Source organism: Dromaius novaehollandiae, unplaced genomic scaffold (assembly GCF_036370855.1).
Source record: "Dromaius novaehollandiae isolate bDroNov1 unplaced genomic scaffold, bDroNov1.hap1 HAP1_SCAFFOLD_115, whole genome shotgun sequence".
Lineage (NCBI taxonomy): Eukaryota > Metazoa > Chordata > Aves > Casuariiformes > Dromaiidae > Dromaius > Dromaius novaehollandiae.
Window position 1 is genome coordinate 12710 of NW_026991303.1, and position 69979 is coordinate 82688.

The window sequence follows — 69979 nt, forward strand, 5'->3', positions numbered from 1 at the left end:
TTACCAGAAGGAGCCAAAACTGGGAGGAAATTAAAAAAAAAAAAAAGAGGAAGGAGCAGAAATGAAAGATAACTAAGGAAGTGAGAACGTATGGTCAAATGCTGTTGGAAAAGGACCACATCAGTTTCGTTCTGGGCAACATCACCTATGTCAGAAGATGTAGTTGTACCTTGACTTAGAGATGGAGAAGCCGTAGCTGTAGCACCATGTCTGTATCTGGCCACTGCCCTTTAAGTAAGTTTGGGAGGAACTGGAGATGGAGAGGATAAGAACTGAGACAATCAGATGATTAGAAAGGGGAGTCTGAGGAACAGCTTGAAGGAACTGGGCTTTTTTGGTTTAGAAATGAAAAGCAGACAGGAGCTCTGGGGCAGGCTGCTGGGGATAAGGGTGAGCAATTGCTCTACTTGTCCGCTGTGATCTGGACAAGCAGAAATCAACTTAACTTGAAACATCAGAAAGTGGTTGGGGAACCAGAAACCCTGGGACTGGCTAAGAGGTGGTGAGATTGCCTTTCTTGGAGGATAAGAGCATGACGGTCAAATGTGTCACAGATGGTCTGTTTGACCCTACTGCGGAATGGGGAGGTGAGCTAGGTGGCTTCCTAGAGGCTTCTCCAGTTCATCCAGTTCTTCATGTCTATCATTTTTATGGATTATGTAATTCAGGAAGCCTTCTCAGAACCCGTATTTCCTCAGGTCCAATGCAATGTCTTAACCACAAACCCAATCCTATGCTATTTACGCTTCTGTAAGTGCCATTTACTCTTCTGCAAATTAAAGCATCCTATTTAATTCTGTGAAACACTCACTTGCTTTGTTCAAAATGAGAGGGGAAAGAAAAAAGGGATTTCCTGCAGATACTCATTCCAATTTCAAAATGAGTTCCCTTCCACCATCATTGTTTTTATTTTCTGAGAAGCAGCTAGGCAGCACATTTCATTCACACAGAATGTTTTGCTTCCAGCAGGGTTCAAGTGTTATTCCGCACACCTGAGGTAAAGAAGCAAATGATACTTTCGTATATACAAGAATTGCTCATCTGGTCAGGAAGCAAGAAGGGGAGTAGGTGAGCAGCATGTAACCAATGCCAATAGCTCAGTTCAGCATGATCCACAAAAAATATTCACGATGAAATTACTGAAATAAAACACGGTCCTTCTCCAGATATCAAATACTTTTGGATTCACAAATGGATGTAAGGGAAGTTCATCACTTTCCGTTACAAGGAGAAAACACTAGGCATGTTTAATACATTTTTCACCAAAAATTATATGCTGAGGCCTAGTCAAAATCCAGTAGCAGCAAATGGGGGTCAATAGTGAAAAAATAAATGGATCTGCAACTGTTTTTAAATTGTTTTAATGCGTGGAGTTTATAGCTCATTTTATTCATTAGCTCTGGATGTCTGCTAAGTTCTCGTGGCAGGACTGACATTACTTCTGAAGACGTCAGAACCAACATTGCTCACATTCTCAGCAGGACTCATCTTTGTAAACACAGCAAATTAGATTTAGGGCTTCTAAACAGAAATAGAGAGGGAAACGCACAAGGACATTGCTCACTTTTCAAAGCGTAGCTGCACTTTCAAGACTGACCCAATACTGTCATTTCGGGACTGTTTGAGCAACCACTGGAAAATAATAGAGCACTAAAAATAGCCAATAGGGGCTCATTAGCTCTTTAATTACACATTAGTTTTCCTTTCTTTAATCTACACTTGCCACTTTGCCCTGTGATCTCACCATGGACATTCATTGGGGGGTGCCCGGAGCTGTCCTGGGCTGGTGGACAGTACAATTTACTGCCAGTTCTCTGTAGGATCCAGTCCATCTTCTAATCCTTCCCTTCTCTGAAGACTGGAAGAATGTGATCCCCCCATGAAGCCCCCGGAAAGGCAAGCAGCAAGGAGATGAAAATGCAGAGAGAACAGGGTAGGAAGTGACAGTAACAGCCTCTGAAGTGCTCAAAGCTTGTCCCAGTACATGAAATCCACGTTGTCTTCAACAGAAGGCATGTGTTAAAGAAGCAGCCATGACTCCAGCTAAACAGACATCCATACAGCTTAAATATCAGTGGTGAGACCATTGTTCCCTGGGACAACTCCAGTTTTAAATCCTACTCAACAGCTACGGTTGAGTAACACATTGCAAGTAAGCAATTCTGTAGTGTAGGATTCTCTACACAAAGGTGACCCTGAGAAGATCTAATTAGATGATGTAGTGGATGTGGCTAGGGTATTTCCTGCTACATCATTTTGACCTGCTAACCGCACCAACTCTAAAGCACTAACCTGGGCTCAAGCCCTGCAATGCCATTGTCCACATTGTTCAATTATTAGAGTGGTCCTTGGCCTGGTTTTGACCCAAACTCTAAACACTGCCCAAGGACAGTTTAGGAGTCAACAAAAGCCAGGAATTATTCCCAAGAGCAATGTGGATACAGCTACCCTGTTTTGGACCAGGGTACAATGCGAGTAGTGAAACACTGAGAACTGTTTGCTCAGTTCTGCTGGTCTTGCTGCAAGCCTGGTGGTGGCTATATCAAGAGAAAGCTGAGTGCCCTGGCAGCCACAGGGCTCATGGGCACGACTGGAGCAGCAGGAGGGGCAGGCAGCTCCGTACAGTCACCAGTAACATCCCCGAGGGTTGCAGCCTGGGTTGGGCATCTGTAGGACAGGGGGGAAGAGAAGTGTGAATTTTGCCCACCAATCAAAGCAAAGAGGCTGTGCCTTTTTTACAGCAGGAGGCCTTCTCTTAAAAATGAGGGTAGAGGAATGCATTTTCAGGCTCAGCTACCTAGTGATGCTTGGCAAAGTGGGTCTAAATAAACCAAGTGCTTCCCTGCATGAGCAGGTTAGACCCAGACTTATTGCTCCTGCAGGAAGGAATCACTGGAGGTGCTGAATCAGGCACCTCTCAACCCACCTGCTTTTCTGCTTGCAGAGCCGACCCAGAGCCTCCTGTTTGCCACCATTTCCTCCTGTATCGCAACTGCTCCATTGTGGTACTCATGGCTGCAGGATGCTGTGGAAGGATACAGGGATTGAAAAGGTATCAGACACATTGCTGAAGGGCAGGTCCACCAGGAGCTATTGAACACGATAGTCCAGCTGCTACCTCCAGCTCAGAAAGGCTTTAAAGACATCATGACCCGGCAGACTTCTCTGTGATTACAGAGGTGCTGAAAATGTCGGCTATTTCTGTAAAGATAAATTAAACTTTGTCAGAACCCACATCTGGTTGCTGTAACTCTGCTGTTGCTTACCATGGTCCATACATGGTTTCAAGCCGGGCCAACTGGCAGTGACCCAAGCAGCCCTTAGACATTACTGAGGAGTTGGCACAGGTCACAGATCAGTCCCAACATGCAGTCTGGATATAGCCATTTGGACCCTCTCCATGGGTTCACGGACATATGTACCTCCACTCCTGTGAAAGGAATAATTTCCAAACCTTCCTCTTGAACTAAAGGCTGGGGGAGTCTCCAAATATTTCACAGTGAAATCCTGGTCCACATGGAGGGAACTGCTACTTTCCTTGTGCTATATAATGTGGCAGGAGTCCACTCTAGAGGCAGAGGAGGCATAGCAAAAAAAAAGAGTCAGGTTAAAGACTAAGCTGAAGTTGTCCTCACCAAAGTGTTTGTCAGTAGCAAGTGAGAGAAAAGTATCGAGGAAAATTTTAAAAGTGAACTTGGCAGACAGATGAAAGGGTATGGGGAACCTTTTCTGTCAGAAGGATGTCCTGGGGTGGGTAATAGAAGAAAACATGGCCATGTAAAGCAATTTCTTTGCTTGTTTTCTCCCCCTTCTTCTAGGTGAAAACAGGGCTCTCCAGGGAATGCTGCTCTGCTCTGGCCTGGGTGTAAGTTAAAACCACTTGGTGTTCTTCCCTTTGCATTTATTTCTGCTTCTCTTCCCTTTCAGGACTGTGAAGAAACACACAAGGAAAGCCGTATAGTTTTCCCCATGTGTAATCTACCCATGCTTGGACAGACAAATGGGATATTTTCCCTTCCAACATTCTGCAAAGTGCTGCTAGGCAGAGAAAATACAGGGCAGACTGTCCCATGCAGAAGGTTTTGAGAGATAGCACCTGGTGCAAGCTTTGCTACAGTAAGTTGGTTATTCTTATTGCGTTGGAAAGAAAACAGTCATGTAAAATCCTGCATAAATCCACAGCTCTGGCCTGTAAAATCTCAGCCCTGCCTGGTCTTTGCTGAATATTTTCAGGGCTTTAGTTTTTTTGGTTTTGTTTTTTCCCTTTATTTAGTTTCAAGAATGCAAATTAATGCTGGTTACAGAATTTATCCTTCTTAGGGTCAGGAAGGGGAAAGTCTATCTGTACAGGGAAATTCTAAGCAGAAGTGCGTGGGTTGCTGTTAGAGGGTGAGTGAAGCAGGTTGCCTGGCTTGTAAACCAATCTACTATTTTTCAGGAGGGTTTTCATCTAACTCCAGAACACACTTGCATTAAGCAGAGCAAAGCTTGGTAGGCAACTAGAAGATGAATATCCTTCTGGCAGCTGTGGCATGCCCTTGGCTGGTGAGTGTTAGAACAGCTCCAATTATTTCAGTGGGACTCTGATAATTTACATCAGCTATATGGTTAATTACTTACATTAAAACATTTTCATGCTGGTCTTGAGAGAGGGGAGAAGGACTGACCATCAGAGACTAACTGGGAAGGGAATCAAAGATGTGCCATTGCGTGCTGAGCTGGCAGGTCTGCAGCACGCTGGTCTAAAAGCCAGCTTTCCCTCAAGGTATTTGGGGAGATAAAGGAGCAGATAGACCAAGGGTGAGAGTGACATTGCAAGAGCATACCTTCAGACTGCAGCTCTCAAGGAATAAGCTCTTTCCTAATAGGGCACAGCTCATTTTTCCAGACATCTTGAAGACATGGAAGGCCAGATTTCCAGATGTGAAATCCTGACTATTAAGAAAGGCCCTTGCAAGGGATTGAATATTGATGTCCTCTATCTGAAGATGCTCTACCTACTACCCTGAGGGATCTGAAGTAACTGATCTTGCAGCCTCTGAAAGCAAAACTTCATTTTCATTGGAGCTTTTCTATGTAAAGACTTAGGACTCAGGATTGACTGAATCCCTTTTAAAGAGTAGGAAAAAATCCACTGAGCATCATGCCATCAAACGTCAACCAGGTGATCTTCTCCTGTCACCTAAGAATCCTGTTTGGGCATTTCCACTCTTTTACGGGAGAATGTCTGGATCTGGAGTGAAGTAAGAAGGAAAGCAGATCACTTCTGCTTACCGAGCTGAGGAGGTGACCGCCACAAGCAGCTTCTCAGGGATGCAGCCAGTCCTGCAACGAATCACAAGGTTTGTAGTCAGCATCAAGCCCTCAAGTCAGTATCCACCAAGCTGTACGGTTTGGCCACGGGACAATCCATGTATCTGTACTCTAGGCAAGGATTCCTGCCTGTGCCTAATGTCAAGTGCTGTTTATTTCTTTCTGAACTAAAACCAGTTTAGTGGGACACCATGAAGCAGCAAACCCAAAGAGTGACTATGGTTTAAAACAAGTGGTAGAGCTCAGAAAAGATCAAGAGAAAGTTAATTGGACAATGGCTATGTATAAAGGAGGGAGACAAGGAAAGAGAGGATGAAATTGTCCTGTGTCTGGAGCAGAGGATGGGCTGACTTCTGTTGCCTGTTCCCCTGTTCAAAAGGAATGTTTTAAAAGCTTTTATGAAAGAAAAAGCTGATGAAAGCAAACTGGAGAAGCTTAGGTTACCCAGACATCTGCCATAGCCCAGCCCTGCAGGAACACGGGAAAAGTGAGTGGAATGACCCAGAAGGGGAAAATGAAACGAGCCGACCTGTCCTCTCTGGTCATAGTGTGCACTTAGCCAGGAGTTGGGCCTGTTATTCTTAGGGAAGTTTCCCCTGAAGGTGTGGTCTATATCTCCGGCGCTAGATTGTTGCATAGAGTTGCGTGAGCTGGCGGACTTTGGGCGGGCTCTACCCCAGAGCTGGCTGCGTTTGAGTAACAGTGATCTGCCATTTATAGGCTGCATGAGTAAGATCGTGTTATGCTGGAAAACCCTTTGAGACCCTCTGGGTTGAAAAACACTATGGAAATGAACAGCTCTATGTATCTAAGTCGAGCTCTATCTTATTTTTGAGAAAGGCCACTGGAGATTTTCAGGCATTAAGAGACAAGAGTGTGTCCGCTTTAACCGGTGCGGGAGGTCAACCCCAGGAGCTGTTAAATAGTCACTAAAGCCCATGACTTTTGATGGTGTTGCTGCAATCCCTGCTGGAGGCTTGAAAATGTCCCCGTTCTGGTGGTTCAGCAGAAACGAAGCCTGGAGAAAAACTGAAGAGAACTTTGGTGGGGGCAGGAGGTGTGAAAACTAACCATGACCATCGCCCACCGACTCCCCGTTTCGACATTTGGTCCTAACTCTCATCATATTCATCGGGTTAGACTCAGCTCTGGAGGGCACAGAGCAAGCTGCTCTTGAACATGGAGGGCTTGTGCTTTCAGTAAGGGAGCATGGAGCTTACTGCAAAGTTTCATTTTGTTTCTTGTGGTAGCAAGGGCTGATCATCCACACTCCACTGTTGGTGCCCCGTTATTTCAGCAACGTTAAACAGCTGTCGCTAAAAGCCAGATTTGTCCATTAGCTGGGAGAAAACCCAGGGGATGCCTGCCGTGATCCTGATAAAACGCATGCTGCCGAGAGGAAAATCCCAGCCTTGGTTAAGGAGGGAGCAAATCCTGCCCTCAAACCCCTCCGTTGTCAGAGACTGCCAGGCCTGATGCTGATCTCTTATGCCGGTGCCTGACAGGAGCAAGCCGCTCGGCTCATCCTTGTCTTAGTGGCACTCGCAGCCTGGCCTCTAGCATTTCCCAGCTGGCAAATAAGATCCCAACGGAAAGTCAAACCTGGACTTCACAGCAAATTCAATGGAATGCAACTGAATCAGAACTGTGATGCAAAACATCATTTTTGCCGGACGAAACGCAGTTTCCACAACCTGGTTTTAAGGAACGGTATTACATATAGATAGATACACTAGGCTAGATCTTGAGAAAAAAATAAATAAATATGCTAAATAAACTAAGACATACAGTATAGGGGATATTCTGATCAACAAACCAATCACCATTAGAATCAAAAAGTAAACCAGCCTTTCACTTAGGACCCTAACAACATTTCTCAATGCACTAAGTACATTTTAAACCATGCAAGTTTACACAAACATCTTAACTAGGTTGTTTTTTTTTTTTTTTTTTACTTTTTAAAACACCAACATTATGCATTTCTTTGTTAATTATATTGGTTAAAGTTGCAGCCGTTTGCTGCCAAATATCAGATACATCATATACATATTTTTATACAGAATCTGGACAACACAACATTACACAGCCTAAAGAGAGAAAAAAAGATTATTTGTTCCTTTGTTTATTTGTTTTCACTTTTGTAAAAAATATGAAATGATGATAGGAAGGAGGGAGAAGGTGTGGGAAATCTTCTACCAAATTAAAGAATTATATCAAAATAATTCCCAAATCACGGTACAACAAGGAAAAAAATGGTTCAAACTCAGCTCCACATTTAAGATTTTCTTAGCTAAGAAACAAGACTTTACACACAGAATGTATTAGTATTTAAAAATAGAAAGAATTGCAACACCATGCTGTCTGATTCCAAATACATCTTACTTAAAAAATTTTTTTTAAAGGGAAAAAAATCAATAAACTTAGTGACTGCAAAGTTATCTCGTTGGTTTGGATTTCCTACCTACTCAGGATGCATTGCTGTGCGATGGAGCTGGATAGCCAACGTGGCCAGGACAACGCCAGGATAAAGAATGACTCAGGATTTGCCCCCTGGTTCTGCTGGTCGCACGTTCGGGGCAGCGGGAGCTGTTAACAGCATTGGGAACCATCAAAACGGTTTGGGGTCTTTGCTTTTCCGTCTGCTGGGATTGTTTGAGTGCAACTTTCTGACAAGAGCGGGGGTGACCTACTTGGTTCCCGTGGCCGTATCCTGCCCATCAACATCCCGTAGCAATGTATGTGTTTGGTTAGACGGAAAGGAAACAGAACCTGGAAATTAACCATGGAGGATGCTATCGTTGACATGCTAAGTATACAAAAATGTTAAAATTTCAGATATAATCCAAGATACAAAATCAGTTCTGACAAGAGTTTTGTTGTTGTTTTTTTTTGTTTTTTTAATAATAACTATTACAGTGCAAGGTTTCTTAAGTTAGTATTACAGTAAAAGGTGTGTATCTGGCTTTACAGTAACTGTATCACTGATTTTTGTTATGTATAGTAGGTCCCTGATGTTAAGTGTATGCACCAGTTTGAGAGAAAACCCCGCACAATAACGGCTCTTTGGCTTGAAATACATTTTTTTTTTCTTAAACAGTTACAAAATAACACATCAATTTCACAATTTCACAAGCACATACTTTTGCCTTAATAAAAAGCATGAAAACTTTGTCAAAACCCTGACACTTAAAGAAATGTAAAAACCGGTCAATGAGGGACGTGACTGTGTGTTTGCGTTGCGGCATTCTGCCACCCCACTGAGCTCCTCGAGTCTGAAGAAGCTTTTGTGTTGTCAAACTGCTGCTTCTTGCCCATCCACCACTGTCTGGCCTGGGCTTCACAGCCTTGTTTGTGGCAGGCAGCCTGGTGTTCAGCTCCCACAGCTGGGAATTGAGTTTGTGCGTTTAACATTACAAATGATCTGCCTTTTGCATGAACGAGATCCCCAAAGCGAGATGCCGTCCATGCCCTGTGATTCCAAGCCACATACGGATTTAGGGGGGTGTTTTTGTTTTAGAAATAATCAAGATGAGATACAAATGACTGTGCAGCCCTGGCAATCTCCCACCGCATGGGATTAACTCAAGGAAAATGCTGAGCTCCTACCCCAGAAGAAGAACTTCACAGCTAAGCAAGCGGACATGCAGAACGCACCACGAAGGAGGCAATTCAGGAATAGCTGGGGTGAAACTGTTTTGATGCCTTGGCATTTGTGCTTGGATGGCAAGATCACAGGGACCTAGAAATGGAGGAATGAAGGAGAAGTAGGATAGCTGTTATTTCAAGAAGGACTAATAATTTTGAGATGGACTAGAACAGCATTAAAATGTGTCAGTACTTTGAAAATTTCAGAAATCCACAAATTTTTAAGAGTTTGGACAGAATGAATATTATTGTTAAGATTTACTTTATCTGACTTAGATATTGAAAAGTTAACTTTCCAAGCCCAAGATAGTGACCCTCAACTTTCTCTTTGATTCTTGAAGAGTAATACCCACTCATCCTAGCAGAGATAGCTGAAGTAAAAGAGATGAATCGCTGTCTGGAGGTGCCTATTTCTCTCCAGTGACGACAAAAGGAGCCAAGGGTGATTTTCTTACAGGTTTACAGTCAGCTTTTCAACATCTAAAACCAAAGTGAATCCCACCTGTACTGCCATGACTACTTTTTGACTTAGAAAAACTAACACAATGGAGACATTGCATGCCATTTTTGCTAGTCGTGCAGCAAAGTCTTTTGTGTAAGGATGAGCCAACATTCCTGCTGTCCTTCTTCCACCCCAGCTCCATTAGAGAAGTTCAGACATTAAGTTCTAGGGGGCAAAATCACTGTAGAAGCTAGAGGTCTTAAATGTTTTCTAGAATAACTAGGCCTACCCTTCTCAACTAGCCTCACAGACTAACTTCCCAGGGCTTCAGATAGTCCAGTTTTAAGCACTTGTCTTACCAGCTTTTGACTACTTCTGATCTAGCTTGGGAACTTGTGATCTAAGTATCTGAGGACTTTGTGGACAGGCAGTAAAGAAATCTCCATGGAGGTCCTGACTTTTCAGCCTTTTGGGGTTAGGCTTGTGGTTCTCTTAAGCTTACAGTTTGGGAAGAGAGGTGGTATATCTTTCACAGGATTTTTTTCCCCAGTTGAATTTCTCTTTGTCTTTTAAATTTATTTTTGCTTCAGAACAACTAAATAAAAGTGAGGACAGACTGCCTAGCACACCTAGCACATGCCTCCACACTTCTGCTGTTTTTCCAGCGGCTGATCAAACTTTGAGAGAAATTTCCCATTTAATGAAAACCCAAGACTGAGGAAGACCGTGATGAGAAAGGGTGTGTCTAATCCTTGAGCCTTTCCTCTTTAAAAGGAAGAGCATTTTTCCTGACCAGGGTTTTTTGTTAAGTTTCCTCTACAACCCAGTGCACTGGCAGGTTTAACATGTTGAGGAGCTCCTCAGGCCAAGATTGAGGTGCGTTGGAGAGAGGGGTGGGTTTCGACAAGGACAGCTGCTGCAATGAGGAGCTGAGGAGCAAAGGCAGAGCTGAGTGGGGATGCTGGGCCTGACGGGAGGATGTGGTGTCTGACGGGACTGATGTGTGGCTGCTGGCACAGCCAAGATCATCCTGCTCTTGTGCTGAACTCATGCTTTTTCTTACAGTCTCAAAAGTGTTAGGAATAAAATCTAGGGGGTCAAGAGAAAGAGACAGGGATGGAAGATCTTTGAAAAAACATTTGTCTTTATCCCCACTGAGCTCATAATGTTCATTCAACCTCATTTAGCCTCTGGCTGGGATTTCATTTAGCCGAAGATTACAGATGCAATTTCTAAAATATGAGGGTGTTTTATTTCAATATAAAACATACCTTCTAAGTAATTCTGCAGCCTTTCCTATCTGAGTATCATGTATTTATCTACCTGGCCATTTGGAGTGGGGAGAGAAGCTGAAAGAGTGGTAAATCCCACTGAACTTTCACTGTCTAAAAATTAAAGTGCCTAGTCTAACCTCTTTACATCAGCTTCCTCTACCATTAGTGGAAGAAGACAGGCACCTTGGGCTAGGGATTCATCCCACAGATCTCACACAACTTTGTCAAGTCTAACTTTCCGGTCGGTGACATGAAGTGAGATGAATCTCATCCATTTTACCTGAGTAAAGACAACTTGAAAAGACAGAAATTGCAGAGTCAAGCACTAAATTCCTTTCTGTACTACTGTTCAAGGGACAGGGTCATTTCTGCTGTAAGCCTGTATTTTAGGTAGTTATGAGATTAGCTGAGAAACTCTTCTTGGAGCTGTGATTTAACCTTCAGCCTCAGATATTCCTGATTATTTTCTGACTACTGTTTTATTCCTTAGTTCAAAGTCTGGTTGGTTATAAAGTAAGATCAACCTGTTTGACTAAATTAGCAAGTTATTTTCACGCTTCTACTATTTTAAAGCTCGTTTAACTAAGAAGGGCCAAAGGTGACTGCAGTAAGCCAGGAACCCCTGCTAAACATAAGCAGAGTTAAATGGCATTGATTTCTAATTACAAAATAGCTACTCGGCCACAGTCTGAACATCCTTCAGTTCTACTTCTTTTTCTTTTAAATTACTTGCTCCCCTTTCAGTCAGTGAATTCTGCTATTTCATAATGGGCCAGGTAATGTCAATTAACAAGTAAGAGTGCTTATAACAATGTTTATAAGAGGTACGTCAAAAACTGATGTCTGAGGTCTGAGGGACAGGAGCACTGTGTTGGAGGGAAAACTCAACTCAGTGGATCCTCCACCCTTCTTTCTTTCTATGTGAGATCAAAGATCAGGAACTGGCCAAGTGGAGATACTTCCAGCCCCAGCGAGCACATGCAGAAACCAAGCTGGCATAAAACACTCCGGGTCCTTAGTGCAGAAAGCAACTCAGAGACAATGACTTGGAATAGGTGAAGAGTGAATCTCTCAGGAAGATATGTGTAACCTTTCATGGCTTTTGGCTTCAGTAGGTAAAAGATCCTGTGGGATTCCTGTGGGTAAAAGCTCAACCATTGTCCGTGTTGCTACAACCAGTGTAGATGGCTGGGGTCTCCAAACTTCAGCTGTCCTAATGCAGACATCTAGCCTAAGGCAGCTGTCTAGATCCATACTGTAGTCAATAGGAAAAGACGGGCACTTCTGGAAAGTGATCTATCATATGCCTGCTTTAAGATGGGAGAAGGGACCCTAGGCAACCACCACACTTATCTTCTAGTTGGCTAAACATGGGTGCAGTGGCAACACTGAGGCCTTATCACCTACTCTGGAGTTGAAGCTGTGCTTCCTGCTCCCCCCTTGAACCAAGGGGGAAGAACGCCTTGAAATGGTTCTTCCTACTTTGGCCATACCTGACACATGCAGGTGACTATCCACTAGCCACAAAATCTTGGCACTTTGATATAGTCCTTATTTTTGCTTGAATTCTTGTTTGATTTAGTTTCATTTTGTTTCTTGTGGTAGCAAGGGCTGATCATCCACACTCCACTGTTGGTGCCCCGTTATTTCAGCAACGTTAAATAGCTGTCGCTAAAAGCCAGATTTGTCCATTAGCTGGGAGAAAACCCTCACAGCCACAACCAGCAGCCATGGGACGAGCGCTGCCCTTTTAGTTACTGAGGAAGAAGTGACCTCACAAAGGCACACACCCGCCACGTGACCAGCACTGGCCTATCAGGCGCTGAGGCACAAGCGACCTCAAATGCACAGAGAAAGCCATGTGACCAGCACTGGGCTAGAGGGCTTTGAGGCACAAGGGAACTCACAACCACAGACAACCGCCATGGCCTTAGCAGTGGCCTAGCAGGCACCGATGCACAAACGACCTCCCAGCCAGGAACAACAACCGTGGGCCTAGCACTGGCCTCTCAAGTCCTGAAACAAAAATCCCCTCACAGCGTTGAAGCCACGTGCCTGTTGCTGGCCCAGCACGGACTGAGGCGCACGACCCGCAGACCCTAAACAGCACTGCTCTGCATAACGCTGCTCTGCCAGGTGCTCGCACAGAAGTGAGCTCAGAATCAGAAAGAGCAGCAATGGCTCTGCTGCTGGCCTGTCCGATTCTTCAGCAACAGTGACCTCAGCATCTGCATCCAAGCCACGGGCTTGCTGCTGGCCTCTCCGGCACTGAGGCAGAAGGGACCTCACAAGCACAAAGGCAGCAATGTGCTTGATGCTGTCTACTGAGGCACTGAAGCCAAGGTCACCTCACGCGTACGGGAATGAGCAATGTGCCTGCCGGTGGCCGAGCAGATCCTGAGGCCAAATGACTTCACAAATACGGACACCAGCAATATGCATCGAGCTGGATTCTCAGCTGGTGTGGAGGCTGAAGTGACCTCACAGGCAGCCATGAAGCCATAGAGCTGCTCCTGGCCTGGTAGCAGCTGAGGCACAATTGACCTAAACAAGCACAAACAGCAGCAACATGCATGCTGATTGCCAATCACACACTGATTTCCCTCAGGAAAGGGGGATCAGTGCGTGCCTGAAGAATATCGAGACCCATTTGGCCCCATTTCCAGCCCTTTCAAGATTTCCAGTGTCTTCCCCTCCCAATCCCACTGCATACTCAGTTCACCCGCCAGCTCCTCTTCCCCACTCACCGTTCTCCCAAATGCCGCTGGCTTTTCTAAGTCCTTACGCCACCACCTCCCACACACAGAGTGTTTCCACTCTGCTTCCAGAGCAAAACTGAGATTTTCTTTTAGAATCAAGATGCCAAGTTGATATTCAAATCTCTTGAGCAGAGGTGCAGTTCCTATGTAGGAAAAAAAAAAAAAAAAGGCCAGACCAAGGTATAAAGACCTCCAGGTGGCTGAAAGATGGAGCCGGGGTTATTTAGGAGAGATTCCAGATATGTTCCTCTGATCTGTAGTAAAGGTAGTTAGCCAAAGAAATGGTGTCTCTGTGTGTATACAATCTGAAAAAGTCCAGAACAGTTGAGGTTGGAGGACACCAGGAGATCATGTGTTCCAAATTCCTGTTGAAAGCAGGACCTTAGATGAGGTGGTCCAGGGACCTGTCAAGCCAAATATGGAGCATTTCCAGCGAGGGAGATTCCACCACTTTGCTGCGTAACCTAGTCCAGTGTTGAACTGTTCTCACAGCGAAGAATTCTTCCTCCATCCAGATGGGATTTCCTCTGAAGCAATCTGTGCCCATTGACTCTTGTCCTGTCACCATGCATCCTTGGCTTGACTGAGTGTAGAAAATAGAGACTATTTTCTTCCCCTTTCTCATTCTGCTGGTACCTGGTCAGATGAGCTGAGCAAGTGCAAAAGGCTTTTTGTCTCCCCGCATTGCAAGGGATTCTCAGGATGGTGGTGATGATGCAGACAGAAGAGGCCAGGCTCAGTAGAAATGGGAAAAGAGCTTCTATAAAAGAGATCAAGGAACTCAGCAGCAGGATCACTGTAGGATCATCACAGGAGTGATTAATGATGGGCATGAGTTCACACAAGAAACTGTCTATCTCACTAGCACCAGAGAGACTTAGCTGTGACGTAAGGCACATGATTAGGGTACAAGCCACACATCCACCCATGTGGCTCACAGCTGCGAGGTCAAGATGTAATTTGATATTTGCTACTGAGATTCCTGCAGAGATTTGCCCCTTGCTCCGTACCAGGGGTAGACCCGTCTTGCCAGAAGATAACATTGTGCACAGGCCAAGAAACCAAAACAAGGAAGCTGTGCAATGCAGACCTACACAGAAACAGTGTACAAGGACACCAAGGCAGAAGACATGACCACTGATGTGATCATGCAGCTGACATGCCCCGGATGAGCACAGTGTCCCTGTGGAGATGGTCCCCCTCACGCCGTCCCTTCAGAGGCATGCCCTCAGGCCCCTTTAGGACTCACACCTGGAAACAGAGAGGAGGTGATCCTGGCCTCTGCTCCTCCTGGCATCTCTGCTGCCCCACAGCCTCGCTCTTCAGTGTCGTCCGTAGCTCCCGCAGCAGTGTTTCCTCCAAACGCTCCCCTCTGGCCCCAGGCTCACCCAGCCCCTTGCTGCCATTTCTCTCTTCCTCCCATCACTAGCTCCTCCCTCAGTCCCTCTCTCTCTGCACCTCTTTTTGCTGAAATCCCACCGACAGTTAATGGGGGTGGGGGGTGGGGGATGACTAGGACAGGAGATAGCACACACTCTCACCCCCTCCGCTCTCTCTAGGCCTCCTGAGGGAAAAGTGGACCAGGAAAACCTCAGGCAAAGAAGGCCCTGAGGGCCTCTGCCCTTTCCGTGGGGTTCAGGATATGGAATTATTGACAGATTTCGCCTTTCCACTTCTCATTTCTTTGCAGCAAAAAATAGTGTACTCAGCTTTACACACTGCATTTATGAGGCATCATCTCCTTTCTGAAGTCTGGTTTCAAAGCTACAAGTTGTGGATGAATACCTTCCTTTTGGAAAAGCTCTGAAGCATGGAGTGTTTGAGGTGGATTAATGCATAGGACAAGAAGAACTGGAAGTCACTGCACAAAACATCGCTGGTTCAGCCCACTTCCAGTTAACTCCAGCTGACATTTGGTTTCCCAGTAAGAGCAGAGCAGGGTGTTACAGTGTTTCCCGGCCAGCGTAAGTCTTTGCTAGAGGCAGCTCAATCCATCGCCAGACATGTTAAGATGGAATGGCAGCTTTTAGGCTACAGTTGAAAACAGGAGTTTGGACAAGCATAGCATCCCCCTGGCACCCCCTGTCAGTCCTACATCAGGCAGCTGAAATTCCATGACCAAGTCAGTCTCTTTCCAAGGGAAAATCACAGAGGGAGGAGTCAGGGTTCTCAGCTGTGCTTTTTATTGTTAAAGGCAGGGTGAGCTCGGTGGCAAGTATTTGGCAGGCAAACGTCCTCCACAGCGAGGTGGAGTCACAGCTGGCTGTGCAGTGTGCCTGCACATGCCATTCCAGATGTGTGCAGCGGTGCCCCGGGAGAAGGATGGTGCTGCAGGGTTGGACATTTGCCGGTCTGCACGGCGCCCAGTGTCCCTGTCACTCTCCACCCCACGCAGTGCAAGGCCAGGGGTATCAAAAGGGTGGTGGCCACGCTGGGCAGCTCCCAAAGGTGGACGCCAGCCTGCAGGGCAGGTCCCGGCTGATGCTGTCCCTCGTGAGCAGGACCAGGCAGAGCAACACGAGCTGCAGGCAGGCGAGGAGCACAAACAGCTTCCTGCAGGCCAGGAGAGGGTTAAGACAGCGGAGGGGAGAAATCTGTCTCATCTGTTTCCAGACATCACCTGCAGATGCCACCAGGCCAGCAACTGGCACCCTGCATCATGCTGGGCACACCACCCCCCTGCCCCGTTCCTGGGCCTCAGCTTAAGGGCCCAAGCATCTCGGCTCTGCTCTTCATCTCCCTACTGAGCCCAGAAACAACCACCACCTCCGCAACCCCGGGAGAAGGGATCCTGAGCTGTGTCCGTGTTGAGAAGGGAGAAGCTGATGGATGCCTTGGGACCGCCAGCCTGGGCATCCCACCCCCTGCACACGAGCCCTGGCACGCCGAGCCCCACGCGGCAACTCACTGCAGCCAAAAAGTGATGCCCTGCCTCTTTGCCACCAGCTGCTCCTCCTGCAGGTCAAGGCACAGCAGGACACGTGTCGGTGTGGGCAAGACTGCTGGGCCTTGGGGGCTCAGACCCCCACCCTCATCCCCACTGAGACCAGTGCCCCCAAAGCCAACGGGTGCCCTGCACACCCTTTCTTCCCCAAGGCCCACGTCGGGCTTGTCCGTCCTACCAGCTTCACAGCCACCATCTCCCGCATAAGTGACGTGGACAGCCTGGCCGCCTGCTCCGTCTTCCCCCTGTTGTGGGCACCACAGGCAGTTGGGGTGTGAGGAGCGAGCTTGGCCGGCATTGGGACCACCAGATGGGCAACAGGGACCCGGGGTGCTGGACAGGCTCTGCTGGGGCTGAGGCAAGGCACCCCAGGCTCCCAGCATCAAAAACACCCTTCCCTCCACTCCCTTCCCACGTCAGGCTCGGAGGGCACTTAGGAGAGGCTTGGAGCTCTTCAGAGCTGTTCAGAGCTGCTTCAAAGAGCCAACCAGTGTGCGGGTTGTTTGTTTGTTTTTCTTTCCATCAGGTACTTTGGAAAAGGCACTGGGCCCTTCCGAGAAGGTTTGGAGGACTCGAAGGGAGGCTGAAAGCTGTTGTAGAGCCCCTTAGGGCTGTCCAGAGCTGTTCAGCACTCGGCAGAGGATTTTAGAGCTTGCGCGAGTGGTCGACCGCTGCTTAGGGAAGGTCTGAAGCCACGCAGAGGCTGTTGGGAGTGCTCCAGAGGCATTGTAGTGGGGTTGGGAGCAGCTTAGATGTCGGAGGAGGAGGATGAGATCAGGGGCTCTGTTGTCCGGGATTGGCACAGCCCTTCCCAAGCTGGGACTGGGGACACAGAGACCTGGGAGCTGCACAGAGCCCCACCCCACAGGTTGGGCGCGGGGGCCTGTCCCCACTCACCCCACTGTCTGCCCTTGGAGGCCCTCGCGTCTCTCCCGGAGGCACTCGCGTTCTTTCCTCAGCACCTGGACGAAGGAAGGGCCCTGCTCAGTAGTCCACGCCAAGCCCACCGTGAGGGGGCTTTCCCCACACAAAGACCTCGTCCCGCCTTGCTTCCTACGCCTCGTACCTTCTCGATCTCAGCCTGCTCCCGCAGGGCCTCTGCCAGCTTGGCTGCTGACTGCTTCTCCTGCAAAGCAACCGGGCCACGTTGCAAAGAGCCCAGGTGGGACTGGCGATGCCCAGTCAGTCTGCAGGGCGCTGCGAGGCCAGCCGGGGCCAGGGAGGCAGGGACACAGGCGTCCTTGGGGGCTGGCACCACACCCAGCAGCTCTGCCCACCTAAGCGGTGTTTTCACGGGGGTTACAGACCTGGTGGAGCTCCTTCCGGGCCGCGTCTCCCTCGGCCTTCACCTCCATCAGCTCTGCCTGGGAGAGAAGAGGCAGTGGGAGCATCTCGGTGGGGGGAGCTGGAGGACCCCCAGGGACCAGTGTGGGCTCTAGGCCCAGGGCCCTGGCTGAGACTGGGCGTCCCCAAACCACGCAGTCCCCCCACCCCTCTCAGGGTCCCTGGGGGAGCCAGCTGGACAGCGGAGCATCTGCCTCACCTGGAGCTGCGGGAGGACTTCTTTGGTCCTCTCCAGCTGCTGGGAGCTCTGGGCATGCTGCGCTGCCAAGGCGAAGTGCTGTGGAGATGAACCGGGGGTGAGGGCCAAGCGCGAGGGGGTCATGGGGCAGCCAGAGGGGTGTCCGAGGGGGTGTTGGCACGGGGCTCTCGGTACCTCGGTGGTGAGCTCCTGCAGGGTGGTGCGGAGCTCCTCTTTCTCCTGCTCCTGCAGGGATGGGGACAGTGCTGGGGAGCAGGCCTTGGAGCCCCCCGTGCACACGCCCGGGCATCCCCAGCACCTACCAAGGCCCGGAGCTGCTCCTGCATTGCAGCTGTCTCCTGCTCGCTCTCCTTCAGGCAGCTCAAGAGGGTGCCGAGCTCTTCCCTCAGCCCCACGTCGGGCTCCTCAGCCCCCTCCCAGGAGCGCTGCAGCCTGCGGGGTTGAGGAGAGGGGAGGCTGCTGAGTGCAAACCCCCGGGGCAGAGATCAGGCACCCAGGCAGGCGGGTAGCACCCAGAGCCCTCCGGGACGGGTGGCAGGGCCCGCCCCCCACCTCCACCCAGCCCCGCAGGGCCCCCATCGAGGGCCAAGGCGTGCAGGGGCTGCAGACAGCCTCCGGGACCCGAGTCTCAGCCCCGAGCAGGATGGAGCCATGCCCACCCATCCATCCCTTCTTCCAACGCGCTGCTAGCTGCTCGCAGGACGCCACAAGCCTGCTCCCGCTCCAGCAGCTTCTCCAGCAGCTCCCGGCGTTCATCCTGGTGCCGCCGCAAGCAGAGCTGCAAGTCCTCCAGCTCCATGGGCACAGGCATGCACTGCAGGCCGAGGGGCCGGCAGCTCCTCTGGGCCAAAGGCGCTTCACCCCCTCAGCCCGAGAGAGCCCTTCTCCCAGGGGCCGCAGGCAGCTCGGTGTCCCGAATGCCAAGGATGCTGCTCTGCCCCACTGTGAGGTCGCCCCAGCCCGCCCCGCCTTGCCCTGCCCCAGGCTGCTGTGACACGGCTGCTCTTCTCTGACCTCACTGCTCCTCTCTGGCAGCACCGCTGTGGGGCTGCTGGAGCCCGAGGGGGACCTGGGGGTTGCAGAGGCCTCAGCCCCGCCCAGGGCTGTCTAGACACGGCCACCTCGACACCAGCCCGCAGGGACGTGCATTGGTGAGGGCAAGACTGCTGGGCTTTGGGGGCTCAGACCCCCACCCTCATCCCCGCTGAGAGCTTGTGTAGAGAACTGGTACTAAATGCAATGTTGTCTCGACATTGCTGCTGCTGCTGCAGAGCTGCTACTGCCAAGGCGCGTCGGGCAATGCTGCACCAGCGTCCCAGGGAGCCGTCCACGAGGTAAACAGCCTAGTGCACCTGCATGGGGGAAAAAGGGCGTGAAAAGGGCAGAAGGTCGCCTCTAGGGGAACAGCATGTCTGGCACGAACTGCACGTACACATTTGCCATCTGCGCATGAGCAGGAGATCCCCAGATGCCCCAGCCCGTTTCTGGAAGGTTCCGAGAGGGCGGACTGCGCATGACAGTTAATCTGCATGGGAAGCGAGGAAGCACCGCCCAGAGGTGGGGCAAGAACCTATAAAAACTGCAGACTGGGTGAATGGGGGGGTCGGGGGGGGCTTGCTTGCAACGACTGAAGAACTCGAGCGGAGTCAGCGGAACCAGATGGGAGCTTCCTGCCTCTGCCCCCCACCTCCGCTGCCGCCGAGACTCCCAAGAGAAGAGGACCAACGGGACGCTGCTGGATCCACGGGTGGTGATATCTATCTTTCTCTCTCTCTCTGTCTTCCCCTTTTCCTCTCTTTTTCCTAAACGTGTGACGCGAGACGTGTCTAGTTAGTTGATTCCATTTTGCCTTAATAAATCTTAAAACTGGTTGGCTGGTGTCGTTTTCACCTTAATTCAGTCCAAGGGCATCACGAACTTGGTCGCTGGTCCTAAGGGGAGGGAGGTCGTCCTAAACGACTCCCTTCGGGCCGCAACATGGGAGTCCAGGGAGCCCTCTCAGATGGAGGCATCAACACGAGAGATGCACCTGCCTGGGGAGATGTTGCAGCATTCATTGCACCCAAGGGCAGAGGAGCCCAAGGCAGACACCTGAATCTACTCGGTGCTGCCAGCCCCCACTCTTTCTGGAAGGATAAGCACTCCTGGAGGAGAATCACCCTCCTGCCGGATCCACCCATGCTGTGAGGGGGGAAGTCTTGCATCAGAGGGACTGGGGTTTTGGCCAGCTTCCCTAAATTGGAGGATGGGACTTATGGATCTTTCTTGGAGACCGCCAAACACCTCCATAAAGAGATCAATGAGAGGGCAATGAATCAAGCCCCTCCACTGGACACAGTCTGCACTGGGGAACAGGAATCTCAGCCCTCCTGTTCTCTGCAGATTCTTGCAAAGCAGATCTGCGAAAGTCAGCCCGATAGTGCCAGCCCTGCTGGAACACTGCTGGCGTTCTTTAGCAGAAATCATCACTAGCTGGATCTTGTTTGCAAAGTGTTTTACACGCAAAGCCTCATTCCCTCGTCCCCCCCTCTTCTGTTCACATCTCTATTTCTCCCTGATACATTTTTTCTTTTTTCCCCCACAGGAGAGGCATTGCGAAGAAATGCATGTCTCTTCCCTCCTGATATACTGATTTCTTCAGTGAGAATGTGTTTTGTGCTGCACTTCATGGGAGAGCACCAGGATTTAAGAACAGGGATGGTGGACGTGTTGAGGGAAGGGGTGATGTGGTGGCCTAGTGGGTTGAGGAGATGGGGGACGGCTGTGAAGGCCCAGCGTGGGGGCCAGTGCCATGCTCAGCATGTTTGGGGGTGGTTCCTGGCCTCGCTCCGAGGGCCTGGGCAGCACCGTGCGCAAAGGGGCACCCAGTGTCACCCAGGGAGAGGGCTCTGTTCAAGCCCTGGCAAAATGGGAGGATGCTGTTGTGGGAGGGGGAAGGGGTCTGTGCAGCACCCAGCCAAACTCGAGGGGCTCAGCTGGGGCCCTGGGGAGCTCCCCACTCCTGGCCCTGCTGTGATCTCCCCGGGCACGGTCTGGAGCAGGGTCTGCTGGGAGTGACCTGTGCAGCGGAGCTGAAGGATGCTCTGCCCCACGTGTGAAAGAGGCCCACGCTTGCTGCCCCACACGCGCACCCTCGGGCACCCCAGGCACAGGGACAGGGACCCCAGCCCTGCCTGGAGCTGTTACCCTTTGCATCCGCCCTTGTCCTTGGGCCCTGGCTCCTGTCTCTGGACGGGGAGGAAAGCTGTGCCCCTGGCAGGCACAGGCGATTCCCTCGGCGTGGGGCAGGGCAGCAGAAACGCGGCACCTCCCTTTCATCACCCTTGGGGCAGAACAACCAGCTCTAAGGAACGTCCATCACACAGCAGTCACCAAAGCCCAGACTAAATGGGACTAGTAGGGTGCAAGCGGGTAGAGGAGGTCAGAGGTACTTGGACGTTGGGCCGTATTCCGAGAAAATAACCCCGCAGGGGCCCTTTGACAGGCCTGGCTGCCAAATGGCCCTGGGGCCGCAGGGGACCATCAGTCAGGGCTCTGGTTGCAGCCCCAGCGCTGCCCAGCATCTCCCCCCTAGCCCCAGTTGTCCAGGGACAGGCGAGGGAGAGAGGGAAGGGGAGAGGGAGAGAGGGAGGGAAGGAGGGAAGGAGAGAGTAGAGAGAGAGAGGAGGGAGGGAGGAGAGAGAAAGGGGAAGAGAAGGGGGAAGGAGGGAGAGATGGAGGGAAGGAGAGAGGGAATGAAAAGAGAGGGAGGAAAGAGGGAGGGAGAGAGGGAGAGAAGAAGAGAAGGCAGGAGAGGGGGAGGGAGGAAAGGAAAGAGGGAGGAAGGTAGAGAGGGAAGAAGGGGAAGGAAAGAGGGAGGAAAGGAGAGAGAGAGGGGAGGGAAGGAGGAGAGAGAGCTTTCTCTCCCTGTTTTTAGTGCAGGGAGGAGGGAAGAGGGAAGGAGGGAGAGGTGGAAGGAAGGAGAGAGGGAAGGAAAAGGAACAGAGAGAAGGAGAGAGGCAGGGAGGGAGGGGAGGAGCAGAGGAGGCCAGGGCAGCCCTGGGGGCACACAATTGCTCCTTTGCTCTTCTCCAGGGATGTCCCTGCTCCCGGGAGAGTCTTTCCCCAGGGAAGTGCATGGGTGCTGCCTGCCCAGCCATTCCTGGATCCAACCCTGTGCTCCTCATGGGGCTCCGAGCTGGCAGTGCTGCTCAGCAGAGCAAGTGGGCTGTGGTGCCCTGGGGCCACAGGGTGACTCCTCACTGGTCGTAGTTTTGCGTGTTGGATGCAGACCCAGCTGGATGGGCATCATTGCACCTGGTGATCCCCTACCGAGACATCTGTTGCCCTGTGGCCATGGATGATGCTCTGAGCAATTACAGGGCATTTCAAATGGCTCAGGCTGTGCTCAGGCGTGTCGCCAGATCCAGCCCATGGCTTCTCATCGAAGGTGACATGGACCACTCTGCAGGCTACCTTCCCTGGGCCTCCTGGGTCCCAGCTGCCTCTAGTGGGATTGCAGAGCTCTCACTAGCCAGGACATTCACTGCTTTAGCCCTTTCCCTCTGGATGACTCCACTGGATTTTGTGAAGCTCCATTCACTGCCCACCACTAAGCACGTGGTGCCCTTGGGGATGCCCTGTGCTCTCCTGATGGATCCATATTCCCTTCAAGAAGGACGGGCATCAGTGTCCAGCTGTGTCCTATGGGAGATACCACTTGACCATTCACCATCTCCAGGAGCACTGGGCACCCACAAGTGAGAGCTGAATCCAGCCCTCATTCCCTAACACAGCACCTCTAAGCTCATTGCCTTGAGCCCAGGGAGAGCCCCAGAAAAGCACCAGGCCCTTTCAGGGGGAAAGTCCTTGAGCACATTCTTGGCTCCAGCTTTTGAAGGAGAGCCCAAGCTTCAAGCACCGCACTGAGGAAATCTGCTTTTATTACAGAGAGGCCAACTCTGACACAGTGACACACATTTACAGAAGACCTCTGGGTCAGAGAGACTAGGCTGTAAGGAAGTGGGATGAATTCCAACACTTCTGCACAAACATGATGATCACAGCAAGAATGCCCAAAGCACAAGACTTGTCTGAGGTACTTAGAAACCACTTGTGAAGAGGGATGGGCAGCTCATTGCTGCTGCACTAAAAGCAGGTGAATCAGTTTCTTCAGGGCATCCTTGAGCTCCCTGTTCCTCATGCTATAGATGAGGGGGTTCACTGCTGGAGGCACCACCGAGTACAAAACAGCCACCACCAGATCCAGAGACGGGGAAGAGAGGGAGGGGGGCTTCAGGTGGGCAAATATGATAGTGCTGACAAACAGGGAGACCATGGCCAGGTGAGGGAGGCACATGGAAAGGGCTTTGTGCTGTCCCTGCTCAGAGGGGATCCTCAGCACAGCAGAGAAGATCTGCACATAGGACACCACAATGAAGATGAAACACCCAAAGCCTAAACAAACAGTAATCACAAGCACCCCAAGTTCCCTGAGGTAGGAGTCTGAGCAGGAGAGCTTGAGGATCTGGGGAACTTCACAGAAGAACTGGCCCAGGGCATTGCCATGGCAGAATGTTACTCCAAATGTGTTCCCAGTGTGCAGCACCGCACTGAGAAACCCACTGGCCCAGGCAGCTGCTGCCATTTTGACACACGCTCTGCTGCCCATGATGGTCCCATAGTGCAGGGGTTTACATATGGCAACACAGTGATCATAGGCCATGACTGTGAGAAGGCAATACTCAGCCAAAACAAAAAAGGCAAAAAAAAAGACCTGTGCAGCACATCCTGAGTAGGAAATGGCCCTGGTGTCCCACAGGGAATTGGCCATGGATTTGGGGACAGTGGTGGAGATGGTGCCAAGGTCAAGGAGGGAGAGGTTGAGGAGGAAGAAGTACATGGGGGTGTGGAGGCGGTGGTCGCAGGCTACGGCTGTGATGATGAGGATGTTGCCCAGGAGGGCAGCCAGGTAGATGTGTCAGCCTTGCCTGCAGTGGCCATGAAACAGTGGAGTTCCAGATCCTGAGCGATATGAGGAGGAAGAGTAGCAGAGCCCACACTCTGGATGTCAGAGGAGCAGACTTGGACCTACTGGTAGAGGGATCCTGTGGTAGGTAAGTCTGAAGGACAGAAGAACTCAAGAAAGGTGGCAGGTCTTTAAGGACAGCATCCTCTAAGCTCAAGAATGGCCCATACTGATGTCCAGGAGAGCAAGCAGAGATCTCAGGAGACAGAGTGGCTGAACAGGGAACTCACAACTGAACAACAGGACAAAAAGGCAGCACAGGGATGGGGAACAGAAAGCAGGGAGAGGCTGCAAAGCAGGAAGTGAGAAATGCTGTCCAGGGAAGTAGGGAAGCTGTTAGCAAAACCTAAGCGCCTTTAGGACTGAGGCTACAAGGAATGTCAAGGGCAAAAAGATGATCTGCTATTGCTTCAGTAACAGTGAAAGCCTGAACAAGGATAACGTGGTCCCATTCCTGACTGGGGCAGGCAATCTGGTAATAGCAGAGGTAGATGGGTCTGGGGAACTCAATCCCTTGGCTTCAGCCCCCACCAGCAAGGTCTCCCAGGCCATTGTGCCTAGAGTCAGGAGTCCTGAGGAGAAAAACAACCAGCAGGGCCTGGGGATTGAGGCAGGAATTATTTCTAAGTGTACAGGATTGGATGGGCTGCAGCTGAGGATGCTGAGAGAGCTGGCCTCTATCTCGCAAGGCCACTCTCTGTCATCTTGGAAAGCTGTGGAGACTCAGGGAGGACCCAATGACTGGAGAAGGGCAAATGTTACATCCCTCTTCCACAAAGGCCACAAGCACAACCTGGGCAACTACAGGCTGTTCAGACTCACTTTGATGAGGAGAGTGTCATGCAGCGAGCCCCCTCTGATCACATTTCCGGGTAAAGGAAGGAGAATGAGGTGCCTGGGAAGAGTCAGCACAGATTTCCTGAGGGGAAATCATGCCTCACCAACGTGATGGCTTTCTATGTTAAAAGAACTCTATTTATGGACAAACAGAGAGCAGTGAATGTCAGTTACCTCAACTTTCAGAAGGCTTTTGACACTTTCTCCCACAGTATACTTGCACACAAACGAGGCCTCTATGGTCTGAGTGGCTGGACAAGCAAATGGTCAAAGAACTGCCATCGTAGTTGGATGATGGGGCTCCTCTCGCTGCTGAAACAGTGCTGATTAGGGGGGGGTCTGGACTATCTCGGGGTCCAGATCATATTCCCTTTGTCTGGACCTTGGGAGATAACACCTACTATCACTGCTGGGGCAGTACTGATTTGTCAGGGCCTTGAGAGACAAGGGCAGGACCCGAAGAATGAAGACACATCCACCAGCAGAAACCGCAACAGTAAACAACCTACCGAGGGACGCAATAGGGAGCAGGAGACCCCAGACCTAAATATTACTATTGGTCCAAACTACTGTGTGAAGGGTGGAGAGCTTAGATTGGAAAGTATCATTGCCCAGGGATTTCTTTGTTCGGGGTCCCTCTTTGGAGGCACCCAGCCTGAGCTGTAATTCGAACAGAGTCAGCAGAACATCATTGGACTTGGACTGGTGGTAGCCAGCTCTTTCTCTCCTTTTCCAGCTTTCTCTATCTTTTCCCCTTACCCTTGTTCCCCTCTTCCCTTCGCCTCTCCTTCGCCTTTCCCCACCTTTTCTCCCCACTTTGTGGAAAATAATGTTAAACGGTTGTACGATATTTGACCGGTTTTAGCGTCTTAATCTCGTCCTTGGGATCGTAACGAAACCCCCCCGATATTGGATCGGGACAAGGGATGGGGTTGGATTTTAAATTCTGCGCCCCGATTGCTACATGAGCAAACTGTAAACCCTGACTGATAAAGAGTGAGCCCCACAAAAGAAAGGAATAACCCGTAACTCCTGGGTGAGAGACCCTCAGCAGCAAGCTAAACAATCAACCTTAAGTGAAAAATTCCAAACCCTCAGCTTTAAGCAACAAGCACCAAAGCACCCAAAGCTGTTTCCAGAGCATGGAAACAGTCAAGAGAAGCCAAAGAGTTTTGCCCGCAGCTTAGGAAGTTTTCCCTTCCTTTAGAAGTACAGCAGAACAGGAAGACAAGCACCAGAATTGCGTTACAGTTGCTGTTTAGAGGCTTGGTTTTAGCCACCATTCAAATGTGAGCATGTGCAAGCGTCACTCCACGGGACTGCTCTAAGCTGCACTTGCACTGAACCTACCTGAAAGCCTGCAAGCACTAATTCATCTCTGGGTCAGGCAATCAGTATGTTTGGTCCTCTCAGCTCCGTGGGCAAACGGCCACAGCCAGCGGCGCCAGTGACCACGGCTAGGGGACGAACGCCTCGCACCTCCCAGCCCCACTCGCGTACGATGCAGCCCAGGACTTAGCCGTGTCCACGCCGCAAGTCAGAGCTCATCCTCCACAGCCGGCCGCGCATCTCCGCAGAGCTCCCAGCTGCGACGAGGCTCCTTCGACTGCCCGACTGGGCTTCGGCACCTGCAAAGAGGCCAGAGCAGTTACCGAGAGGCCGGGCAACTGCACAGCCCTCCTACTAGAACTGCTCCCTAGTCCAAGGCCCGTGATTGTTCCCACAGTCGTGACCGACCCTCCCGTGCTGCTTCAGTCACCCTCTCTGGCACTGCTTCATCGCAAAGATGTCAGAGCGGCTCTCACGCACAGGCAGGCTCGCTCAGGCACCCGGCCACCTCCAGCCTTCGCTAGATGGTCCTCTGCAGGGAAACTGCCTCTGACGGACACTCTCAGAAAGCACTGTCCAGCCAAGGCAGGATAAAAACTGAGGCCTCCAAAAACTCCAGACTCCAGAGAGACGGAGCTGATGGGTTATGGTAGGTTGTGGTTTTGCTGTGTACTCTGGCGCTGTTGCTCGTACACACGTAACCCCATTTCTCTGCTATAGCAAAGTTACTTTTGTAGCTGGCTCCTAAAAGGAACCGTAACTTGCGACAGCAAAAATCCCGTCTGACGGCAGTGGTAACCGGTAGCTTTTCGCGGCAGCATATAGTTGTTGCCTGAGGTTCCGAACACCTAGGATTAACACAATCTATAAATACAAAAATACTGCCGCTACAGAGTGTAAAGCCAAGCCAAGATTTCTGCAACCGAAAAAGAAAAACCTCTTTGCGTCTGACAGAACGAGCCGTATGCACCAGTGCCTGTAGCTCAAGGCTAGCGACCCCTCCCAGGCGACGCTCTTCTGGCAGGCTGCGGATCCGAACTCCTCCCGTCCTGCCTAAGAGTCTCCGCTGGGACACGACGACTTTGCCAGCCAGCGCCTGTTGATGGAGGCAGAGTAAAATCCATCGCCCTGCAAAAGTACAGAGCAAAGAAAGAAGAAAAAAAAAAATCAAAGCTCTGCAGAAAATCGTAAGAATCCAAAGCTGTCTGCAAGCACAAAAGCGGATCTAATACGCACACGAGCAAGGTAAACGAGAATACACGAGCCACGAATACCGCTTCCCCCAGCCCCTGGTTTGGAAGCTACGGTGACAGTCAGGCTTGCCGTGACAGGGAAGTTAGACTAAGCAGCCGCTAGAGATTAATCTTTCAGAAACCTTCTGCGTCCGCATTTCTGGCACAACCGTGCTCTGCCCCTCCATCCATTCAGGCACACGCCAGAAGATCCACTGCTTGTAACACTTGCACAGTAACCACCCCTCTGCCCCCGCTCGTTAAGATCAGCGCCCGCTGTGCCACCTGGATAGAGGATACTCTGCTGTCTCTTCATTTCCCTGACGTTACTACTTTAGAAGGAACTGAACAGATTGGATTGCCCCTGTGCGATCAAAGCTAAAAGTCTCAAAGACGCTTATCAGCCCAGATTGCTGCTAAACAGTCTTTCTCACAGCCAGAGAATTTTTGTTCTGGCCCCAAAGGGGACGTAAGGGTGAGGCTACCGGCACTCACTTTCCTTTACCGCCATTTTCTAGCGGTGCTGCTCCCACAGAGTCAGCAGATGTGGAAAGCATTACCGAAAAAGGCTTTCCTTGTCCTGGGAATTTGAGGGCAGCAGGTTTTACAGCCACTTCTCCCAGTTCAGTGAAAGCAGCGTCACGTTCCGTGTCCCAGCTCCATTCATGACTCCCTCCCACTACTTTCCACCACGGTCTGCTGATACCGGCAAAGCCACGTTAACGCTGCTGGAGGAAATTAAATCTTCCTAAAATTGCTCCAAGTTGGAACTGATGAGAAGGAGCCTTAATTCCACAAGGCTTTAACCCTTCTTCTATCCACCGTCTTCCTGTTTCCCCAAATACCATTGCCAGGTAACTAACCCGGGGCTCGCACTCATTGAGCCTTCCTGAAATTGATCTCTTAGTTTTACACTTCAGACACTTCTCTCTCGCTCCCTTCCTCTTCACTAAATCTGGTCACTTGACTACCAGTCCCCTAAGACAATAATTTGCTGTCTCGCAGCTCTTAAAAGTATGATGCTTCACAGACACGTAAAGTCACACGCACAGATGAACGTACGCAGCATACGTCTCGTAATGCGTACAGACCTTCCGTTATATGTTGGTGATCTATTATTCCAATCACTATTAACAGCGATCCTTCCTCGCCAGGAGGAACGGGCTTTCCCTTTTTCTAGCAGAGGGAGACAGCTTTCACTTGGCTCCATTTGATTTTATTACTTCAGCTTGCTTATATTCATATATAGTCTCTTCAACTTCAGCCACGGCAATTAATCTAAAAAAGTAAGTATTACATCTTTTCCTTTCCATAGCTGCATGGACGATAACAAAACAAAAGAGAAACAGCCAAAGCAAAGCTAAGGCACATATAGGTAACAGCAGCCACAGGGTAGGAATGGGTTACTTAGTCCTCAGCGCTGCCTCTGGGAGGCCGAAATAATGGCTAACAGTCATTATCGATAGTTACCTTAGTTACCCGTGCCAGAACGCCGCCTCCTGTAGCAGTTCCTGGTGATATCGAGGGTCCACTGCATTTTGGCTTCCTTGTCTCATCCCGTCCCTTCGGTATTAATCACAAGAAAATGCTTGTCCGTCTCTTCTCTTTGTCAGCATTTGCTGTCCTTGGTGCCATCTCTGTAAGAAAGCGATAAACTCGCGTTTTACTTTCAGGGAAACACTTAGGTTTACGCATGATCTTTTTCTCTTTACCCTGTTTTCTCCCCCCCCTCCCTTTTTTTTTCCTTCTTTCCCTTAAAGGAAAGATATTAATACGGCACGTTACATCATATGTTACAGGGTAAACAGTCTGGAAACGTTACATACAGCAATTAGGGCTAGGTTATTAGGCAGGCGGGCACATCGCCTAATACTTACCTAACGCCATCTTCCATGAAACCTTATTTTTATTCTGCTTCGGTATTACTGTGACTGTTCTCAAACCCTTGTAGACGCGCACTTAACTGACAACACTCTCGATCTTTAACTACGTGGAAGAACGATAGCCCTTGATTTGCCCGTCTCCGTTTCAAACCTATTACCTTCTCGAGACAGCGCCTAGATTCCTCTTACGCTCGGATGCTGGCCTCACAGGCGACGACCAAAACGAACAACCGGATCCCCAGGTCTCGCTGCTTCTCTTCGAGATGTCCCCCTTCGGTGGACTACCCTGCCAAACAAACCAAAAAGACTGCCGAGGCCGCGAGGGTATCAGGTGTTTGGACCACTTCTCCGAGGCTTTCGGGGTGATTGACGTAACCACGGCGGTAATTAAGAGTCCCCATTGTCCCACAGGCTGGAGCAAGACATTGTTGCTGCTCTGAGGAGGTGCCTAAAAGCCACGCTGTTTTCTGTAGCGTCACTGGGACTTCCCAGAGCCCATTGGTGTTCTCTTTGGCTTTTCCCGAGCCTTTTAGGTTTTTTAGGCTATTCCTTAGCCCACCATTTCATGGCAATGTTCTCCTTAAACATTGTGCACAGCACGATTATCCCAGATCAGCCACGTCGTGTACGTACAGAGGCTTCTCAGAGGCGGCTCAGAAGAAAAGAGAGAAAAACCTCTTTGTCATCTGCGCATCCACCCGTCAACACTCTTCACCAGGAAGCGCTGTAAACTCCCGGTTCCCTGAAGCGGGACTGAGTCGAGGCGGAGACGCAGATCACATCCCATCTTTGTTAGAATGCCTCACTGCTGCGGGGCCCGGGCCCGGGAGTGGTTTTAGGAATGTTTGGGGCTTTGGACAGAGTGCAGGGGAAGGTCTGGAGTCAGTGACAACGTTGCGGCAGGGCTCAGAGGTGTTGTGGGGCCTGTGGGGGTGTTGGAGCAGGATTTATGGGTGGTTTAATGGCTTTGGGGGGGGCTGGTTGCAGGAAGGGTGGGACTCTGCGGGGCCCTCGGGGTGGGGGTGCCATCCCAGATGTGTAGGGAGCGCACAGGGGTGCCCCACCTGGCTGTCAGCTCGGCGGGAGGAGCCACCAGTCTCCCACCCCAGCAGACGGGGGTAGGGGGGGAGGGGAGAGGAGGAGGAGGGATCTAGGAGCTCGCACAGAACGCCAGAGGAGGCAGCAGGGAACTCACCAAGGGCCCCGCATCCCAGAAGAGCTGCCAAGGAACCCGCGTCCCAGACGAGAGGAGGCATCAGGCTGCCGTGCCGCTGCTGGACACATCCAGACCCCCGCGCAGACACCCCCACACACACTCCTCCAGGCTGCGTCCGCAGGGGCGAGCGCACGCCCTGGCCCGCGCTGGGGAGCAACCGCAGCCCTACAGGCGACACACGGAAAAGGGAGAGTCAGAGCCGCGCTCCGGCAGACCCGGCGCGGCGCGGCGCAGCGCGGAGCCAGGCCCGACCCCTCCCCCCGCCCCGCCGCCTCCACGCAGCGACGGCCCCACCAGCCAGGACACAGCCCGACGCCCGCGGCCACCCAAAAGTACACCCTCGCCTCACCAGGGCCCCCCCATGCTCGACTCCAGGCGGCCTCTGCCCTCGCCCGCCGCCGCCCAGCCAAAACACCCGCCCTGCTCGCCGCCATCGCGCTCCCTGCTGCCGCGCATGCGCCGCCGGCCGCCAAGTGCGCGCAGCCGCACCGCGCACGGGCTGGCTACGGACCGCGCGGGAGGGGCGGGGGGGAGCGGCAGCGGCAGCGGCAGGGAGGCGAGACCCGCAATGGCGCCCTCGCGTGGTCGCAGCGCCGCGCTGCAGCCGGCCGGCTCCCGCGGGCGACCCCGGCGCTCAGGCCGAGCAGCGAGCGCCCCGAGGCTGCTCTGCCCGCGCCCGAGAGAGCGGCGGGGGTCCGCGAGCAGGCGCCGGGGCTGCGCCGGGGAGGGAGTGCCGCGGAGCAGCTCCGAGACGGCACTGCCCGTGCCCGCGCCCCCAGGAAGCGCCGAGAAGGAAAAGCCCTCTCGGGAAAAGCGCTCCCGGTCCGCGAGCACCGGGCAGGGGGCACGAGCGCGGCCCCTTCGCTTACCCGTCCCCGAGAGAGCGGAGAGTAGCGGCCAACACGGCGACCGGCAGCGCACACGTGTGCGCCGGCTGCCTGCACTGCTCTTCGCACGCAGCGGTGGCCGGCGGCGGCTGCAGTGCTGCCTCGTCGACACGCGAGGACAGCGGTGAGCGGGGCGGAACGCAGTGCGCGTGCGCAACGCCGCTGAGCGTGCGGTGCCGCTTTTCAGACCCGCGATGGCAGCAGTGAGCGCGGCGGAACGCAATGCGCATGCGCGCTCCCTTTCGCTGCAGTACCGCCTTCTCCCCAGGGTCAGGGTCCACTCAATAAACAAAATGGTGTGATAAATGTTGTAATCTGCTCCAAGTGCCTTCGTATAAGAGAACGACATCAAAATGAGGTATTGTTGCATTTAGTCTCCACTACACGTGCTACCCCAGCACCACGGACTTGCTTTAAAGGATCAGTGACGTACGCGGTCTGGCAGTAATTAATATGCACGGAATGAATATGCACTCGATCAAGTAGGAGCGTTCATAAAAAGCTTTGCCAGGGCGTCGCTAGGTAACAAACCTAGACAAGCAGCTATTTGCCCTGATCCTTCGGCTTACGTTTCTTCTGCTGGATGTAGTCAAACGTACCTGAACACAGTGGCCTTGCGAGGCAGTGACACGGTGTCCGTGGGGTGCCTGTTCCAGGGTCTCTCGGGCTGTTCCAGGGTCCTCGGACAGCAACGGTGCTGGTCGACTTTCCCCTGCGCTGCACAGCAGGACAGCTCCGCACCGTGCCCTCCCAGCACCGCCGCTCCTCCCAGCGGCTGCCTAACTGGCCCCAGTCCTGAGCAAAGCTACGACTCCCAGGAGCCCGCAGCGCCCCTCATTCTCTCCCTGGCCTCTCCATTTCCAAGAGGGACAGCCCCAGCCCCCGGGGACAACCCTGCCCGGTCACACTGCTGTCCGAAAAGCGGATTCATTGCCCCGTGTGCACTAAGCCAATAATTACACGCTCAGGAGAGACATTTGCTTATTTGTTTCGGAGTTGCGCAAGCCTGGGTGCTCGGTGGTTTCCCACAAATCGAGCGCACCCCCCCTGCCCCCCCCGCCCCGGCTTTCCAAGTAACATTTACACAAACAAATTGCCAGGTTTGCAACTTTCCCTTTTACACCGATTGGTTAGTGATTTACATACAATTCTAATATTGCTTACACACCATTTTACTACTACTCATGCTCAGGGGAGGGGTCGTCACCCGGGCACGGGTCTTTCTGACCTATGGGCGTGATCTTTCTGTATTACAGCGAGGACAGTTCAGTTAGGGGATACCTCGAATTCTTTTGCTAAATTGGCAATGTATGCATAGAAAACAAAACATTTTGATTTACAGTTTCTTTAAGGCTTTAGCAGTTCTAGGATGGCCTTGATTAAAGAATTATTTCCTCCCAGGAAATAGAGAGAGAGAGAGGTTCTCCTCATCTGCCTAGTTTAAACAGCAGGAACACTCTTTCTGAGCTTCCAAGGTTGTCTTGCAACACCACCAGAGATGGAAAATGCTTCCTGCCCTGTACTGGGGAAAACCAGGGGCATTCCACTGTCCCGCGTGACCTGTGGGGACTCAGGCACGAGTGACACGTGTCCAGTAAGGAACAGACCCAGCGGGCCAGTGCTGCAGGGCTGAGAAGGCACCGGCCCCTGGAACTACAGCTCCCGGCCTGCCACAGAGCACGACGCGGCCGGCTGGTGGGAGCCCCGCTGGCAGGGACCTGCCCGCCCCCGCCACCTCGAGAGGCGCAGCATGGTCACCCAGTAGCCCCCTCTGAGAAGACTACACCTCCCAGCATACCGTGCACGTGAAAATGGCGGCCCGGAAGCCCAGTGCCGGAAGACGACTGCTCCCGGCATGCCGCGGTGAAAACTACGGCTCCCCGCATGCCAGGCCGCCAACTCCCACCCCCCCCGCAGCACTAGGGGAGGTTTGACCCTCTGGAGATTCCGTTCCTTTATGGTTATAAATAGCTGATGGGAGGGTGTTAGATTACAGCATATGTAGAAGATTTTTTAGAGAATGTCATCAACCAGAAAGACCCAGAACATATCTTGTATTTGCACTCTCTTACCAGCACCACTTTGTCTGCCTGTCTAGTTGCAGTGTCCTTAAATGATGGCAGCTATAAGCAACTTTTGCCCCCTGGTCTCCAGGACGGGCTCTTTAAACAAGTGGTGTTCCTTCTGATGGAGCCCAGAGTGACCTACCACTGGCTTCCTAAGTGTGTGGTGATGTACATATTTGTGGTACAATGCTGAAGTAAGCCTTGTTAGCAAGACTATTTGTATCATCAGAAGACAAATACAGTGCAGTCTTCTTGTCCGAAAAGCGGATTCGTTGCGTGGTGTGCAATAAGCCAATAATTACACACTCAGGAGAGACATTTGCTTATTTATTTCAGAGTTGCGCAAGCCTGGGTGCTCGGTGGTTTCCCACAAATCAAGCACACACCCCCAACTTTTCAAGTAGCATTTATACAAACAAGTTGCCAGATTTGCAATTTTCCCTTTTACACTGATTGGTTAGTGATTTCTTCATTCCCCGGGTCCCACCCCTGTCTCTCACGGTCCTGATGAGGGGAGATAGTAATTCCAGCAATTAACACTGCCCCAGCAGGGACAGTAGGTGTTATCTCCCAAGGTCCTGACGAGGGGGGATAGTCCAGACCCCTTAACTAACTTTGTTTCAGCAGCGAGAGGAGGCTTTGCTTCCCAAGGTCCTGGCGCCCAAGCAGGCCTTATTTCAAAGCCTGGACATCCTCCCTTTCAGAGTGTGGGGCACAGGAATGCAGACTGCTTGTAACTCTCTTATCTTTCCAGCCTGCACCAGCTCTGGGGCCCTTTCTTACTGAACTAGGAGTGCAGCCTAAGGCTTCAGCAAATTTAGCTACTCATGCTAAGCAAGTGTGCGGCCTAAAGCTTCAGCAAATTCATGCTAAGCAAGTTTTATCTAAGTGGCTACCTCTAGACAGCTTCAGACTTAATGCTTCTTTTTAGAAAAGAGAGATAGAAGTTATGCTAATCTACCTGGTTCAAACATTCTTTCTGAGCTTCCCAGGGTTGTCTTGTAACAATTCCTCCCTTTGAGACTTATATGATCATTTTCACATTAGTCTCTCTCTTTTAAAATTTTTCCCTTATTAACTTGGTACAACATCTAGAAATGCATTGAATCACTACATAAACACATACAAAAACTAATAACACCATCCCCCAAATTGTTAAACACTTTTTAACCCATGAGCTTACCTCAGGGAACCAGGAAGTCAACCATTTCCATGTTTCTTCAAATCCAAAAGAGCTATCATCTTTCTGAACCCCATGTAAGATTTCAGTCTGCTTCCAGATTTCACTGAGATCGGTAGAAATTCTCCCGCTTTGATCCACATATACCACAGCAACTAGTATTTATTACTGTACATACTCCTCCCTGAGATGCCAAGAACATATCTAGAGCCATTCTGTTCTGGGTGGTTATTTTAGCAATTTCTGAAACCTCCTCTTGTAAAGCTACAATGGCATCAGAGGTTTTATTCCCTATTTGCTCAGTAACTGCTGAAAGATTTACTCTTGCTTTTTCAAGTTCACTCACTCCCACTTGTGGAAACAGCCACCTTGCGAATGAATGAAACCAAGTAGGTCGACCTATTAAAGGATCATTGACCCTCTTTTGTCTCCTCATGAATGTTCTTAAACACCATTTTTGATCTTTATTACTCAGTTCTTTTGTTACAGTAATATTAGGGATGCTTGCCCCTAAAGTACCTGTCCCTGACCAATTAGGAGGTAGCACTTTTCATGCCTTGTTCCCACACAACCAATACCATCCACTACCTTTTGGAACACGCCATCCATTGAGCTCCTTACTTGGCCACTTATAACCTATTTTGGGTACCCGAGAGCAATCTTCATAACTTCCTACCTTAATGGCTCCAGTACAGTTGATCAGCTGTTTTCCGTAAAGTAGAGTTTTCTCCCAACATTTATTACTCTTATGACATCTTTGGATACATTGATAATAATCTCCTGTCACACTCTGGACTTCCCATTCCTGTTCTGTTGTTTCATCATATTTCATTTGAGCACTATCATTTCTTATCTGTTTTATAAATTCCATAAAGGAAAAATTAAGAGGCACTCCAGGTAGCGGGAAGCCCTTGTTGGAATGTTCAGGGAAGTGGGTACACACCCAGCAATCCTGTTATGGAAATTAGGCTTGTCGGCCACCATAACAGGGCCCGACCCTAGGTTCCTGCAGAAAAGTTCAGAGCCAAATCAAAGCAAATTAAATAATTAAATTTTAATGACATGCGTGCAGTAATTACAGCTCGAGCTGGGTGCCTCCGAAGAGGGACCCCAAACAAAGAAATCCCGGGGCAATTACACTTTCCAGTCTAAGCTCTCCACCCCTCACGCGGTAGTTTGGACCAATATTCATATTTAGGTCTGGGGTCTCCTGCTCCTTATTGGGACTCATCGCTGTCCCTAGGTAGGCTGTTTATCTTTACTGTTGCGGTTTCTGCTGGTGGATGTGTCTTCATTCTTCGGGTCCTGCCCTTGTCTCTCAAGGCCCTGACAAAGAGGTGCTGTTCCAGCAATTAGCACTGCCCCAGCAGGGACAGTAGGTGTTGTCTCCCAAGGTCCTGACGAAGGGGGTATAATCCAGACCTCGAGATAGTCCAGACCCCCTAATTAACACTGTTTCAGCAAGGAGAGGAGGCTTTGTTTCCCAGGGTCCTGGCGCCCAAGTAGGCCTATTTCAAAGCCTTGACATCCTCCCTTTCGGAGTGTGAAGCACAGGAATGCAGACTGCTTGTAACTCCTTTATCATTCCAGTTTGAACCAGCTCTCAGGCCCTTTTCTTACTGAACTAGGTAAAAGTTCATTATTTTATCTAAGTGTGGCCTAAGGCTTCAGCAAATTTAGCTACTCATGCTAAGCAAGTTTTATATAAGTTGTGCTAAGCAGCTACCTCTGGACAGTTTCAGCTCAATATTCTTTAACAGTCCCCCCCTCTTTTTTATTAAGCATCCCTGCTAATACTTTAAACGGAGTTCTCGAAGCCTTTGGAGGCGTACTATCACTTTCCATAATCTTATGTATAATATGATCGTAAGTAATAGGCCTAACACAGTTAAACTTTACACAGTTACTACTCCATGCAACACGTGATTATAAATCCCTGTTGCAGTTGGTGAGCAGGTGACCATCCGAGGAGAGTTTCCCAGCCATGATGTTCTCCGTCCCTTTTTACCCTTTCCAAGACGTGGTGTATCTCTTCCGCATCATGATGAACAGTGATTAGAGTTTTCTGTCCACTGCTTTGGATGCGTTGTAGCAGTCGACGCAGGTCATCATGTTGTAGTAGTTTCTTCACCAGTGTGAGATTCATTCCAGTGGGGACAGGTAGTAAATTTTGAATTGTGTAATTAGATTGTAACAATTGATAAGACGTAATAGGAGCCGAATAATTAAAATCACATCCCATGATTCTGGTAAAGTTACAAATACAAATAGTTGAGTGATTACTTGTATCTACAACAATGCCATCTATGAATGTAAGATTACAAAGTGTTCTTACACATACACATCCTTTTTTAACATACACAAGTACAGTTCAACTTTAACAGCAAAATAAGAACATAGTATGACAGTATATGGCCTGTTCCGTTTAGGTTTTAGCTTGGATTTTTGTGAAAATACTTTAACTAGAACTTCATCCCCAGGCTGTATATCAGGCACCTGTATTTCAGGTGGTGTGGATTGATATCATTGAGCATATATATATATATATTTTCAAAGATTTTCAAACCTTTTTTGAATACTTAGAACATACTGGGCTAGTTGTTCATCTCCGTCTAACAGGCTGGTCTTAGCTGGAATAACAAGTGCTTAGTATAGCTAAATGTCTCCCGAAGAGAATTTCTGCTGGTGTTAGTCCTATGGGTTGCTGTGGGTGAACTAAATTTCAGTCTCAAAGTTTTGCAGTGCGCCTTATGCTGATCAGGCTGTGCACCCCTCCTCCGGCCGGACCCAGCTGGGACTTAAACCCAGTCTAACCCTGGGGATGGGACTCCTACCTGTCCCCCTGGGGATGGGACTCGCGCCCATCCCCCTGGTACGCCTTACAGTGGCCAGTCCGCGTATCCCCTTCAGTGCACTGTTACCAGACCAGATTTTAGAATTTAGGCGGGAGTTTAAGACTCACTCTCTCAGTGCCCCTCGCTGCCAAAGATCCCAGGTGAACTCACCCAATGGCGCCAGATGATCGTTTGGAGACGAGAGGCCCCGACAGTGGTCGCCTAGGGTCCCATCTGGGGCGCCAAACTGTTATGGAAATTAGGCTTGTCGGCCACCATAACAGGGCTCGACCCTAGGTTCCCGCAAGCAAAGTTCAGAGCCAAATCAAAACAAATTAAATAATTACATTTTAATGACGCATGTGCAGTAATTACAGCTCGAGCTGGGTGCCTCCAAAGGGGGACCCTAACATAAACAAATCCTGGGTAATTATAGTCTTTTCGACTTACATTTCCCACCCCTCACGCGGTAGTTAGACCAATAGTACTTTTTTGGTCTGGGGTCTCCTGCTCCTCATTGGGTCTCATCGTCATTCTGAGGTAAGCTGTTTTTCTCCTTATTTTTGTTTTTTGCAGTCTCTGATGACGGTTGTACTTCTGTTTTGTTGGGTCTGGTGGTTGTCTCCCAAGGTCTTGTTTTCCCAATTGTTTTGGCGTCTTCCCTCTTGGAGTCAGTGACACAGGTGCGCAGACTGCGTGTGGCTTCCTTATTTTCCCAGCCTGAACGAGCTCTGAGGCACTTTTTTTTATTAAACAAAGTAAAGATTTGTTACCTTTCCCACGCTCGGCCTAAGGCTTCAGCAAATCTAGCCACTCAGGCTAAGTGCAATAGGGCAAGCTGGGGTGGACTGGCTGGAGAGCAGCTTTGCAGGAAAGGACCTGGGTGTGCTGGTGCTCAACAAGTTGACAAGAAGGCAACTGGGTGCTCCTGTAGCAAAGAGAGTCACCGTTATCGTGGGTTGTATCAGCAAGAGTACAGACAAGTGCAGGGCAAGTGCAGTGGGACAGATGAAATACCCTGCAGCCTCCACCAAAAAAGAAGCAAAATAAAGGGCACAACTGACAGACTACCAATGCTGGGGAGAGCGGTATGATCAACAGAGTGCCCAGGGACTGCCAACATTTTAAAGCAATCAAAACAAGAAAGGCCTTTCTGCCAGTTGCCAAGTGGCTGAAGCCAGAGGTACCCAGGCTTCCTCAAGGGAGAGAGCTCCAGAGGGATTTCTTCTTTACTCAGCCTCCAAGCACATGGCCAGGATTATGCTGTTTTAGTGGTAGAACATGTTTTTGCCAGTCTAAGTTTTTATTAAAGCATTAGAACTTCTACTGACACCAACTGGGGACGGGGGCGGAGGGAGTAAGGCTTCCCATTGTCTTCAGTGGCTGTGGGATGAAGCCTGCATTTAGTTTGAAAGAGACAGGATTAGGACTGAATGTCAGGCAGGTGACTATAAACTACCTGATGCTTTCTATACTCTTCAGTGATATTTCTTCTTGTCACTCCTCAGTCTATACTGCGCCATATTTTTTCCCTTGCATCATGGATCATCCCTCTGGAGAAAGAGCTGACACACACTATGCCAATAATCTGGGCATCGCGGGGAGCCCACTGCAAGAGTAAGTGTGTGCATGAGAGCTCACAGCAAAGGCCTGGGCAAGCCAAGGAGCAGGGACCCTCCCCAGGTGCCAAGGATCCCAGTCCCTGAGCCACAGGGCTGGGTACAGCCTCCTCCGATTGCTCATGACAGCAGCTCAGGACACCCACCACAGAGTCAAGTAACTTTCTGTGGGAGAGGTGGAGGAAGAAAGTGGAAACAACTCCAAAGAGGGGGAATGAAGGCAGCAGTCTCACCGGTAGACATCTCCAAATATGCGTGGATTTTACCCCCTCTCTGGCAGAGCCATTTCCTCCATGGGCAGCAGTACCTGGGGGAAGGAGGGTCTTTTGCTGACAGCCCTTGTGGCATAGAGGGCATCAGGGTTGGAGACACCCCTTCCAGCCAAGGGGCAGTTGCTGCGCACTCAAACAAAGGTTTCAGTTGGGGACCTCAAAGCTCCGGGACCAGTGTGGAAGGCAGCAGTGAGTGGCAGCCCTGCCGCTACACTGAGAATTTCATTCTGTTGGGCTAAACCAGGACCCCAGGGACTCCCTGCAGCCGGCTGGATGGGCACAGATGGGACCTGGCCCTTCCTGTTCCTCCCGAGCATGTCATTCAAGGAAGTGCTGGAAGAACAGGCCTGGAGGGATCCTCATGGCACTGCATTGCCTGTGGCTGTGATAACCGATTGTCTCCCTCCTGCAAACGCTTCCTGGGTCAGGCGCTTGGGGACAACAAGCTGGCAGTGCTCATGGGAATCCATCAGGACCATGCCCTGTGTGTGGGCAAGGGGACCTCAGGCACTTGTCACCCTGTTGGAGAGCAGCTTGGAGAGCAGAGACCTGGGGGGAGGAAAGAGAGGTCCCATGGCTGGCAGAGTGAAGGTGCTGCTGTGTGCCTGGGGCCAGGGCACTGCCACCTCCGAGGCCCTCTCCTAGCTCCTGAGAAGCTCTTGCAGAAGCAAGCAAATCCCAGAGAACAACCTTCCCCACCTTGCTGGGAGTCAAGGAGAGGGTCACTCCTGTGAGAGAACATGACAGGCCAGGAGCAGGCACATGGCTGGGGTTTGTGCTTGTGAGGTCACTTCTGCCCCAGGACCTGATAGGCCAGCAGCAGGCACAGGGCTCACATATGGGGCTGTAAGGTCACTGCTACCTCAGAAGCCGGCAAAGGGCTTCAGTGCTGATTGTGAGGTCACTTCTGCCTTAGTACCTGATTGGTTGGTGCAGGTTCCTGGAAGTCACCTGTGCCTGTGCTGCTGTTAGGCCAGAACCAGGTTAATTGGCACAGGAGACTGTCCTGGAGGGCAGAGAGGCCATGGATCCCTCATGGATCTTCAGGGACAACGTCCTCAAAGCCCAGGAACAAACCAGTGTGATGTGATGGGAGTCAAGCAGGGCCTGGCAGGAGAACCGCATGGATGACCAGGGGCACCCTGACTTAGGAGTTCAACCACAGGAAGGAAGTTCCCGGAGGGTGGAAGGGGGAAGAGGCTGCCCAGGAGGCAGGTAGAAACCTTGCCTGTGGGTGCAGCGATGGAGCTAGGAAAGCCAAAGCTCAGCTGGAGCTGGAGTTGGAGCTGGAGCTCGCAAGGGGTGGGGAGGGCAACCAGGAGGGCTTTTGTAAGCCTGCTGGCAGCACAAGGAAGGCAACTAAGGAGAATGTGCTCTCACTGCTCAGTGGGGCAGGGGACATAGTGACAAGGACAGGGAAAAAGCTGAGTCTCTCCTTGTCTTTTCTGCCTTACATACTACCGGTAAGAGCTGCCCCTAAGGCTCTTAGTGCCCGTGTGACTTTGCTCTTGATTGTCTTTGAAATGTCCAGGCAAGCAGGGAGGTTCCTGCTATCTGGGAAAAGGCAGACATCACACCCATTTCCAGAGAAGGGCAAGAGGAAGAATGCAGGTCAGCTTCATGCGAGTCCCTGGGAAGGTGATGGAGCAAATGCTCCTGGAAACCATCTCCAAACACATGGAGGGCAAGGATTGGAGGAGCCAGCATGGGCTGATCAAAGGGAAATAGAAACTCTGCCTGACCAACCTGAATGCCTTCTACCAGAAGACTGTGGGCACAAGGGGAAAGCAGGGGACTTGGTGTGCCTTCATTTTGGCAAGGCCTTTGACACAGTCATCCCTGTTCTACCTGTAGCCAAACTGTTGAGATCTGCACTCGATAAATGAACCATAAAGCAGGTGGAAGACTGGCTGGTCCATCAGGTCCAAAGGCTGTGATTAGTGGTATGAGGAGGCCAAACTGGTGGCTGGTTACTGGTGGCATCCCTCCATGATCAACACAGGGGGCAACACTGTTGAACTTCTTCATTAATGGCCTGGGACATGGGATGAAGCGCACTCTTAGTACCTTTGTGGACTATGTGCAATTGGAGTGAGCCCCTGAGCAAGCTCATTTAGTTCCCTCTGCATGGAGGAGGGAGGTGGGACTGGGGGGACATGACATCCAGAGGTCTTGTCCATCCTAAGTGCTGTGATTCAATCACAGTTCATGTTTCTAGGGAGAGCTCTGTAAAGACAGACTAGGCCGAGGAAGAAGACAGGGCAGAGAGGCAGAAGAGAGAGAAGTACGTCAATTTAAATAGAGGTGTTCCTCCGCAGAAAACTTCCCCATTCAAAGTGCGGGTAGCAAATAGGGCGTGATGAATAACTGTACAAACATATGAAAGAAACTCGAACATACAAAGAAACTCGAACAGAGGAAGTAATTACTGTAGTGCATGGACATGGTGCTGCCAATAAAAAAGAAAGGAAAAACAACATGAGAATTGACAAATAGTATTTGAAGTTCTGGAAAGGAAGGCTTTTCTCAGTTATTGCATAGAGTTCTTCTTTGAATAGGTTTGGACTTTTGACTAAAAGTTTACATTCAGGCCTTTATTAATTGGGGCACCTAGAGAGGCTACTGCTGCCCGAGATGCCCTGTTGTCACTGTGTTCCCAGGCAGTGCTGGGGAATGTGATCCAGGAGCTACAGGAACCTTTCTGGAACATTAGCTGGTCACCAGCAGAAGTCTCTCCCAAGACCTCTCAGGGAGACACCTTATTTCTCTCTTTTGCCTAGAAAGGGAAGTGCAGGCAGCTGGATTAGGCAGAGACATCTGCCTTGAAGGGGTCTGGCACTGGGTGAGATCAGCCTCCTCCCTGTTGCTGCCTAAAATCAGTTACACTTCATTGACTGTCCCGGGAGTGTGGCTAGGTGTTTAGGGCCTCAGCACTGCAGCACAGGTATGTTGAGATTGGTGCCAATTTGGCCATCCAACAATATCACATTTCATTGAAGCCAGTCACCTTGTTTTTCACTGCTGGTCAAGAGAGCCTGAGCCCTCAGAGTGTGCCTGGCTCTTTGGCACGAGTGAGGAGTGGCATGGAGAGCCCTGGGCAGGGAGTGGTTTTGGTGAGCCCTGGACTCGGTGTTGTCTTTTATCATGCTGTAGGCCTGATTATAACAGAAATGTTTAGAAAATGACAATAAAATTGAAACAAAGAAGAAATTAAAAAGCAAAGAATTTTTTTTTACACTTTTCAGCTTTTAACAGTCTTTATGTTCTTGTACTCCTCCTTGTTGGTGTTTGGGGCAGATTCTGTGAGTGAGTGAGTGAGAGTGTGTCTGTGTCTGTGTCTGTGTGTGTGTGTGTGTGTTTTGTAAAGGAAAGTGATTTCCAGACCCGGGGTGAGATGCAGTGACAGGGACACAGACATGTGGTGTCTTTGTAGGTGCCTTGGTCCCCTCTGCCCCGCCTCCATCTGCACCTCAGAGGGGCTCTGGTCTCCCGCAGGTCAACTCTGAGAGCTGCCAGGCCCAGGCAAGTACCTCACATACACCAGGGCCTCTCCAAGTGCCACTGCATGCTTGTGGTTAGACACCTGAGCTCTGCCTGGAAAGGTGAAGGACTGTTTAAAAATGTGTTAAAAATATGAGCACCTTTTCCTCAGCTGAAATAATTCAATAATTTTAATAAATTGTCCATGTTTTCCTTTGAGGAACTACTGGAAATCTTCAGGAAGGGTCTGAATCCCAGGAGAAGAAATATTAGTCTCCCTCAAACTTGCATTCTCACTGCTCTGTCTGTTCTACTGTGCTTTTAACCTCACCAATCTTTCACATCTTTCCCCATGCCCTGATTAAACTGATCATTTCTACAGTCATCTTTGCATCAGACTATGTGTAGAAAGAAACTTTCCATAGTTTTCCATTTCTCCTCCTGCTCTTACTCTTCAATCACTCAGATAGTTCATCTTGCCTCCTCTTCCAGAAGTCTCATTGTTTCTTTAGACAGCTCCTGAATTGTGTTGCTATCTTTCCTTTCCTGTCTGGCTGTCAAAAATATTTCTAGCAAGGTTATTCCTTGTGGAAAGTGAACATTACTGGAGGCAGCTTGGACTTAGCATGCAGTTAAGGAGTGTATTTAATTTTTCATTCAAATGTATCATGTTTTGTTGTTTTGATCACAGCTCAGAATTATCCTCCTATGTCTCTTTGCAGCTAGTTCTCAAAGGAAAGCAGGTGGGAATTGGTGCATAGAGGCTGTAACACTCTGCTACAGACGCCAGTGGAAAAAGGGTTGATTTTTACAAGGGTGATGTAGGTCCCCAGTGGCCGAAGAGAGAAATGGTGGGGCTGGGGAGGGGAGGGGGAAGACTGTTTGTACATGTCTGCTGTCAAAAATCCTGCTTTTCTCACACATCAGGATTCATTGGGAGACCCTCGGAGTCACTATGAATTGGAGAATATGCACATCACTTGTTCTGTAAGCTGAAAAGTAAAGAAAACTTTAAAAGCAGGAATCTGTTGTCTTTTTTTAGCTGTTTCTTCAAGTCTTCCTCTTGTAAAGACACTCCTGAGACCTCTCCAATTAGCCACACCTGATCTGAAAAACTGAGGGAAATTATGGAGATAGACATGGCTTGTTAGGGCTTTTTGCATTGCAGTGACCCCTCAGGGGTATTTGGTGCTGAGTCCATGAACCTCAGATTCTGAGAGGAGAATGAACCAACCTCTCATGAAGTTGAATTCAGAAGCAAATCCCAAAGTTTCTTGGAGTATTAATGGGTCCCCCTGAGGGCCATTACTCACACAGCCTCTCCAGGGGCTGATGAGAGCAGAGGCAGTTGTTACAGGTAGGTAGAGAAAATGTGCGAGTAGCTCTGATGCCTAGAAAACCTGGATGTGTTTTATCATACCACATGGCCATCACTGACACCCAGCCCCTGAGTAGGGTGATGGTTTCCCTCCTGCTTTGCTCAGGGCTCTTTGTGGGGGCAGTGTGAGGGTGGGGGTGTGCCACACTGAGTGAGGGACAGTGAGAGGACTCCCTGCAGGAGGAGGAAACAAGGCCCTGGACTACAAGGAAATGGTGTCTTCTGGCAGGCCTCAGTGGCAGGTACAGCAGCCATAGCCAAGAGGACAAAGACCTCAGTTCTGTCGGAAGCTTTCAGCCTTGGCAGTGCCCCTGGCCTTCTCCACCAGAGCCTGTCCTACACTGTCCCATGCCTGTGCCTGCTCCACTGCAGCCTGTAGACACCCAGCCTGCTTCCCCTCCTTGCTCTCACCCAGGGATCTGCCCACCTTTACTGATGTCTCTCCACCCTCCCTTGCTTTTCCTTCAAACACAAAGCCAGGGGCTCACCACAGGCTCCCTCTGCCTGACCTCTTGCACCACAGCACTACCCTTCAAGGGGCATTTCTTTTTTTAACATCCATTCTGAAGCTCTCAAGCTGAATACTGTAGCTCTTTCCCCTTCTCGTGCTGCTTCCCACCACCAAAAAAAGCACCAAAATCTTTGAAACCTCCCTTCAAGCACTCACGGGCTGCTACTCTACTGCCCTTAGCCTCCACTTCACCAGGATAATGTAGCCCAGGTCCCTCAGCCTCCCTGTACAGCTCATGTGCTGCAGGACCCATACCTGCTCTTGGCACACCTCCTCTGCACTCTCTCCAGGTCCTCCCCATTCCTCCAGCACTGGGTGTACCACACTGGGACACACTGTTCTCCAGGTGTGGCCACCCCAGTGCTGAGTGGAGGGATAAAAACAGTCCTTGTGTGGGGGGCCACACGCTTCCTAATGCAGCCTCGTATGCAGCTGGACGGATCTGTGGTGAGCATGCACCACGGGCTCATATGGCATCCCTCATGCTCTCCAGGCCCTTCTCCTCAGGGTCACTCCCCCAAGGCAGGACCTGTCGCTTCTCCTTGCACAACTTCAGGACGTTTCTGTTGGCCTCATCTCCAAGCTTCTCAAGGTCCCTCTCGACTCAAGCTCCTTTGTGTCAGCTGTGAATGTGTGTGTGCAGATGGCTCATCCTATCTTGCCATGCCTCTGACAGGATAACAGCATGACCAACCAATAAAGGCCACACTGTTTCAAAAGAACTGCCAGAAACAGTTGAAATTAGCATGGCAATGATCTCAGAGAAGCCAAAGGAAGGTACAAAGCAAGCAAAACCAGGGTCAATGGGTAAACAGTGGTGTGCTGATTGCATGAGAGGAGATCAGGGTGGTAAAAGAGAAGGGCTTGTAAGGTGGAAAAGAGGTGAAAATGCAATAGAAGGTGAAGCCAATGAAAAATCAGGGCCACTGGGGGTACCTGCCAAGCAGCCCTGAATCTGAACTACTCTGACCAGAGCAGGACAGGAAACATGCAGTTAATCTGCTCATAGTTTTATCTCATGTAGTTTGATGGCCTCAAACTGCTAGGAGGGGCTGGCTCTGGGGACGCCATGTGTGGTGCTAACCCACAGGCAGAAAATGAATTCAGGAGAGCAAGAATCACAGTAGCTATTGCCAGAGAGGACAGAATCACCCATTCATTTCAGCTGGAAGGCACCGTGGGAGGTCTCTAGGATCAACGCTGAAGGCACACCAAGTTCCTCCGTGCTTTGTCCAACAGCATCCTGAAAGCATCGAAGAAGAGAGGCCATAAACTCTTCAAATGCTTCATTATCCTCATTGATTTTTCTCCCTGCTCTGCAATTTTAGCTTTTAACCATTTCCTCTCATTCTTCTGCCATGAATCCCTGTAAAAAAACTGGTGCACTGTGGGTGGCCACCTTGAGTTTGGGAAGCTGCTACGAGTCTCCGCAAAAAGCCTTCCCTTCTCCAGGCTGAACAAACCTCTCCTCCCAGGTCAAGTGCTCCAGCCCCCAAACACATTGGGGGCCGGCCACTGAAATCACGCAGAGTAATCAACAGCATTCTTCTGCACGGGGCCCCAACTGGATGCAGGATCGAGATGTGCTCTAAGAAGCCTGAGTAGAGGGGGATAGTCAGTTCCCTCACTCTCCTGGCTTTGTTCTGGTTCAGGCAGGCCAGGATGCTGTGGCCTCCATGGCTACCAAGGAATGCTGCTGGTGCACATTCAGCTCCCTGCCCACAAAGACTCCCAGGTCCTTCTCCTCAGAGCTCCTGCCCAGCCAGGGACTCCTCACTCTGTACCACTGCAGGGTGTTGGTCTATCTGAGGGGCATTTGTCTTTCTTGAATTTCACAAAGATCCTCACAGCCCATTCCTCCTCCTGGCTGAGGTCCCTCTGAATGGCAGCCCTCAAGTATGTGACTGTTCTGCCCATTAGGTGTCATCTCAAATGTGATGACAATTGCTTCCTTCAGGCCACAGATGAAGCTGACAGCTCAGGTGGCAGTATAGACCTCTGCACCCTCCGCTTGTCAGCAACTTCCAGGTAAAGCCTGACCCATTCATAAAAATCCTCTGAGCTCGACCACCCAACCAGCTTGGTAACCACCTGGTTGTCTACCCAGCCTATCATAATGCCTTTCTCATGTAAGAGAATATTGTGGGAGACAGCATCAAATACCTTGCTTAAAATCATGATAAGTGACCTCCACTACTCTTCGCTCCTCTGCGGTTCAGCTCTTTTAATAGAGCAGGCAATCAGGTTGGTCAGGAATTATTTCCCTTCAGGTAATCTATGTGGACTTTTTGAGTCAACTTCTTCTCCTTCACATACCCAGAAAGGTGATCTAAGATGAATCGCTCCATGACACACTCTGCACTCAAGTGAGGTGGAATGGCCTGCACCTCGCTGGGTTGTCCTTGTGGCCTATGTTATACCTATGGATATAACATATGGTTATAAGCCTTGTTGTGAGAGTGGTCAGCCCTCTCAATGGCCTGACACCCTCCACAAACCTCCTGGACTGCTTGCACTGTGCTGTGACAGGGTGATGCAATTCCCTGCACAAGAACCAGGCCCTGTGATCCACAGGTTTCCTCACATTCATTAAAGGAGATGCATCCACCTCCTCACCCTCATCGGGTAGTCTGAAACTCATGCGCACCCACAAGATCTCACCCAGCCCTTTGTCCATCCCAGAGAAAAGAGCTCCATACATCTGAGCTGCCCCTTCACACAAAGGGCATCCTCCCTCCTCATCTTCCCCAACAATCTCTCCTGAAGGGCTTGTACCCTGCCACCACAGCCCTCCAGTCGTGTGGGTGATTCCGCCTCATTTCAGTGATTCCAGCCATGTGGCAGCACTGTGAAAGCTTGTGCATCTCCATCTGCTCCTGTCTGTGCCCCAGGCTGAAGACATTCACATATATTTGGGCTGCAGAGCCTCAGCTATGGCACAGAGTGCACATTTATAATGGTGACACCTGTTACCAAGAGCCAAGGACACCGTGTATGCAGTGGCCCCACTTCAGAGCAGGGACTCTGCTGTCATAGAGAGCAGGTGGCCATGCAATGGTGAAGGAGCTTCCCACTGAGAGAGCAAACCCTGCAGTGCCCAAGGTGAGGGGGAAACAGAGCTGGACAGTACATCAATGGTGGGAGAGGGGTTTGTTGTCCAAGCTGTCTCTGCAGCACTGTGGGGGCCTGTGACAGAGGTGACCTGATCTCCAGGAGGGACAAGGTGCCACTGAGAAAGTCCCTGGGCCTGGACAGCCTGGAATCAAGCTACCTTGTGGACATCATTAGCACAGTCCTTGTTCATATCATCTGGGGGTGAGAAGAAATTCAGAGGAAGGAGAGCTACAAGTTTGTAGGAGTGCAGGGGCATGAGTGGAGACCTGGGTGTGATGAGCCTCCATTAATGCAGCTTGCTTGAATGTGGACAGGATGGCCTTGGCCTGAAGGCAGCAGTGGGATTCAGGTGTTTGGGCACAGGCAGGAAACCTGAGGTGCCCCGCAACACTTGCCCAGCAACTACTCCAAAAAGACCTGGCTTTCCTGTAGGTCCCATGTGGTATCTGCTAGAAACATGTGGTGTGCTGGACACCCCAGGTATCTGACATGGCCCTCACAGACTATTTTTTAATGTCATTGAGTTACATCAGCTGTTCGCAGTGTAGGGATTGGCACGTGTCTCAGCTTCCTGGTGAGTGAAGCTCTATCAGCGTTAGGCAGCTAGTGTCATTTCAGATGGCCAGGGACATTCCCCACTTGGCCACCACCTGATGCTCGAGGAGGATGTAGGTCTCATAGCTGCTCCATCAGAGCAAGCAGACACTGGCACATGTCTCAGACCACCTCTATCTCTTCACCAGGTGTTTGTGTGCGAGTAACTGACTCCCACCCTCAAATCTCTGGTGATTATAATGGGAGCACAGACAAGGAGTTTGCATGCAGACACCTCTGTTGTGCTCACTTCAGGTTGGGCAAAGAGTAATCCCACCTACTCTGTTTGTGGAGTTCATGAGATGGATCTGAATCCCACTTCATCCCAGGGGCTTCTGAACAGGCATCAGATGCCCAGATTGACTCATGTGAATCAATATCTGAACCATGGGTAAACAATGTCCCTTCTTGCCCCATTTCTAGGCATCCTGTGTAGTTAAGAGATGGGAATAGGGTCTTCCAGAGTGGGACATTTCCACCTCTCATAGATAACCATCCTCTGATGAAACAGACTGCAAAGCTGGAATCAGTTTCTCTCCACTGTTGAGAGATAGACCACAGGTAATTATTTTCATCTAGTTCAGTGAGCATTCCCCAGGAGCAGGGAGCACAAGGGACAGAGTAATTCAGGCCTTCAGCTGGACCACTGCTGCTGAGAGCAGCCAGGCTCCTGGGACAGAGGGAGCTCATGGCAACGTGGCAGCACTGCTGAGAGACAGCTGTGTGCAGGAGCAGCTCCCCTGTCAAGAGCAGCAGGGCTGCGGGCACTGCCTGCTGTTGCTGACATGAGCTGAGACAAGAGAGAGAGAAGTGAAAGGCAGTGTGGAGTGGGAGGACAGGGGAGAGCTCATGGTGGCAGAAGTCATCACAGCCCTTTGCATGGTAAGTCCCTGGCTGCGGGGCAAAACTACAGATGTTTCTGGAGGCGTATTCTAAACCCAGCCCATGACTGATAGGTTTTTAAAGGATGGATCTTCTGGCTTCTCCAGTGTGGAGGAGAAGGAGGTGCTTTAGAGCAGAGATTCCCTGACATAGCAGCAGAGGGACAGGGCATCCTGCAACCTTCTGCTGGGGACAGCTGCCGGGGGGTGAAGCCGGGTGTGTGCCGGGCTGTCATTCAGCGCAGTGTCCCTGCACCCCAGGGTGCCGTGTGCCTGGGCAGTGACTCTGCTGTATGTGAGGGTCAGCACTCAGCCTGCCCGGGGAGCTCCCCATGGCACTGTGGGGAGAAGCTGTGGGTGAGAGGAGGGACCCCTGCCAGGGCAGGTTCGTTCTCCGGTTGAGAGGGTGCTGTGGGGGTCAGGGCTGCTCACAGCTCCAGCTCACCCTGAGGACATTTCTGGCAGGGACTTTTCCAAAGGAAGGGCAAGTCAGGGGATGCCTGAAAGGGAAGGAGCTTTCCTGAGGCTGTGCTTTGAGTTTCATTCTCTTTGGGTGGGATGAAATAATCTTGGATCTGTCAGGTTTAGCTGGGGGACTGAGACTGAAGCAGCGACACTGAGAGAGGACACCTTCCTCTTCATCCCTTCATCCACCCCTCAGCCGACAGGCAGAGCCAGCATCACCTTTCCAGCCTCAGCAAGGTTTGTCTCACCTGCTCCTTAGTCCCTGCAAACACGGAGGGGCCCCTGGGCAGTGCCCTGCCCCCGGGAGGTGTCTGCAGGGCAGAGCTGAGCACCCAGTGGGTGGGTGGGATGGGGTCTGTGAGCACTGACAGGGGAGAGACACGGGGACAGAGAAAGAGCTTCCCGCAGGGACGGCTGCAGGCAGCAGAGTCGTGGTCAAAGTGTGAGGGGAAACTGCAAACTCCCAGGCCTCCTCTGCTCTCCCAGCCAGCACAGCCCTCTGCCCTCCAGGCTGTGGGGTGCAGGGCAGGAGTCCTTTCCCCAGCAGCCAGACGTGCAGAGGAGGAGAAACTCCCGAGTGCCCCCCTGTCTCTGCCTGTGCTTCCCTCCCTCAGCAGAAGCATCCTGGTAGTCCTCTTTCCCACCTGTCCATGCTCCCTTGTCCTTCCCTTTGGAAGGGGAATGAGCCAGCTCCCTCTTCAGGACACCCCATCCTTAGGACATTCCACTATTTCCCTCGGGGGGTGTCCAGCTGGGCTGCAGCTGCCCTCCAGAAGGGCAGAGATCCTCATTGCATCTGGGTGTTATCTAGGTGCCCCATGGAGAAGCCACTTCAATACTGAGGCCATGGAAATGCTGCTGGCAGGCTGCATGTGGGCATCTGGAAGGATCCTGATGTGTTCCTGGTCAGAAGGGGGAGGCTGAGATGTCCTTCAGATGCTCAGAGAAAGGGTGCTGGGTTGGTTCACCTGCACTTTGGAACTACATTCCTCTGCTCTCAGCATTGTTGTTTCTGTTTAGGGTAACACAAGTGCAATTGTCCTCCACCTCAAGGTGCAAGCACAGGGCAACTGGGAACAAGATGGATGGACAGACCAGCTCTCCTCCCTCTGCACTAAAGCCATGGTGAATCCTTTTGCCTCTCAAGAACTACAGCTGGTCACTCTGAGTACAGTGGCAGTGCTGAGGATTTCTGTCCGCAAGAATACGTCTCAGCTGTGACAAGGGCATCTAAAAGAAAAGAAAAGAAAGGAAAACAACAAAAAATCCTTAAAAGTCACAATGAACTTGCTTCTTTAGAACTGGGAATGAAGAAGCTGAAAGCCCCTCTACATAAGGAGTGGATTAAATCTGATTAAAAAGGTGAATATAGATGTTGAGTCAGCCCTGCTCCCATGTTCACAGTGCTGTAGGTCAGGGCTGACTCCTCTGGAGCCCACGGGCAGAGGCCTCTGCTCTTCATGGCAAACACAGCCATCACAAACCAGAGCTGCACCCATGAAGCTCAGTGACAGTCGTGCTGAGATGGGGAGAGGGAATGTGTGTGTGTTTGGGGGAGTTTATGAGAAAATATTCCTCGGAGAAGTCTGTCCTAACTTGTCAATGTCTCTTCTTCCTCAGACAGTTCCCTCAGCCTGGAAGGACCAAATGTCCAACAGCAGCTCCCTCAACCAGTTCCTCCTCCTGGCATTCGTGGACACCTGGAAGCTGCAGCTCTTGCACTTTTCCCTCTTCCTGGGCATCTACCTGGCTGCCCTCCTGGGCAACGGCCTCATCATCACAGCCGTAGCCTGCGACCACCGCCTCCACACCCCCATGTACTTCTTCCTCCTCAACCTCTCCCTCCTTGACCTTGGCTCCATCTCCACTACTGTCCCCAAATCCATGGCCAATTCCCTGTGGGACACCAGGGCCATTTCCTACTCAGGATGCGCTGCACAGGTATTTCTGTTGGCCTTTTTCTTGTCAACTGAGTATTCTCTTCTCACTGTCATGGCCTATGATCGTTTCATTGCCATCTGCAGACCCCTGCACTACGGCATGCTCATGGACAGCAGAGCTTGTGTCAAAATGGCAGCAGCTGCCTGGGCCAGTGGGTTTCTCAATGCTCTCCTGCACACTGGGAGCACATTTTCAATACCACTCTGCCAAGGCAATGCTGTGGAGCAGTTCTTCTGTGAAATCCCCCAGATCCTCAAGCTCTCCTGCTCAGACTCCTACCTCAGGGAACTTGGGGTGCTTGTCATTAGTGTTTGTTTAGTCTTTGGGTGTTTCATTTTCGTTGTGCTGTCCTATGTGCAGATCTTCACTGCTGTGCTGAGGATCCCCTCTGAGCAGGGCCAGCACAAAGCCTTCTCCATGTGCCTTCCTCACCTGGCCGTGGTCTCCCTGTTTGTTATCACTGCAATGTTTGTCTACCTGAAGCCTCCCTCCATCTCCTCCCCATCTCTGGATCTGGTGGCAGCTGTCCTGTACGCAGTGGTTCCTCCAACAGTGAACCCCCTCATCTACAGCATGAGGAACAAGGAGCTCAAGGACACACTGAAGAAACTCATTCAATTAGTACTGTTTCAGCAGCAATGAACTGTCCATCTCACCTCACGAGTGATTTCTAATTTATCTCAGGCAACTCTCATGCTTTGGGCATTCTCTCTGCGACAATCATGTTTGTAAATGCTTGAATTCACCCCACTTCTCCAGCAGCACAAAGCCCATCTCTCTGACCTGGAGGCCTTCCCTAAATCTGCCTGTCGCTGTGTCAGGGCTGGCCTCCCAGGTAGCATCTCCGTAATAAAAGGGGATTTCCTCAGTACAGTGCCTGAAGGTTGGGCTCTTCTGCCCCAGCTGGGGCCAAGAATGTGCTCAGGGAGTTGCACCCCAAGAGACCCTTTGCTGTGCTTGGTTTTTGTATCAGCTGAGGGGCATGAACTCATCGGGTGATGTGCTTGGGAATGAGGGCTGGAGTCAGCTGTCACTTGTGAGTGGCCAGTGCCCCCGGGGTGGACGAGTGGCCAAGTGGTATCTGCCAGGGACTGTCTCCCATATTACAGGGCTGGCGACAGATGACCGTCCTTCTGGAAGGGAATATGGATCCACCCAGAGAGCACAGGGGATCTCCTGGGACAGCATGTGCCTGGGATGGGCAGTGAGGGGACACTCACAAAACCAAGTGGAGTCACCCAAAGGTAAAGGGCTAAACCAAAGAATGCACTGACTGAGGGCTCAGAAACCTCAGGAGAGGCAGAGGGGACCCAGCAGGCACAGGGAAGGGAGCCTCAAGACTGGTTCATGTCATCTAAAATGAAAAAAACATTCATTCTGCCAAATGACACGTGAACCCCTCCTGAGCCATTTGGAATGCCCTGTGTTTGCTTCAAGCATCGTCCACAGCCACAGCCCCTGGGAGGGGGTGGTCAGGCGCAATGGTGCTCGTCCAGCTGGGTCTGCCCTGACCAGCACGGCCAGTGGTACTCCCTGCAGCCGGCTGGATGGGCACAGATGGGACCTGGCCCTTCCTGTTCCTCCCGAGCATGTCATTCAAGGAAGTGCTGGAAGAACAGGCCTGGAGGGATCCTCATGGCACTGCATTGCCTGTGGCTGTGATAACTGATTGTCTCCCTCCTGCAAACGCTTCCTGGGTCAGGTGCTTGGGGACAACCATCTGGCAGTGCTCATGGGAATCCATCAGGACCATGTCCTCTGGGTGGGCAAGGGGACCTCAGGCACTTGTCACCCTGTTGGAGAGCAGCTTGGAGAGCAGAGAACTGGGGGGAGGAAAGAGAGGTCCCATGGCTGGCAGAGTGAAGGTGCTGCTGTGTGCCTGGGGCCAGGGCACTGCCACCTCCGAGGCCCTCTCCTAGCTCCTGAGAAGCTCTTGCAGAAGCAAGCAAACCCCGGAGATCAACCTTCCCCACATTGCTGGGAGTCAAGGAGAGGGTCACTTCTGTGAGAGAACATGACAGGCCAGGAGCAGGCACATGGCTGGGGTTTGTGCTTGTGAGGTCACTTCTGCCCCAGGACCTGATAGGCCAGCAGCAGGCACAGGGCTCACATATGGGGCTGTAAGGTCACTGCTACCTCAGAAGCCGGCAAAGGGCTTCAGGGCTGATTGTGAGGTCACTTCTGCCTTAGTACCTGATTGGTTGGTGTAGGTTCCTGGAAGTCACCTGTGCCGGTGCTGCTGTTAGGCCAGAACCAGGTTAATTGGCACAGGAGACTGTCCTGGAGGGCAGAGAGGCCATGGATCCCTCGTGGATCTTCAGGGACAACGTCCTCAAAGCCCAGGAACAAGCCAGTGTGATGTGATGGGAGTCAAGCAGGGCCTGGCAGGAGAACTGCATGGATGACCAGGGGCACCCTGACTTAGGAGTTCAGCCACAGGAAGGAAGTTCCCGGAGGGTGGAAGGGGGAAGAGGCTGCCCAGGAGGCACATAGAAACCTTGCCTGTGGGTGCAGCGATGGAGTTAGGAAAGCCAAAGCTCAGCTGGAGCTGGAGCTGGAGCTGGAGCTGGAGCTTGCAAGGGGTGGGGAGGGCAACCAGGAGGGCTTTTGTAAGCATGCTGGCATCACAAGGAAGGCAGCTAAGGAGAATGTGCTCTCACTGCTCAGTGGGGCAGGGGACATAGTGACAAGGACAGGGAAAAAGCTGAGTCTCTCCTTGTCTTTTCTACCTTCCATACTACCGCTAAGATCTGCCCCCAGGCCCCCCTGGTCCCCAAGGCTCTTAGTGCCTGTGTGACATTGCTCTTGATTGTCTTTGAAATTTCCAGGCAAGCAGGGAGGTTCCTGCTATCTGGGAAAAGGCAGACATCACACCCATTTCCAGAGAAGGGCAAGAGGAAGAATGCAGGTCAGCTTCATGCGAATCCCTGGGAAGGTGATGAAGCAAATGCTTCTGGAAACCATCTCCAAGCATCTGGAGGGCAAGGATTGGAGAAGCCAGCATGGGCTGAGCAAAGGGAAATGGAAACTGTGCCTGACCAGCCTGATTGCCTTCTACCATAAGACTGTGGGCACAAGGGGAAAGCAGGGGACTTTGTGTGCCTTCATTTTGGCAAGGCCTTTGACACAGTTGTCCATGTTCTACCTGTAGCAAACTGTTGAGATCTGCAAACTGAAAGACAGAAGTATGTCAATTTAACTATAGTTGTTCCTCGGCAGAAAATTTCCACACTGAGAGTGTTGGTAGCAAATATGGCATGACGAATAGCAGTATATGTGCATGTATATACTCAAACAGAGGAAGTAGTTACTGTAGTGCATGGACATGGTGCTTCCAATAAAAAGGAAAGGAAAAATTCATAAGAATTGACAAATAATATTTGAAGTTCTGGAAATGCTGTGTTCGCAGGCAGTGCTGGGGAGTGTGATCCAGGAGCTACGGGAACCTTTCTGGAGCACTAGCTGGTCACCAGCAGAAGTCTCCCAACACCTCTCAGGGAGACACCTTATTTCTCTCCATTGCCTAGAAAGGGAAGTGCAGGCAGCTGGATTAGGCAGAGACATCTGCCTTGAAGGGGTCTGGCATTGGGTGAGATCAGCCTCCTCCCTGTTGCTGCCTAAAATTGGTTACACTTCATTGACCATGCAGCTAGATGTTTAGGGCCTCCTTTAAAACAGCACTGCAACACAGGTATGTAGAGATTGGGGCCAATTTGGCCATCCAAAGATATCGCATTTCATTGAAGCTGGTCACCCTGTTTTCCACTACTGGTCAAGAGAACTCAAGCCCTCAGAGTGCGCCTTGCTCTTTGGAAAGAGTGAGGAGTGGCATGGAGAGCCCTGGGCAGGGAGTGGTTTTGGTGAGCACTGGACTGTGTGTGAAAAAGAGAGTCATCTTTTTTAATGGTGTAGGCCTGATTATAACAGAAATGTTTAGAAAATGACAATAAACATGAAATAAATAAAAAAACCCTAAAGCAAAGAATATTTTTTTACACTCTTCAGCTTTTAACAGTCTTTATATTATTATAATCCTCCTTGTTGGTGTTTGGGGCGGATTGTGTGTGTGTGTGTGTGTGTGTGTGTGGTTTTTTTTTTTTTTAAGGAAAGTGATTTCCAGACCTGGGGTGAGATGCAGTGACAGGGACACGGACATGTGGGGCCTTTGTAGGACCCCTGGTCCCCTCTGCCCAGCCTCTGTCTGCAGCGCAGAGGGGCTCCGGTCTCCCACAGGTCAACTCTGAGAGCTGCCAGGCCCAGGCAGGTGCCTCACATACACCAGGGCCTCTCCAAGTGCCACTACATGCTTGTGGTTAGACACCTGAGCTCTGCCTGGAAAGGTGAAGGACTGTTTAAAACTGTGTTAAAAATATGAGCACCTTTTCCTCAGCTGAAATAATTCAATAATTTTAATAAATTGTCCATGTTTTCCCTTGAGGAACTCCTGGAAATCTTCAGGAAGGGTATGAATCTCAGGAGAAGAAATACTGATCTCCCTCAAACTTGCATTATCACTGCTCTGTCTCTTCTACTGTGCTTTTAACCTCACCAATCTTTCTCATCTTTCCCCATGCCCTGATGAACTTGATTATTTCTACAGTCATCTTTGCATCAGACTATCTGTACAAGGGAACTTTCCATAGCTTTCCACTTCTCCTCCTCCTCTTCCTCTTTATTCACTCAGGTACCTCTCATCTCTCTAGTTGCAGCTCTGAGCTTGAGCTTGCCTCCTCTTTCAGGAGTCTCCTTGTCTCTTTAGACAACTCCTGAATTGTGTTCCTATCTCTCCTTTCCTGTCTAGCTGTCAAAAATATTTCTGGCAAGGTTATTCCTTGTGGAAAGTGGACCTCCCTGGAGGCACCTTGGACTTAGCATGCAGTTAAGGAGTGTATCTTATTTTTTCATTCAAATGTATCATGTTTTGTTGTTTTGATCACAGCTCAGAATTATCCTCCTATGTCTCTTTGCAACTAGTTCTCAAAGAAAAGCAGGTGGGAATTGGTGCATAGAGGCTGTAACACTCAGCTACAGATGCCAGTGGAAAAAGGGTTGATTTTTACAAGGGTGATGTAGGTCCCCAGTGGCCGAAGAGAGAAATGGTGGGGCTGGGGATGTGAGGAGGAAGGCTGTTTGTACATGTCTGCTGTCAAAACTCCTGCTTTTCTCACACATCAGGATTCATTGGGAGACCCTCTGAGTCGCTATGAATTGGAGAATGTAGATATCACTTGTTCTGTAAGTTGAAAAGTAAAGAAAACTTTAAAAGCCGGAATATTTTGTCTTTTTCTAGGTGCTCATTGATATCTTCCTCTTGTAAAGACACTCCTGAAACCTCTCCAATTAGCCACTCCAGATCTGAAGAACTGAGGGAAATTATGGAGATAGACATGGCTCCCTAGGGCTTTTTGCATTGCAGTAACCCCTCAGCAGGGGTATTTGGTGCTGAGTCCATGAACCTCAGATTCTGAGAGGAGAATGAACCAACCTCTCAAGAAGTTGAATTCAGAAGCAAATCCCAAAGTTTCTTGGAGTATTAATGGGTCCCCCTGAGGGCCATTCCTCACAAAGCCTCTCCAGGGGCTGAATAGAGCAGAGGCAGTTATTACAGGTAGGTAGAGAAAATGTGTGAGTAGCTCTGATGCCTAGAAAACCTGGATGTGTTTTATCATACCACATGGCCATCACTGACACCCAGCCCCTGAGTAGGGTGATCCCTTCCCTCACGCTTTGCTCAGGGCTCTTTGTGGGGGCAGTGTGAGGGTGGGGGTGTGCCACACTGAGTGAGGGACAATGAGATGGCACCACGCAGCCCCCCGCCCCCCCAGCAGGAGGAGGAAACAAGGCCCCGGACTACAAGGAAATGGTGTCTTCAGGCAGGCCTCAGTGGCAGGTACAGGAGCCATAGGCAAGAGGACAGAGACCTCAGTCCTGTTGGAAGCTTTCAGCCTTGGCAGTGCCCCTGGCCATCTCCACCCCAGGCTGTCCTACACTGTCCCACACCCGCGCCTGCTCCACTGCAGCCTGTAGACACCCAGCCTGCTTCCCCTCCTTGCTCTCACCCAGGGATCTGCCCACCTTTACTGAGGTCTCTCCACCCTCCCTTGCTTTTCCTTCAAACACAAAGCCAGGGGCTCACCACAGGCTCCCTCTGCCTGACCTCTTGCATCACAGCACTACCCTTCAAGGGGCATTTCTTTTTCTAACATCCATTCTGAACCTCTCAAGCTGAAGAATGTGGCTCTTTCCCCTTCTCATGCTGCTTCCCACCACCAAGAAAAGGGCCACCATCTCTGAAACCACCCTTCAAGCACTCATGGGCTACTACTCTATTGCCCTTAGCCTCCACTTCACCACGATAATGTAGCCCAGTACAGCCCTGTACAGGTCATGTGCTGCATGACCCAAACCCCCACCTTGGCAGACCTCCTCTCCAGGTCCTCCCCATTCCTCCAGCTCTGGACATCCCAAACCTCCTGATGTCCAGGCCCTTCTCCTCAGGGTCACTCCCCCAAGGCAGGACCTGTCGCTTCTCCTTGCACAACTGCAGGAGGTTTCCGTTGGCCTAATCTCCAAGCTTCTCAAGGTCCCTCTCAGCTCAAGCTCCTTTGTGTCAGCTGTGAATGTGTGTGTGTGCAGATGGCTCATCCTATCTTGCCATGCCTCTGACAGGATAACAGCATGACCAACTGCAGGACACTACAGATAATAAAGGCAGTGCTATTGTAAAGGAACTGCTGGAAATGGTTGAAATGAGCATGGCAGCCATCTCAGAGAAGCCAAAGGAAGGTACAATGCAAGCAAGACCAGGGTCAATGGGGACAGGGTAAACAGAGGAGGGCTGATTGCATGGGAGGAGATCAGGGTGGTAAAAGAGAAGAGCTTGTAAGGTGGAAAAGAGGGGAAAATGCAAGAAAAGGTGAAGCCAATGAAAAATCAGGGCCACCTGGGGGCACCTGCCAAGCAGCCCTGAATCTGAACTGCTCTGACCAGAGCAGGACAAGACACATGCAGTTGATGTACTCATACTTTTGTCTGATGTACTTCCATGGCCATGGGGAAGCTGAATGTTTTCCCTAAGGTCAACAAGGGAAGACCCAGGGTGGAAGGAAATGCCAAATCATTCAGGCTGGAAGGGACCTCACGTTGTCTCTAGCCCAGCGTGCTTCTCACAGCAGGCTCAGCTGTCAGCTCCAAGCAGGTTGCTGAGGGCTTTAGTCATTTAGGACTTGAGAACCTCTGAGGATGGAGATGGCACAACCTCTCTGGGCAATCTGCCCCAGTGCTTCACTGATTGGATGGGTAAAATGTTTGCCCTAATTCCCAGCCTGAACTTCTCTTGTTTCAGCTCATGCCTCATCCTGGGCCTCCTCCTCCCATGATGCATAGTGGTGAAGAGGCTGGCTCCATCTTCTTGATGATCTCCTGGTAGGTATGGGCAGGCTGTTATTAGGTCTGCCCAAAGCCTCCTCTTCTCCAGGCTGAACAAGTCCAGCTCCCTCAGCCTCCCACACTGACAAAGTCAAGCTTACAAATGTGTGCCTAGGTTGCTTCATGGTTCTTCCAATCCTTCTGGATTTTACAGGATCTGCAGAATACCTTAGGGCTGTTAGAGTGCAACCACCCTCATGCCATGACTTTCTCATACATCACACTCATTTGGCATCATGTTGTAGTGCGCAGGTGCTGTAGATGGTAAGGCAAGCAGTCATTCATATTTAAAAAGAGGTAACCTCGCAGCACGAGGAAGGGCAGGCTCTGGGGATGCCATGTGTGGTGCTAAAACACATGCAGAAAAGGAATTCAGGAGTGCAGGAGTCACAGTAGCTATCACCAGAGATGTCAGAATCACCCATCCATGTCAGTTGGAAGGGATCTTGGGAGGTCTCTAGTCCAACCTCCTGCTCACATCAGGATCAGCACTGAAGTCACATCAAGTTCCTCCGGGCTTTTTCCAACAGGGTCCTCCAAGAACAGGTGGTCCATAAGCTCTTCAGATGCTTCATTATCCTCATGGATTTTTTTCTCCCTGCTATCCCATCTTAGTTTTTAACCATTTCCTGTCAGTCTTCTGCCATGAATCCCTTTAAAAGCCTGGTTCACTATGGGTGGTCACCTTGAGTTGGGAAGCTGCTAAGAGTCACCCCAAAAGCCTTCCCTTCTCCAGGCTGAACAAACTTGTCATCGCAGCCTCTCCTCCCAGGCCAAATGCTCCAGTCTCCAAGCACCTTGGGGGCCTGCCACTGAAATCATCAGAATGATCGACAGCATTCTTCTGCACGGGGCCCCAACTGGATGCAGGATCTGGATGTGCTAGTAGTACAGTAGAGGAGTCTTTTCCCTTGCTCTCCTGGCTTTGTTCTGGTTCATGCAGGCCAGGATGCTGTGGCCTCCATGGCTGCCAAGGAATGCTGCTGGCTCACGTTCAGCTTGCTGCCCACAGAGACTGCCAGGTCCTTCTCCTCAGAGCTCCTGCCCAGCCAGGGACTCCTCACTCTGTATCACTGCAGGGTGTTGGTCTATCCGAGGGGCATTTGTCTTTCTTGAATTTCACAAAGATCCTGACAGCACATTCCTCCTCCTGGCTGAGGTCCCTCTGAATGGCAGCCCTCAAGCATGTGACCGTTCTGCCCCATTAGGTATCATCTTAAATGTGATGAGAATTGCCTCCTCCAGGCCACAGATGAATCTGTTAGACAGGTCAGGTGGCAGTATAGACCGCCTGCCCCCTCCACTTGTCAGCAACTTCCAGGGAAAGAATGACCCATTCACAAAAATCCTCTGAGCTCGCTCATCCAACCAGCTTTCCACCCATCTGGTTGTCTACTCAGCCTACTGTAATGTCTTTCTTGTATACAAGAACGTGGTGGAAGACAGCATCGAATACCTTGCTTAAAGTCAGGGCAAGTGACCTCCACTACTCTCCTCTCCTCCACAGTACAGGTCTTTTTTCACAGAAGGCAATCAGATTGGTCAGGAACAATTCCCCTTCAGTTAATCTATGTGGACTCTTCCAAGTCGCCTTCTTCTCCTTCATGTGCCCAGAAAGGTGATCTAAGATGAATCGCTCCATGACACACTCCTCACTCAAGTGAGGTGGAATGGCCTGCAGCTCCCCAGGTTGTTCTTGTGGCCTTTGTTGAAAATGGGCACAACATATTCCTTCTTCTGGTCATTGGGACCTCCCCCGATCTCCACAACCTTTCCAAGATGAGCCTGGTTGTGAGAGTGGTCAGCCCTCTCAAAGTCCTGACACCCTCCAGCAACCTCCTGGACTGCTTGCACTCTGCTGTGACAGGGCCATGCAGTTCCCTGCACAGCAACCAGGCCCTGTGATCCACAGGTTTCCTCACGTTAATTAAAGGAGATGCATCCACCTCCTCTCCCTCATCGGGTGGTCTGAAACTCATGCTCACCCACAAGCTCTCACGCAGGCCCTTGTCCATCCCAGAGAAAAGAGCTCCATACATCTGAGCTGCCCCTTCACACAAAGGACATCCTCCATCCTCATCTTCCCCAACAATCTCTCCTGAAGGGCTTGTACCCTGCCACCACAGCCCTCCAGGCGTGTGGGTGATTCCGCCTCATTTCAGTGATTCCAGCCATGTGGCAGCACTGTGAAAGCTTGTGCATCTCCATCTGCTCCTGTCTGTGCCCCAGGCTGAAGACATTCACATATATTTGGGCTGCAGAACCTCAGCTATGGCACAGAGTCCACATTTATAATGGTAATGCCTGATACCAAGAGCCAAGGACACCGTGTATGCAGTGGCCCCACTTCAGAGCAGGGACGTGCTGTCATTAATGCAGCTTGCTTGAATGTAGACAGGATGGCCTTGGCCTGAAGGCAGCAGTGGGATTCAGGTGTTTGGTCACAGGCAGGAAATCTGAGGTGTCCCGCAACACTTGCCCAGCAACCATTGCAAAAGGGCCTGTTTTTCCTGTAGGTCCCATGTGGTACCTGCTAGAAACGTGTGGTGTGCTGGACACTCTAGGCTTATATGCTCTCAACCTCTTAAACCGTTATAAGGACCAAAGTGCAGTTAATAAGCATTTCTCATGCCCTACGTGGTGAGAACAGCCTCGGGTTCACTACAGGAACCTGGAAATGGGTCAATGCAGTGAACCAGCAGACTTAAAGATATGGGGGAAAGGTTATGCTTGCGTCTCCACAGGTAACGGGCCGCGTTGGATGCCTGCACGGCTGATTCGACTTGTTGACGCATCCCCCGAAACACCAAACGAGGACTGAGAGCCAGTTAAGATGAGCCCATGTCGGGACATTTTCTGGCAATATCTGCCTGCCTCGTGCAGGGTCAATATTGATTCATAAAAGCTTATGGCGACTACACGACCTTACAAATAAGTTGTAGATAGAGTCAGAGTGGAACCCTTTTGAGGGATAGGACTGGATGTGGGTTCAGGAAGGTACTGGTGTGTGGATTGGTAATCTTGCTAAGATTTCTAGCCCTTGCCATCTATCTCCGCTGCTTAATAAGCCTTATGCAGAGAATGACTCGAAGGAGTTTGCATCAAGTACTTGCTGTGCAAATACACACTGCACTGGCAATATTTGGTTTAAAAAATGAAAAAGATGTATGGGCAGACAGCGAGGGATTGGACAAGATAGAGTTAAGGAGCCGAAAGCCTTGGGAGGAATAAATAGCAGTATGTGGATAAGGAAGTAGCCGCAGGGAATGAGAAGGAGTGATGATGGGAACATGACCTTCGGGAAAGTACAACGTGGTGCTTACAAGGGGAGGGTAAAGTACCATAGATCACTGTGGGAAGTACCGACCCGGGCATATAGAGCATATATAAAGGGCTTGCTTGCTTGAATAAAGTTGATTCTGATCCAGCACATCGGAGTCCGTGAATCAGGCCGCCACAGGACACCTTGCTGGTGGGGGCTGAAGCCAAGGGACTGAGTTCCCCAGACCCATCTACCTCTGCTGTTACCAGATTGCCTGCCCCAGTCCTCAGCCATGGGCCCACATTTCCCTTGTTCATGCTTTTACTCTTACTGAAGCAATAGCAGATCATCTTTTTTGCCCTTGACATCCCTTGCAAGCACCAATCCTAAAGGCGCTTTGGCTTTCCTAACACCTTCCCTACTTCCCCGAAAAACATTTCTCAATTCCTCCTTTGCCGCCTCTCCCTGCTTTCTGTTCCTGTGTGCTGCCTTTTTGTACTGTTGTTCAGTTGTGAGTTCCCTCTTCAGCCGCTCTGTCTCCTGAGATCTCTGCTTGCTCTCCTGCACATCAGTATGGGCCATTCTTGAGCTTAGAGGATGCTGTCCTGAAAGACCTGCCACCTTTCTTGAGTTCCTCTGCCCTTCAGAGCTGCCTACCACGGGATCCCTCTACCAGTAGGCCCAAGTCTGTTCCTCTGACATCCAGAGTGTCGACTCTGCTACTCTTCCTTCTCATGTCGCTCAGGATCTGGAACGCCTCTGTCTCATGGCCACTGCAGGCAAGGCTGATACTGGTTATCACAGCCCTCATCAGTTGTTCCTTGTTGGCAGGTTCCAGGTCCAGGAAAGTGTCACCCTTGGTGATCTATCAGGCTTCGCTGTGCTAAGAAGTTCTCCTCCACACCTTCCAGAATCCTCCGGGACTCTTTGCAGCCTGCTGCATTGCCCTCCCACTGAATGTCTGGGAGATTCAAGTCTCCCCATAAGAGCCGGCGTCTGTGATCCACAGACTTCCACAGGCTGCTCTAAGCCTTTGCAGTTCTGCGACAGCTTGTGCATCTCCACTTCCTCTTCTTTGTGCCCCAGGCTTTGTGCATTTGTGTACATCTGGGCTGCAGAACCTCAGCTGGGGCACCAGGGCAGAGCACAGACTTGTCATGGTGATACCTGTTCACAAGCCAGAAAAAAAAGAGAGCTGGCCATGCAGCTGTGGCAGGAGAGGTGCTTGGTCCCTGAGCTGACTCTGCAGCACCTTGGGGCCTGTGATGGAGGTGACCAAATCTCCAGGAAAGACAAGGTGCCACTGAGAAAGTCCCTGGGCCTCAACAGCCTGCAAGCCAGGCACACTGTGGCTGCAGCATTAGCACAGTCCTCCTTCATAGCGTGAGGGCTGAGAAAAGGTTTAGGGAGAGAAGAACTAGTGGGGTTTGAGAGGGTCAGCATGCGTGGAGACCTTGGTGTGATGTGCCTTGCATCTTTGCAGCATGCTCGGATGTAGATGGGATGGACTTTGCCTAAAGGCAGTGGTGGGAATCCCTTGTTTGGGAACAGGTAGGAAATGCGAGATGCCCTGGGGTGTTTGCCCAGCCACCACTCCAAAAGGGCAAGGACTTTTGCTGTAGGTCCTGTGCTGCACCTGCTAGAAACCTGGTGGTTGTGCTGGACACCCCGTGCATCGGACATGGCCCTGCATGAGCTGTTTGCAATCTCGGGATCTGCATATGTCTCAGATTCATAGTGAGCGGACCTCTTGCAGTAGTCGGCATCAAGTGTCATTTCAGATGGCCAAGGAGATTCTGCACCTGGCAACCAGCTGATGTCCTGGAAGCATATGGGTCTCATAATTGTTCCATCAGAGCAAGGAGAAACTGGTACATGTCTTGGACCACCTCTGGCCCTTCAGATGTCCAAGGGGGTGTGTGTGTGTGCGTGGACAGCTGAGTGCCTCCCTCCATCTCCCTTGATTCCAGTGGGAGCTTAAACAAGGAGCTGCCATGCAGACAGGCATTTTGTGCACACTAAGCTTGGGCAAGGGCAATCCCACCTCCTGTGAGTTTGTGGAGAGCACGGGAGGGAACTGTATCCTATTGCACCCTGGGGCTTCACAATGAGCACTAGATGTATTGATTAACTCCTCTAAATCATCCCTGAAGCAGGAGCAAACCAACTCCCTTCTTGTGCCTGTGCTCTTATGAGATGGGAGCAGGGCTTTCCAGAGTGGGACGTTTCCACCTCTCTTAGATAGCCATGCTCTGGTGAGAACAACTGCAATGCTAGAGTCAGTCTCTGCACTGTTTCGAGAGGGATCCTCGGTGATTATTTTCATCTACTTCTGTGGCTATTTCCCAGGGGTGACCCTGCTGCCTTCCAGCAACTGTCAGCCCTGGAGCCCAGGGAAGGTCCCGAGGGTGCCCAGGGGACAGAGAAAGTCACGTCATCAGCTGGGCCTCTGCTCCTGAGCTGGGCTTGGCTCCTGGGGCTGCCGGAGCCCATGGCAACCTGGCAGGCGCTGCAGAGAGCCAGCTCTGTCCAAGTGCAGCTCCTTTTCCTGGAGAAGCAGGACTCAGGGCACTGCCTGCAGGGGCCAGAATGAGATGGACATCTCCGAAGTTGAAGATAATGGGGCATCAGAGGATGGCTGAGAGCTGCCTGCCGGGAGAAATCTTCCCAGCCCCTAACACAGTAAGTCTCTGGCTGCAGGGCAACATTGCTGCTGTGGCTGCCGGAGGGTTCCTCTGAAGCTGGCACCTTCCACAGCTGAGAGGGTCTGTCAGGGCGGCTCTGCCAGCTCCTCCTGTTTGGAGCAGGTGGTGCTTTAGAGCAGGGCTTCCCAGCCACACCGTCTGAGGGACAGGCCATCACGGCTACCTTCTGCCAGGGACGGTGCTGGGGTGTGAAGCCAGGGAGTGCCCCCAGGTGTGCGCGGGCTGTAATTGAGAGCAGTGTCCCTGCGACCCAGGGTGCTGTGTGCCCGGGGCGGGGACTCTGCCGCCTGCGAGGGTCAGCACTCAGCCTGCCCAGGGAGCTGCCCAGGGCGCTGCAGGGAGAAGCTCTGGGTGGAAGGAGCGACCCCGAGAAGGGTGGGTTCATCCTCCTGTTGAGAGGGTGCTGCGGGGGTCAGGGCTGCTCTCAGCTCTCGCTCACCCCCAGGATATTTGCAGGGGACCTTTTCAAGCAGACAGCCATGGCCGGGGTTCCCTGAAAGAGAAGGACCTTTCCTGAGTCTCTGCTTCCAGTTTCCCAATCTTTGCAGGAGCCGGGAGGTGGAGGTGGGCAACAGGGGAGGAAAGGAGCTGTGAGGTTTGGACAAAAGCTGATGCTCCCAGACTATTGCAGTGAGAGATCAGTAGTTCTGTGAGGGACCTCACTGCATCCTTTCACCCAGTGCTCTGCCTACAGAAAGCACCACCATCACCTTGCCTGGCCTCACCAGCGTTTGTCTGACCTGCTCCTTAGCACCTGCAAAGCCAGAGATGCCCCTGGGCAGTGCCCTGCTGCTGGGAGGTTTCTGCAGGGCAGGACTGAGTGCCCAGAGGGTGGGATGGGGTCTGTGAGCGCTGGCAGGGAAAAGAGATGGGGCAGAAAAACAGCTGCCAGGAGGAAAAGCTCCGGGCAGTGGAGATATGATCAGCGCATGAGGGGAAAGTAGAAACACTGATGCTGTGGGAGGGGGAATTAGGAAAACTCCCGGTCAGTCCCTGCAATGCAGACAGCTTCCTCTCAGCAAGCCCCCCGTGTCTCCTCTCCCACCCAGCACAGCCTCTGCCCTCAAGGCCATGGGCTGCAGGGCAGGAGCCCCCTCCTCAGCAGCCTGAGCTGCAGCAGAGCAGAGGGGCATCTCTGCTGTGACGTGCCCATTTCCCACTGCATGGCAAAGGGGCTGAGAGTGACTGTGCTGCGATGCTGCTGCCTGGGAGGTGGTGTGCAGAGCTGGGTGAGGGGAAGGCTTTCCTAACTGCCCGTCTGGCTCTCCCTCCTGGCTTTCCCTTTGCTGGCAGGGTCATGGTACTGCTGCTTGTTTCCTCTCCTCTCTGTGCTGCTCTGCTTCTTGCTGTCCTGCTCTCCGGGGTGAAGGAGAGGGGTTCAGCTGCAGTTAAGGCACTGACCCTGTGGGTCCTGCATGGAGCTGTCTTCATGGCAGTGATGTGCCCAAGGCCCCTTCTAACCTTCTAGGCAATGCATTTCATCTGATTGGGGAGTGATCTGACTCTGCTTTAAGGCTGCCCCCCCTCACCCTTCTTTAGATCTCTTGACTGTCTCTCTGGGGTGTCCTGCCAGGCTGCAAGCTGCCCTCCACAAGACCTCAGCTCTGCCATAGCATATCTGTGAGAGCAGGGAGTCTTTGTGCTGGTCATGCAAGTCAGAAACCTCCTCACCTGCTCTGACGAGCTCTCCAGAGCACACTCTCCATGTCTGCTCTGAGAGGGAAGAATGGGGAAATCTTCCCTCTGGAGCTACATTCCTCCACTCTCACCTCAGCCCAGGTCCTTTCTTAGAGTAACTTGGGAGTGGGATTGTCCTTTAGCTGGGAGAGGGGCTAGCACAGGGCAGCGGGCAGCAAGACTCCTGCACAGTCCAGATCCCCTGACTCTGTCTGTAGTATAGAGACACCGTGAGCCCTTTTCCTCCTGGGACACTTAAGTTCTAATGCTGAGAGAAACGGAAATGCCAAAGATTTCTACTGCATCAAAGAATGCTCCCACGGTGTGACGGAGGCATCTAAAAACTCAAGAATCAGATCCCTCCACTGCAGCCCATTTTCTTAATAAACTGTTGAATGAACTCTCCATAAAATGGGTGGCTGTAATCTGCTGCAGGGTGTCTACATCAGAGCTAGTCATGTCCCACTCCCATTGCAGTGCCTGGGGAAAGAGTGCAGAGGGTAAACTGATGTGGGGAGAGGGTCCATCTCACTGGAACAGAGATGTCTAGAAGGGGTCGGGTCATCCCCTGCCTTCCCTTCAGTGTTTCTGTGGCTTGCTGGAGTGGGAGCTGGTGGGGCTGATTCTGATACAGACACCTGTGTTCAGGAGGGCAAGGCTGGGGGAGAGGAATCCCTCGCAAGGGTCTTCTCTTTCAGAGACAGCTGCCATGAGTGCTGTATTCGTCTCTCACAAGGATTAAAAGAGGATATTCCCACTGGGTCACTGGACTGAATCCCCTTCACTCAGCCTGTCGCACCCGTCTCCTCTGGAGCCCACACCCAGAGGGCCCTGCTGTGCATGGCACACTCAGACAGCATAAACCAGAGATGAGAAAAGGGATCTGAATGAAAGGAGAGAAGAGAGGAAATGTGGAGGGTTCTATTAAGAATAGTTTGGGCTTGGCTCAGAGAAAACTAACTTGTCAATGCCTTTTCCTCCTTGGACAGTCCCCAAAGCTGAGAGAAAGCAAATGCCCAACAGCAGTTTCCTGGATGAGTTCCTCCTCCTGGCATTTGTGGACACCCGGCAGCTGCAGCTCTTGCACTTCTCCCTCTTCCTGGGCATCTACCTGGCTGCCCTCCTGGGCAACATCCTCATCATCACAGCCGTAGCCTGCAACCACCGCCTCCACACCCCCATGTACTTCTTCCTCCTCAACCTCTCCCTCCTCGATCTTGGCTCTGTGGAGGACTGGCTTGAGGGCAGAGGTCATGTGAAGATTGAACAAATAAAGGAAGCAGAACTAAGTGCATATCGCACACAGTTGATGTGAGCCAAGTCCCGTATGAGAGTAAAAACAGCTAGAGCCAAGGACACATTGTCCTTGGCTCCAAGGTGTTATCAATGATTAGTCCTGGGAACTTGCGGGTGATGTAATGCAGAAGTTGCTGGGTAAACAAAATTGCTGTTACCAATAAGGAGCTCAGCTTTTGCAATATGTATGAGCCTGATTAGTCCTATACTATATAAAGAAAGACCACGCCTAATAAAGTTGAAGTACACTGATCACTCATATTGAGCGTCTGGGTCTTCCCTCCGTCGGCTCCTCCCGTGCAAGTTTCCAACAAATGGCGCCCGAACAGGGACCCTGCCGGTCAGGGACTCGGTGATTAAAAACTCAGGAGTCGACAGAATGCTAGAGACAGCTGGTCCTGCTGTGCTAAAGGCGACGAGACACAAAAGGGGGTCTACGTGCCAGAGTTACAGAGGAGGTGGAGAGGACACAAACAAAGGGGGTCCGTGCCCAGGACGAGACAGGGTCCTGCCAGAAAGTCTCGCCGCAGGTCTTGCAAAGGTTGCAACGGTACGTGAGTAACCACGGAGTGACAAGCGGCTTATTATTTATTAAGATGCTTTTTAGAAAAGCGAGGTACTCAAGGAATAGAATGCCATAAGGAACTCCCAGGGCTATTAGCTTACGGAGTGGCTAAGGGGTGTTTTGTTAACCCAGATACCATGTTCGAACAAACTGAATGGAAAAAATTTGGGGACAAGTTGTTTGATGAAGTAATAAGTGACAACAAGACAGCAAAAAAGCTGATGAAGCCGTGGAGGGCAGTTGCTAATGCTCTCGCACCTCAAAGAAAAAAAAAAAGAAAAAAAAAGAAAAGAAAAAAAAAGGAAAAAAAAGGGAAAAAAAAGAAAAAAAAAGAAAAAAACAAAAAAAAACCCAAAAAAACAAAAACAAAAAAAAAAAAAAGAAAGTAGCTGTCGCCGCCGCGGAGCGTTTGGGAAGCCCCGATGGGTTCAAGGAACCCCCGCATGCAGAGGTGTCCCCTGTGTCCCCATACCCATCACCCCCCTCGAACCTTTACTATTGCCCAGGGAGGGTCTGGGAACACAGGCCTGCCAAAAGGAGCAACATTGACCATGCGGCAGATCCCCCCTCCTCCCTCAGCGCCTCCCCCCCCCCTCCCTCCCCCCCCCTCCCTCCCCCCCCTCTCCCCCCCCTCCCTCCCCCCCTCTCCCTCCCCCCCCTCTCCCCCCCTCTCCCCCCCCTCTCTCCCCCCCTCTCCCCCCCCTCTCCCCCCCTCTCTCTCTCCCCCCCCCTCTCTTCCCCCCTCTCTCTCTCCCCCCCCTCTCCCCCCCCCCTTTTTCTCCTCTCCTCCTTCTCCTCTTCCTTTGGCCACAGTTATCTGAGGACACCCATCTCAGGCTATCAATGTGAAATAAGTTTTTCTCTATGATATTAATGGTCAGAAACCACTAATAAAAGCAGTTTGAAAAAGAAAAAAAAAATAAAGAAAAAAAAAATTCGGGAATAAAGGGGGAACCAACCCAACAGATGTTGGACTATATTTGGGGGACAAATATATTGTTGCCGGGGGACATACGCAGCATAATGAAGTTAATACTAACACAGCATCAGCAGCTGCTGTTTAACGCGCATTGGCACGCAGTATGCCAGGAAGCGGTAGCTGTTATAAGGGCTCCAGGGGACCCGTTGTATGGAGTAACGTTAGATGAGTTGATGGGGATAGGCGCGTATTTCCGCTTAGAAGCGCAGGCCCTGCTGGGACCAGATAAAGCTAAAGAATCAATGAAACTAGCAAGGCGGGCGCTTGATCAATTTAAGGAGCCAGGGGGTATCCCATCTTATATGGGAATAAAGCAGGGCCGGGAAGAGCCTTTCGGCTTATTTATTGACAGAGTAGCCAATGCTATACAAGCAGCAGGGGTACCAGATTATCTGAAAGGGACTATCTTGAAACAATGTGC

At 51.1% G+C, this 69979-nt stretch overlaps 2 protein-coding genes and 1 long non-coding RNA gene across 6 annotated transcripts; 1 reads left to right on the plus strand and 2 right to left on the minus strand.

The window, feature by feature from the left end:
• Positions 1–15599: 15599 nt before the first annotated feature.
• Positions 15600–18378, minus strand: LOC135325722 (M protein, serotype 2.2-like). Its single transcript, XM_064503719.1, has 9 exons — positions 18223–18378; positions 18095–18145; positions 17921–17998; positions 17685–17741; positions 17444–17503; positions 17275–17339; positions 16556–16622; positions 16342–16388; positions 15600–15986 (listed from the first exon to the last, which is right to left on the minus strand). The coding sequence occupies exons 1-9, from the start codon at positions 18244–18246 to the stop codon at positions 15845–15847; spliced, it is 591 nt and encodes a 196-aa protein (XP_064359789.1). The 5' UTR covers positions 18247–18378; the 3' UTR covers positions 15600–15844.
• Positions 18379–24812: 6434 nt separating this feature from the next.
• On the minus strand, positions 24813–30554 carry LOC135325725 (uncharacterized). Of its 4 annotated transcripts, none has more exons than XR_010386540.1 (6): positions 30404–30554; positions 29367–29489; positions 28796–28962; positions 27064–27221; positions 26502–26941; positions 24813–26392 (listed from the first exon to the last, which is right to left on the minus strand). It is a non-coding gene; the product is annotated as an uncharacterized LOC135325725 (long non-coding RNA). The 4 variants fall into 4 exon arrangements; XR_010386539.1 differs by having other exon boundaries at positions 29367–29494; XR_010386541.1 differs by having other exon boundaries at positions 26823–26941; positions 29367–29494; positions 30404–30548.
• Positions 30555–51352: 20798 nt separating this feature from the next.
• Positions 51353–52288, plus strand: LOC135325726 (olfactory receptor 14C36-like). The gene has a single exon (XM_064503722.1). The coding sequence runs from the start codon at positions 51353–51355 to the stop codon at positions 52286–52288; it is 936 nt and encodes a 311-aa protein (XP_064359792.1).
• Positions 52289–69979: the final 17691 nt, after the last annotated feature.

Excerpts from the sequence above, each read along its gene's own strand:
- LOC135325722 (XM_064503719.1), bottom strand. The coding sequence starts at position 18,246 with ATGCAGGAGCAGCTCCGGGCCTTG. Across the intron at positions 17,504-17,684 it reads CCCGGAAGGAGCTCCACCAG|GAGAAGCAGTCAGCAGCCAA; the intron begins GTCTGTAACCCC and ends GTTGCTTTGCAG. Across the intron at positions 16,389-16,555 it reads AGATGGTGGCTGTGAAGCTG|GAGGAGCAGCTGGTGGCAAA; the intron begins GTAGGACGGACA and ends CTTGACCTGCAG.
- LOC135325726 (XM_064503722.1), top strand. The coding sequence starts at position 51,353 with ATGTCCAACAGCAGCTCCCTCAACCAGTTCCTCCTCCTGGCATTCGTG.